The sequence below is a fragment of the Adiantum capillus-veneris genome, chromosome 18 (assembly GCF_014529385.1).
Source record: "Adiantum capillus-veneris isolate H3 chromosome 18, ASM1452938v2, whole genome shotgun sequence".
Taxonomy (NCBI): Eukaryota; Viridiplantae; Streptophyta; class Polypodiopsida; order Polypodiales; family Pteridaceae; genus Adiantum; species Adiantum capillus-veneris.
In genome coordinates this window covers 104,152,274-104,224,362 of record NC_140948.1, presented here as the reverse complement: position 1 = coordinate 104,224,362, position 72,089 = coordinate 104,152,274, and the positions used below count along the sequence as shown (strand labels likewise).

The 72,089-nt window shown below is 42.1% G+C and overlaps 1 protein-coding gene across 6 annotated transcripts; it reads left to right on the top strand.

Moving 5' to 3' along the window:
- Positions 1-28,321: 28,321 nt before the first annotated feature.
- LOC147436125 (uncharacterized) lies at positions 28,322-60,060 on the top strand. Of its 6 annotated transcripts, none has more exons than XM_086489021.1 (48): positions 28,322-29,852; positions 29,973-30,078; positions 30,212-30,313; positions 30,389-30,484; positions 30,614-30,699; positions 30,857-30,980; positions 47,383-47,493; positions 47,722-47,784; positions 47,879-48,031; positions 48,149-48,363; positions 48,441-48,939; positions 49,080-49,166; positions 49,241-49,321; positions 49,550-49,627; positions 49,709-49,756; positions 49,837-49,914; positions 50,006-50,059; positions 50,129-50,188; positions 50,300-50,386; positions 51,687-51,778; positions 51,926-52,028; positions 52,126-52,190; positions 52,277-52,382; positions 52,665-52,811; positions 52,892-52,972; positions 53,806-53,880; positions 53,962-54,029; positions 54,129-54,231; positions 54,303-54,434; positions 54,532-54,636; positions 54,738-55,424; positions 55,648-56,219; positions 56,297-56,417; positions 56,491-56,547; positions 56,719-56,767; positions 56,837-56,900; positions 57,002-57,058; positions 57,137-57,226; positions 57,331-57,544; positions 57,633-57,758; positions 57,839-58,009; positions 58,115-58,210; positions 58,293-58,401; positions 58,482-58,651; positions 58,733-58,810; positions 58,912-59,022; positions 59,108-59,179; positions 59,258-60,060. In XM_086489021.1, exons 1-48 carry the CDS (start codon positions 28,603-28,605, stop codon positions 59,528-59,530), a joined length of 7,572 nt encoding a protein of 2,523 aa, XP_086345147.1. In that variant the 5' UTR covers positions 28,322-28,602; the 3' UTR covers positions 59,531-60,060. The 6 variants fall into 6 exon arrangements, with proteins under 6 accessions (XP_086345147.1, XP_086345146.1, XP_086345145.1 ...); XM_086489020.1 differs by having other exon boundaries at positions 51,926-52,043; positions 58,124-58,210; XM_086489019.1 differs by having other exon boundaries at positions 51,926-52,043.
- The last annotated feature ends 12,029 nt before the right edge of the window (positions 60,061-72,089 follow it).

The window sequence follows — 72,089 nt, the reverse complement described above, 5'->3', positions numbered from 1 at the left end:
AGGCAATCTGCTGATGATAAAGGAGTGGAGTGACTCCCCTCTTGTGCAATCCCTCTGCACCAGATTCAACCTTGTTGATATCGGGGAGAGTAGACGATTCTAAACCGAATGTTTCAAGGTAAAGTTCCAAAATCTGAGGAGTATCTGCTAAGTCCCTCTTCCATCCACTTCACATCTAATGCCATATAGTTCTTGAATTTAACCAAGAACCGTCGGATCACTAATCTTTATTTTTCTTTCCATGTGTACCAAAATCTGTTTAGGATCGCCATAAGGCTCGACTTGTTGCAAAGGGTTATGCACAGCAAAAAGACATAGATTATGAAGAGAGTTTTGCTCCCACTTGTCATATGACTACTATGCATTTTCTATGTGCTTTGGCAGCTCATTTTGGTTGGGATAAACATCAATCAGATATTGTTACTGCTTTCTTAAATGGTGACATATTTGAGGAAGTTTATGTAACGCAGCCTCGCGGTTTTGTCAAGAAAGGACAAGAGGACAAAGTGTGCAAATGTAATAAGGCTTTGTATGGGTTGAAGCAATCTCCTCGTGCTTGGTATGAGAAATTTTACACTCATTTGGTCAAACAAGGCTTTCCTAACAGCCTAACAGAAAGCACATTGTATGTAAAGCGTGAGGGTGATGTACTTCTCATTGTGGTTCTTTATGTAGATGATTTGTTGATCACTGGACCAAAAAATGAGAGACATATTGTTGAATTTAAGGCTGATTTGAATGCTACATTCAAGATGAAAGATTTGGGGTTGTTGCATCATTATCTGGGCATACAGTTTAAGCAGTGTGATGGTGGTATTGCCTTGTGTCAGAAAAGTCACATAGAGACATTGCTATGTAAGTTTGGACTTGAGGATTGCAAACCTATTGCCACTCCCATGCAAACAGGTTTGAAGTTGAGTCTACATGATGCCGACGAGCCTACTGATGTCACTCTTTACCAAACTGCTATTGGCTGCCTCATTTATGTATGCAACACGAGGCCAGATATTTAGTTTGCAGTCTCACAGGTCGGCAGATTTATGCATAGCCCAGGGTCTAAGCATTGGCAGGCTGTCAAGAGGGATTTTCGCTACCTTAGTGGCACTTTACATCTTGGCTTGTTTTATCCCAAAGGGGAGATCATTGCCACCAGACTTACATGCTTTTTTGGACTCATATTGGGCTGGTTGTTTTGACACGCGAATGTCCACAAGTGGTTTTTGTTTCATGCTTGGCAGTTCATGTATATCATGGTTGAGCAAGAAGCAACCTACTGTGGCCACTTCGAGCTGTGAGACTGAGTACAGGGCAGTCAGCTACGGTTGAGTGTGTATGGCTCAAATGCTCTATCTTTCCATTGCACACCAAGTAACACACTCTCTATTTTGTGCCTTGAGCTTCCTTCGTCCTCTCCAAGTTGTGTGTGTTTCTGTGCAATCCTAATTCCAACAATACCACTATGTCACAGAGAGACTCTCAGCAGGAGAGATCAGCTTGGCTTATGTGCCAACACAGGACAACCTTGGAGATCTTTTCACAAAGGCATTGTCTCATGAGAAGCTTGAAGCTTTCCGCAAAGCTTTGGGCTTACTCCCCTTTGTGGATTGATCATGTCCTCAGGGCATGGTATTTCCCTTTACTCATGTGCCAGCTCTCGTTCACCGCATCACTCCAGGAGGTATTTGTTACCATATACATGTGGTAGTGATGTGTGTGAACACATTAGGACCGCCGGGGCATTTTTTCCCTCTTTAGGAGGTTTTTTCCCCCGTGCATTGTATATACGCCCATCACTCTAGGGCTATCTATCTTTCCATTGCACAACAAGTAACACACTCTCTATTGTGTGCCTTGAGCTTCCTTCGTCCTCTCCAAGCTGTGTGTGTTGCTCTGCAACCCTAATTCCAACACCGTCTTTCCTTAGTAGTCGTAAAACCGGAGAACGGTAGTGTGAAGTACTTGGCTGGATGACACCCTTTTCAAGAAGGTCTTTCACTTGGTTCATAACTTCTTCATTCTCGGCTCAACTAACACAATAAGGTGGTCGTTCGGTGGTGTACTACCAGGAATCAATCATGTGATCTTAAGGATGTAAAGGAGGCAACTCGTTTGGTACACCTTCCGAGAAACAGTCCTCTATTGCAAAAAATATTGTCATTCCTTTTCGGGGTCAAACATATTCGACCTTCAATCATCATGCAATTCTTTCAAGAAAATCGTGTAAAGAAAATTGGATTTCATTAAATACAATCTCTTTGCCCTTCATTTGTCAAAGCCGAGGTTGTTCTTGTGGTACCAAGGGATTCCTCGGAGGACATCACACCCTTCCAAAGACATGATATAAATTTCCACGTGCTCTAAACACCCATGACATTACAAACAAAGTTTGCCAATGATCAATGTAAGGAAACATCCCGTTTGGGTGCCGCTAGAACTGCTTTTGCCTCTAGCCTCAGCCTGTTGGTCGTAATTCCAAGTGAGCTGCCAATTCAAGTGAAAAAAAGTTGGCATGAGGGCTTCCTAATCTTTCATTTTGCCCCATTGCAGCAAAATTTTGTACTTTCGTTCGTCTAATTCGGGTCTATCCCCATGCAATGTGGTACCAGTTATGCTTTCGTCTTTCCTTTTCTTTCGCACTCGGCTGCTGCTCTATAACTCTCAAGTTTATCTTCTAGTGGTTCCTTGGTTCATCTTCTTTTCAAGAGTTCTTGTCCATCTCTTTCTGCGAGTATAGGTTTCGCTTTTCTACACTCGTTTGTCCTTTCGGCTTTCCTCTTGACCTGAGAGGTAAAGCAATGGCAACACGCCATCTTGAGTAAATCTTATCAATCAGGTAATTCTTCAGGTGTTTTGCCAATCTTGAGTCCCTAGAGTACTTAATCAATCTGTTCGCACATACACCTATCTGCAGTTGACGTTTGTACTCTGTTCTTGCAAACTTTTTCGTCGAAAGAAAATTGCCCAAATCTTCATTCTTTTCTTCAGTTCCCGTGCTGGATTTCCAACCTTTTTCTGCCTTCCCACTGAGAGGTGTTACCTCTGTCAGATTCTCCAGGAGAACCCATGCGTAATTTGGGATTCTTTATGGCTTTATGCCCTATAAGACAGATTGATGAAGATGAGAGCATCCCCGATGCGTGATGTACGAAAGGTGGGAGTGGCTAATAAGTCTGGGGGTCGGGCACAAAGATTCTTTCACAAAGAAAGCTTGCGTGTGCTGCAAAAAGAATCAGATCCTCCATGGAAGAAGTATATTTCTGAGCTCTGATACCACTATAAGTGGCTTGGACACTCCAAGCAAGAAATCAATAACAACACACGAACAAAAACTTCATAATTATTGAACTTTAATGGAGAGAGAGAGAGAGAGAGTCGACATTGCCCGACGGAGTTCCATGCCCAGAGGTATTGGCCCCAAAGTCTGGTGCCCCTTTCAGTATTTCTTTTTTATTAATAATTACAAAGTACAACTCCTGAAGGACCTCTGCTCTCAGACTCTGCGTCCAGATGCTCTCCAGAGTGAGGCCCCAAGGGATCCTTATAAGCATACAAGGGATACCAAAAGCAAAGCCCCAAAAGCTTCATACTCAAAAGCAATAATCCTCAAAAGCAATTGGCTCAAAATCTGCCATTAAAATCAGCGAGAGCAAAAAGAGAAATTTCGTACAAGTTGTCACGTCAGCACTGTCAACGCAAAACTCAGCAGTCCATACAATTTCTGCCACATCAGTTGTCCGTATGTGTGTGTCTGGGTGTCACTGCCCTGTCATCAATTTGTGACACTTACTTGATTAACTGCTCCAATGCATTGGATTTTTCTCTTTTGCTTTGTAGAGTGACATTGATATTCCAAAATAATAGATCTATGTCAATGCTAACTTACGGTTTCTTGAAGTACACAAATGGACGGACTCTACAAAAGTTATTGATGACCACATGCATTTCTATTTGGAAGGGACAAGGCAAATTGTAATAGACTTGGACACTCCGCAACACATGTGAGAAAATTGTAAATATTAACTGAAATAAACTTGAATAGAGAGAGAGAGAGAGAGAGAGAGAGAGAGAGAGATAGAAGACAAGAGTCGACATGAAGTGGCAAAGTTTTGCTTCTAGATGCACTCGCCCCAAAAGACTGGCACCCCTTCCAATATTTCTTATTATTGCTTCACAAAGGTACAATGTCTAAGGGTCCTCCCTCTATGGCATTTCTAAGCTAATTTGCCAAGAGGGGCCATGGAACTTATCTAAAGGTCCTCCAAAGGCTCTTGGTCCCAAAAGCTTCCACCCTAGGGTCTATCCCATAATTCGTAGAAATCAGTACGATAGCCACATCATCCATTCCATTTTTTGCATTGGGCTCCAAACTAATGCTAGTTGCTTTATTTTAGGATTTTATGCCCCTCGGCCACCTTCTAATAAGTTGGGAGGGTTAGGGCTAAAAATCCAAACCCATTATTGGCCTCTTGGTCAATATGTGCAAGTTAGGGTCATGCACATATTAGCCTCTCAGTCAATATGTGCAAAGTTAGGGCCATACCATGTCATAAGTTGTGGCATATCCCCCTCTTGAAAGAATTGCAATTACCCTTGATTATGCCAACAATATAGAGAAAGGACAAAAAATAGCTCAATAGACATTGACTCTAAGTATTGACATACCAAACTACACACATCTAGCACTTGCACAAAGACGACAGTCACTGAACATTCACATTAATATTATCCCCAAAGAGATCTTAGACGAGAATCATGATCACTGTAACTTATTTGGCAATCACATCCAGACCCTATTAATCTTTTCACAGATGTCTTGATCTTGTCAGGTGACTACACAAAATGCTACAGTCATTTCATCTTTTTGACACGTAAAACAATACACACATGAGAGAGCACATATAACAAATTCATTTTAGGAATTCTTATTTCAAATGTACTTCTTTTTATAAATTCATTCAACAAAACAGTGTCATCCTAATAGTATCTCTAAAACATCAAAGAGAAATCACAAAATCTCTAAAATGTAGATCTTTTCATATAGTCGTTCAGCAGAACAATGTCATCCTAACAGTATCTCTAAAATCTCAAAGAGAAATCAATGACTTTGTTATCATCAAGATAACATGTGGCAAAAGAGTGGAGTGGCTCCCCTCTCGTGCAATCTGCACCACACCATATATCAACCTGTTGATTCATCGTTAACTTTTGGAATAGCCAAAACTAAGCCAAAAGCCTCAAGGTAAAGCTCTATTATTTGAGGAGAAGTAGGTAGGTCCTCCTCCTCTTGTTACCATATACATGTGGTAGTGATGTGTGTGAACACACTAGGACCGTCGGAGCATTTTTTCCCTCTTTAGGAGGTTTTTTCCCTGTGCAACATATATACACCCATCACTCTAGGGATATCTATATTTCCATTGCACACTAAGTAATACACTCTCTGTTGTGTGCCTTGAGCTTCCTTCGTCTTCTCCAAGCTATGTGCACTCTTTACAACCCTAATTCCAACAATTGATATCAGAGGAGGTTGCATCCTCCCGGGCTTAGTCGCCAGCAGCTCCAGCACATGCCTACTCACTTTCTTCGATTTATGTGAGCTTTAGCGAGCGTTCGCAGGTCAACAAAAATTTCGAGCAAGCTCGTAGAGCCAGTTTGCTCATATTTTTTATTTGGGCTCATTTCGGCGTCCGTTGCCACTACAAGCAGTACTGCACAGGCTATTTCGTCATTTTGTGTAGAATTTTTATCAGTGAAATTTTTTGCATAACAGGTCCCTTATAGTCTTCTATGGTTTGTGCTATATAGCACGTGAAGCATTTACCATGGCTGACAACAACAAGATGTGTTCATGATGTTTGTTGTTGAGGACAGATTGGATGGGGACAATTACCCTATGTAGGCTTACATGATGCAACATGTTCTTGTGTCAAAAGGTGTCTAGAATATTGTGGAAGTCATTGATGTATGTCCTCGTTCTAAGGATGTAGCCGATGTTAAGGATGTTGCAAGTCTTTCTGCAAGGATTGCTGTTGTTAGAGTTGTTTTGCCTACGGTAGAACAAGCTCATTGGGATGTAAAGGATGCGCAAGCTCATGCATTGATTGCGTTGTCTGTGAAGCACACCATTACTCCTCACATTCGTTCAACGAAATCTGCAAAATAGGCCTGGGATATTCTGGCAAGTCTTTATGCAAGCCGCAACGAGGCTAAAATTGCATTGTTATACGTAAAGAGCTGGAATCGAAGATTATGCATGAGAAAGATGAAATGGACGCTTTCCTTTCTGGTGTCAAGGATGTTAATGAGCAACTAATATCTGCAGGAGAAGTCATTTCTGACAGTTCACTTGTGCAGACTGTTCTTGATGCTTTGTCAGATTCTTACCAGACTTTTGCTAGTACTTGGAGACTTATGACCCAAGGAAATATTGAAGTTGTCAAGTTTGATGCATTATGCACATTGTTGTTGCAAGAGTATCTTGAAGTTGTCAAGTTTGATGCATTATGCACATTGTTGTTGCAAGCTCCTTCAAACTTATTGATGCACTTCATGTACCTGGGATCAAGGAAGAATCTTTTGTTTGTATGTGCACTTGCTAGACTTGGACTTGTAGTCAAATTTGTGGATGACAGATGTACAGTTCATGACCTCTGTTTTGGTGATGAAATTATTGCACCTGGCCTTTTGTGCCATGGGCTGTATAAGCTCACTTTATATGACAAGTGTGGACAAAATTTTGCAAATGCAGTTGCAGATTCAAGGGTTGTTTTAGATGCAAACCTTTGGCATGCACGTTTTGGGCATCTGAATTTTGCTAGTTTGCTGCGTTTGTAGAAATCTAATATGGTTGCTTCTTTGCCGCCTCTTGAAGCACCTGTCAAACAGGTTTGTGAAGGCTGCATTTTGGGTAAAATGCAGCGTGCTAAGTTTCCAAAGGATGGGTCAGTTCGTGCTACATGCAGATGGCAACTTGTGCATACTAATGTTTGTGGGCCTATGCAAAGTCTGTCCTTGGGAAATTACTTGTACTTCGTGACTTTCATTGATGACTACTCCAGTCATGCATGGGTAAGTCCAAAGTGTTTGTATGCTTCAAGCAATTTCTTGCTATGGCTGAAAGTGTCTCGAAATGTACTATGGGCACCCTCCATTCCGATCGAGGGGGGAGTATACGTCTCATGAATTTAATGCATTTCTGGCTAGTCATGGGATAAAACACCAATGTACAGTGTCGTATACGCCTCATCAAATTGGTGTTGCTGAGAGAAAAAACAGGTCTCTTATGGAAATGGCAAGATGTATGGTCAAGAGTCAAGCTTTACCACATTCATTTTGGCTCGAGGTTGTCATGTGTGCCACTTATGTACTCAACAGGTGTCCAACAAAAGCGTTGCAGTCTATGACTCTATATGAAGCATGGCATGATAGAAAGCCATCTATTGAGCACATGCGTGTTTTTGGTTGTTTGGCTTATGGTTTAGTGCCGCAAGTGCAACGCAAAAGATTCGACGATAAGGCTGTCAAATGTATTTTTGTTGGTTATAGTGCTGAAGGCAAAGGTTACATGTTGTACCATCCACAAACAAAGCGTATTTTGGTCTCACGTGATGTTGTGTTTGTGGAAGATTCTATTCAGCCTTTGTTGTCATGTACTAGAGACAATAATGTAAGCTCACAAGACATTTATGACACTTTGTTGCCTCTTTTCAGTGGTGGAAGTACGAATGTAAATTCCAATGAGGCAAATATACAACCTATGGGGTTTTTTGAAAATGTTTGAGATCAGCCTATTACTGATGCAGATGTACATGATGTACTTGATGAGGAAAGGGTTGAAAATGAGCAGGCTAGAGGTATGCCAAAATGGATGGTGCACACTTTGCATGACAATAAATTGGATGCACCTTTGTCTAGTCATACTCGTTCAGGTTCTCGCCATGCCTCTCAGATTGTTAAGCTTTGGCTGTGTCTAGCTTACATGATGTTGAGGAACCTCTGTCTTTTGATGAAGCACAGAATTCAGAAATATGGATCGTTGCCATGCAATCAGAATATGATGCACTTAAAGAAAATGATACATGGACTTTATGTGATTTGCCTCCTGGAAAAAAGGCCATTGGTACAAAGTGGGTTTACAAGTTGAAACGCAAGCCAGATGGTGAGGTTGATCGCCATAAGGCTCAACTTGTTGCAAAAGGCTATGCGCAGCAAAAAGGCATAGATTATAAAGAAACTTTTGCTCCCACTTGTCGTATGACTACTGTTCGTTTTCTATGTGCATTGCCAGCTCATTTTGGTTGGAATGTACATCAGTCACAAATTGTTACTGCTTTCTTGGATGGTGACATATTTGAGGAAGTTTATGTAACGGAGCCTCGCGGTTTTGTCAAGAAAGGACAAGAGGACAAAGTGTGTAAATGTAAGAAGGCTTTGTATGGGTTGAAGCAATCTCCTCATGCTTGGTATGAGAAAGCTGACACTCATTTGGTCAAACAAAGCTTTCGTAACATTTCCGGCAGAAAGCATGTCAAGTATTAAGGCGATGTACTTCCCATTGTTGTTCTTTATGTGGATAATTTGTTGATCACTGGTCCCAATGAGGCACATATTGCTGAATTTAAGGCTGATTTGAATGCTACTTTCAAGATGAAAGATTTGGGGCTGCTGCATCATTACTTGGGCATTCAGTTTAAGCAGTATAATGGTGGTATTGCCTTGTGTCAAAAAAGTTACATAAAGACATTGCTATGTAAGTTTGGACTTGAGGATTGCAAACCTATTGCCACTCCCATGGAAATAGGTTTGAAGTTTAGTCTACATGATGTTGGTGATCATGCTGATGTCACTCTTTACCAAACTGTTGTTGGCTGCCTCATTTATGTATGCAACACGAGACCGAATATTCAGTTTGCAATCTCACAAGTCAGCAAATTTATGCATTGGCAAGCTGTCAAGAGGATTTTCCGCTACCTTAGTGGCACTTTACATCTTGGCTTGTTTTATCCCAAGGGGGGAGCATTGTCGCCAGATTTACATGCTTTTTCGGACTCAGATTGGGCTGGTTGTTTTGACACACGAGTGTCCACAAGTGGTTTTTGTTTCATGCTTGGCAGTTCATGTATATCATGGTTGAGCAAGAAGCAACCTAATGTGCCCACTTCAAGTTGTGAGATTGAGTACAGGGCAGTCTTCACTGCTACGGTTGAGTGTGTATGGCTCAAACGCCTTATGGCTGATTTGGATGTTGGACAAGACACTGCCAACACTAACTACACTGATAGTTAGAGCACATTGGTAGTTGCGAGGAACCCAATTTTGCATGATCGCACAAAGCATAGTGAGGTGCATTACCACTATGTCAGGGAGAGGCTCTCAGCAGGAGAGATCAGCTTGGCTTATGTGCCAACACAGGACAACCTTGCAGATCTAAAGCCAACGAAACATGCACTATGTGTGCCAACCTATCCTTGTCAGCAAACTCAATGCCATATGCATCCACATCAAGAACCACCTGCCTATGCATCACCATGTCAAATATCGTCTTGCAAAGGCATATCTGCTGAGAATGATTGCAAAATCAAAAAATCAACACCACTGCATTCACACACAACTGTCTGAAGGACATTGTTGCCCTCAAACGTATGAGATGCATCATAGAACAATGCATCGGTCTCTGGCTCAACTGATGTCGCCTCAACCGATGATTGACAAAGATGTGCATCCCCAGAGATACCATTGTCTGCGTGAATGTCACCACAAGACAAATGCACAACCTGCTCTCCATGCAGCACATCCGCAAAAGAGACATGCCTCGTCTCTCGCTCCAAACATGGCTGCAAATACATAGAGACTACATCGCCTCATGTGTCAAAAATATGCCAAGGGTATACCAGCACCTCTGGTTATCACCAGTGATCCCTTATGCATCTAAAATGACCGCTCTCCAAGCAGTACACAATTTCCACTACTCTGCCAACTGACACACTGAAATGAGACTCTGGCTGAGTCTTGGTACATAACGTACATCTTGTAGCGTAAGCAATGCACCACTAGGTAAAGACATGCATACATCTCTAGCACCCTCTATGTCATATGTTGAACCATCAGCAAACTGCACACAACCAAGTCTCCCACTAGAGAAAGAGAAAAAATAATCACGCCGTGGCATCACGTGAAAAACTACATGCTCGTCTAGTAGAAAACACGTAGACAATGTGCTATCCCAAGACAAAAAGTAGTCTGAAGGCAAGCTAGACTCAAAAGTGACATGACCGTCACATGCATACTCTCTAGCATCCGTCCTTATAGTAGCACCATGCATCTGCCTCTTCCGCTGCCTCATACGCCTGAAGCAACGGTGCCTAATATGCCCATCGTGGCTGCAATGTCAACATGTCAGTCGCGATTGTGAACGAGAACCGCCTTTAACCTGAAGCATCTCCATAACCATGCCAAAACTATGGCAAACAATGCTCGAGATCACAAGCCTCTCCCACTTGAGAGCAAACCACTGTCTCAAGCAGAGAAGGTGAGCGAACGGTCAAGCTCACTAGCCTCTGCAATAGGTATACATATCTGGCAAAATTTTGGCAGAGTCTCCTCTGTAACTGGAGCAAAAACTCAACAGTAAATCGCAATGGAGACAATAACAAATGCCCAAAGGGCCAATCCAAGAATGTACTCGTCCGAAATCACCTCACAAAGTCATACATGGAGCCAAATCGCTCTAGTCAGAGTATCACTCAACGGCGCTACAAATAACATACATATGTGAGTGAAAAACTGCTACCAAAATGTGTCAATGAATAAACAATGTGCCAGAAAACCGTAGCATACACAACTCCTCACTCCTGCGAGAGTGGGTACAAGAACACCAAACTATGTTCAAAGTGACAAAACCTGTCAATTTGAGAGCTAAGCTTGATCACAACTATGGCAAGTAAACTCCAGCCACTATCCCACAAAAGCATACACAAAGCAAAAGCTTAAGACACCTGTTGTGTCGAAACCGGTATGCAAGCCAAAACACCGCAGAAGATGTCCTCAACTACAAATGGCAACATCCGTGGGAGTACTATACTCAAGCTGAGCTGGGAGTCAAAACTGGAAGCTCCAAATGGCCGAGCACTCACAGCTCAAGACAAAAAATGATGAGCGACTTACGCTCGCGATGCACCACCCAAAAGGGAAAACACTGCACGCAAATCCTGAGTGCTAGCAACAAGCAATCGCAATCTCAATCGCACCAACGATGCGCATAAAACTGATGGGAAATTTTTGCCAGAGTTTCGTCAGCAAAACGGCTACAAAACTAGTGACCAAAGTGACTGCACGCTCAAAACGATGAGCAACCAAAGCGCATCAATCCGCACTCCAAATGCATGCACCAATCTCCACACTTTGCATACATCATTGCAAACACCTGCAAATCTAGTACATAATTATCTGCTCTACCTGTGACTGCCAAAAAACATTATCAAGGCATACATTACCGAGCTCAAACTGCAATCACATGAGTCTCCATGAGCATCAAACCACATTAGGCATACATCGTATCCTCAACTGTCCGAACACCCTGCAGAGCCGATCAACCCATATCTCCCAAACTGTTCAGAATTTGCAAAAACTTCCTTTTGCAAAGTTGTACACCACACAAAAATGGTTGGAACCAAGGAAATGGACCTGAAATGTGTTATTTTTACAGGTCAAAACAGATCTGTAAAACTCCGCAGCTGTGTATCCTAGACGTGCAGGTAGTCTGAGTGACGTACCTCAAAATCGGTAAAGATTTTGAGAAAACTTTCTTCTGCAAAGTTGAAGAGAACAAAACAGCGGTCAAGAGTGGAGGGAATTGGCTTGAATGAAGACGTTTTGATGGGTCAAAACAGATCTGCAAAAACGTGTTGCAGTTTTTGTTGCTTCTCCGCCTGCTTCCCGTTGAGCTCCAATGGTGCTCCCAATCCCTGAGCTATGATACCAATTGTGAGTGCGCGAATGCGGTGCGTGTGCGGAGAGAGAGAGAGAGAGAGAGAGAGAGAGAGAGAGAGAGAGAGAGAGAGAGAGAGAGAGAGAGAGAGAGAGAGAGAGAGAGAGAGAGAGAGAGAGAGAGAGAGAGAGAGAGAGAGAGAGAGAGAGAGAGAGAGAGAGAGAGAGAGAGAGAGAGAGAGAACAGGATGTGGGGGAGCTCCCAAATCTCACTGTATGAGCACAATGTGAGAATGAGTGAGAGCTCCTTATTCTTTGTATGTATAAAGAATAAGGAGACAAATGTGGGCGATCGAACACTGGCCTGCGGACATGGGCAAGGCATGGTGAGGCACACCGCCTTTACCTAACAAAGAGAGGATGTCATTGCACGTTGGGAATGGGTATGAATGTGACATTGAGGGAGTTGGTGACATATGGTTTGCATTTGCAAATGGATCTTGTTTTGTGCTTCATCATGTCCCAAAGTTGACTTAGTGATTCAGCCTGATGATGGTGGCTACCAAACTACATTTTGTAACTAGTGCTAGAAGATATAGGTGGCTCACTTGTCTTAGCTAGAGGAGTCAAATCGAGCACTTTGTATTGTGTCCATGTTTCTAGTGTTATACATCATGTTATTGCTCTAACCTAGTAAAGGAAACTTTTGTGGCATGGCCGGTTGGGACACACGAGTAAGAATGTAATGGAAATCTTGTCTCATTTGGGTTGTGTAATGTTGCCCTAACCTAGTAAAGGAAACTTTTTTGGCATGGCCGATTAGGCCACACACGTGAGAATGTAATGGAAATCTTGTCTCATATGGGTTATGTATTGTTGTTTAGTTTTGCCAAATTTGAGTTGTGCATGGTGAGCATTGTGTTTATGGAAAGCATGCCAACATGCCTCAACAAAGAAACAAAGAAAAGAGAGAGTGTTTGCAGCTAGAGTCGATGCATTTGGACATATGTGGACCTATGCTTACTAGGTCATTAGGTGAAGCTTCATACTTCAACGTGTTCATAGATGGTGCATCTAGTAAGGTGTGGCCATATCCTATGGAATCCCCAAAGATATTTGGAGTGGGAGAGAGCCACTCTCTGGCAGTGGCAAAGTAGAGTCAAAGCTATCACTAAGTGCAAATTCCCAAATGTTATTAGATCAAACCCCATTGATATTACACCTCTAAATGGAAAATACTTCTTTGCCAAGAGATCTAAAGTAAATGCACGCTAAGAGAGAGCTTCCAACTGCAAACTATTAACAATAAAGGTAAGAAATATTTAATAAACTCAAAAAGTTATAAACAACAATAGCTTTTGTCAAGCCTTCAACTCATGTGCCAACATTCACATCTTAACCAAGAAGAAATTCAAAAAATAGCTTCATCAATAGAGACACCGTAGAGACAAATGGCCCCAATGAGGCCCAGATCAGCCATAGTGCCATCTAGAAGGGTTGCGATCATGCTCAAACTTGAAAATGGATCTAGTGAACAATGCATAGCCCTCCTTGATCGAAAATTGAATTGGAATATGGTATCACATGAAGGTGCCGTAGGATAACGTTGTTGTGCACTCCACCCAAAGCATCTCTCTCTCTCTCTCTCTCTCTCTCTCTCTCTCTCTCTCTCTCTCTCTCTCTCTCTCTCTGCTCTTGCACACGCTTAACTTCCACTTGAAGTCCAACACAGCCCAAGTGACTTGGTATGTACAACCATGAAGCAATCTAGTGGCTTCAACCTATACCCATCGACTCATTGCAATGTGTAAACCGCTCCAAAGCTAAGCCTTTATCAAACCATCTGTTGGGTTGTCGTCAGTGTGTACCTTGACCAAATCAATGAGCTTTTTGGCCAAGAAATCTCTCACGAGATGATACCTGACTTTAATGTGTTTCAATTTGGAGTGAAACACAGGATTCCTTGCCAATGCAAGAGCACTCTAACTATCACAATATATCACTGGAGTCTCATCAATGCCAAGATTTCTAACCAAGCAAGATAACCATACAGCCTCTTTACTTGCATCCGACAATGCAATGTACTCTGCTTCCGTAGTGGAAGACGCCATACAATCTTGAATACATGACCTCCAAGATACTACTGCTCCATCAGATATGAAGACATAGCTAGATGTCGATCTCCTATTGTCGACACAACCCGCATAGTCTGCATCCGCATAACCCACGATGGATGCATCACTGTTCTCGAAGCGTAAACACCTGCCGACCGTACTTTTGAGGTACCTAAGAATGTGCTTCACTACTTCCCAATGCTTGTTGCCATGATTTGCCATATATCGGCTCACTACTCCCACTGCAAAAGCAATGTCTAGTCTTGTGGCCACCATAGCATACATGAGACTGCCCACTGCCGAAGAATATGGTACCTTAGCGATTTCAGCTCGCTCAACATGAGATTTGGGTGCATATTCCTTGCTGAGTTTCAAGAATGCCTGCATTGGGGTACTCAATGCTTTCCCCCCCTGCATATTGAAACGCTGCAAAACTTTCTCAATGTATGTTTCCTAAGATAACTCAAGAATACGACGTTTGCGATCTCTTCTGATTCGCATGCCAAGAAACTGTGTAGCATCCCCCAAATCTTTCATTGCAAAATTATTGCTAAGTGTTTTCTTCAAGTTGGCAATTTCCGCAATGGATTTCCCAGCTATAAGCATGTCATCAACATACAAAACTAGAATGATCATCGAGACATCATCTAGCTTTCTCGTGTACAAGCAGTGATCCTCTTCGCTCCTTTTATATCCTTGAGACCTCATACATGCATCAAATTTATGATACCACTGCCTTTGAACCCTGCTTGAAGCCATAAAGTGCCTTTTTGAGCTTACATACTAGCTCCTCACGAGATGCGTTCTCCTGAACAAACCCTTCAGGCTGTTGCATGTAAACATCCTCATCGAGATCCCCATGAAGAAATGTTGTCTTCACATCCATTTGGACAAGTTCCATGTCCTCAATCGCTACAAGACCAAGTACGGTTCTAAGCGTTGTCATCTTGACCACAAGTGAGAAGATTTCATCAAAGTCAACTCGCTTTTGCTGTTTGAACCCTTTGGCTACAAGTCTAGCCTTGTACTTTGGATTTGGATCCCGTGCGGTAAATTTCTTCTTGTAAATCCATTTGCAAGGTAAAGCTTTCGCATCATTTGGCAGTTCTACCAAGTCCCAAGGGTCATTAGCTAGAATCACTTCACCACATCATCCACCATCATGGCTTCTTGGTAGCAGCTTGGCTCACCGCAATCAGTCAACATGATGTAATCAAGACCTGGCTCAAAACGCGCAAGTGGACGAGAAACTCTAGTAGACCGTCCCACTCCTTGACCATTGCTATCCGCTCCCTCTGGAGCATTGTTAGTGGAAGGTACATCACTAGCCGCTGAGTTGATTTCACTGTCTCTGAGGAAACATCCTTAAAAGTGACTCTCCGAATCTCTATTTCCTTGATAGGTTGTTTATGCATCTTCTACTCATTGAAGTTCACATCTGAACTACGGATGACTCGACGAGATTCCGGGTGCCAGAGACGATATCCTATCTCTCCATCTGCACCATATCCAATGAAAATGCATTTGTGTGACTTTGGCTCTAACTTCTGTCGAAGTTGTTTAGGCACATGAGCATAAGCTTCACAACCAAAAGCACACAGATGGTCATAGTGGGGCTTACGTTTAGACCATAACTCTTCTGGAATCTCATAAATCAATGGAGTACCAAGCGAACGATTTATAATGTGCACTGCAGTCAAGACAGCTTCTGCCCAAAAGCCTTGTGTGAGATTTGCTCTAGAAAGCATGGTTGTGACTCTTTCTTGAATCGTACGATTCATGCGCTCAGCAAGTCCATTCCGAGCCAGTGTGTATGGTGCAGTAAACTGCCTTTTAATCCCCCTTTTAGCACAAAAATTGTCAAACTCCTTGGAGGCATACTCTCCACCGTTGTCAGTCCTCAACCTCTTGAGTTTCTTGCCATATTGATTCTCAACGAGTGCTAAAAATTTCTGGAACATAGGAAGAACTTGATCCTTATGTTTCAAAGGATATGCCCACACCTTTCGAGTAGAGTCATCTATGAATGTCACAAAGTAGCTGGCCCCCCCTAGAGATTTGGTTGACATAGCACCACAAACATCACTATGCACTAAATCTAGAGGTTCAGCTCGCTTTTGACCCAATGGTAAGTGCACGGACCTAGTCTGTTTGCCATAGATACAATGCTCACAAACAGGAAAGTCAACATAAGACAAGACAGGTAAGTAGCCAAAACGAGTCAGAGTTCTCATTCCTTTTGGCTAATATGACCTAGCCGGCAATGCCACAACTCAGTAGATGGCAGCTCGGCTATAGAAATGTAATCATGACCAACACCTGACACATGCATGGAATACAAGGTACCATGCTTCTGACCTCTGAGTACAACAAGATTACATTTGCGTACTATCCACAAACCATTACCAAATGTGGTATTGTACCCAAATCATCAAGCTGACCAACAGAAATCAAGCTTTTAGTCAACTTGGGCACATGTCTGACATTACATAAAGTAAAGTGCGTGCCATTCCTTAGATGCAATTTGACGCTTTCGGCACCCTCAATGTCTAGTTCATAAGCATCACCAAGTCTCACTTTGCCACAAGAGTGAGAATAAGTAGAGAACCACTCTCTATGTGGTGTCACATGGAAACTCGCACCAGAATCTACTATCCAATTTTGTGCATACTGCATCTTTTGTAACAAGAGCCTCGGACAGGTAGATCTGCTGTGAAGACCAATACGTCATAGGTAAGTCGCATAACAACCGCTAGAAGAGTCTTTACAATAGGAGCATTTGAAGACTCTAGCACATTGATCTCCTCTAGCTTTGCTTTGCCCTTGTTTGAATCATCAGACTTAGAAGTTTCACCGGATTGTTTATCCTTCTTGCTTTGCTGCCATTTCCTGCAATCCTTCTTCACATGCCCTTTTTTATGGCATTGATAGCACTCGACATTACGCATAGAACCACGAGACTTGCTGCGTGAGCCCCCACGTTCCTTGCTTTTGGCACGACTTTGAGTGCGACCCCTCTGCCTATCACTAGCAACATACGCATCACCATCCTTCTTGCCTTCGAGAGATTTCCCGTGAATCTCCTCGGTAAACAGACTCCCAAGGACGTCATTGTACACTAGATTGGTACCAGGTGCCGAGTTGCTAATCGCAGTACAGAATATATCCCAAGAAGAGGGTAAATTGCATAGCAAGAAGATACATTTGATTTCCTCATCGAAGACCAAACCCTGAGTGGTCAACTGAGTGAAAATGATATTGAACTCATTAATGTGAGTAGAAATAGTGCCCTCTTCCTTCATACGAAGATCAAACAGCTTCTTCATTAAGAAAACCTTATTAGTGCCACTTTTGTTCTCATAACTGGAACACAAATTATCCCATACATCTCTAGTAGTCCTTTCTCGAACTATAGTAAAGTACACAGATTCGGCCAAATGCAAACGGAGGGTAGATTTGTCCTTAGCATCAAGTTTCTCCCACTTAACATCTATATACTCGCCCTCTGGGCGCTCCATGATAGGATCCAACTGGCCTTTTTGTATAAGCACATCTTGAATCTGCTCTTTCCTATAGCAAAATCTGTCCCATCAAATTTTCGGATATTGTAAATTTCCTTTTCACCACTAGATGACATGGCTGCAAGCTAAAGATAATATGGTGATAAACACTGGTAATTCTGGGAAAAATTCGACAGAGTTTCCCCATAAAAACTGACAGAATCTCAATCCAAAACTGTCACAAGAGATCGGTAACGCATAAAAAGTAATGCTCTCAGAGCATAAGACAGGCGCATCAACCACTAACTGTGCATAAAAAGTCAAAAACTGACCCGAGACTACCAACACGGCATCAAATGCACCTAGCCCTCTCTATACATGTCCTATGGCGAGGCCACAAAAAAGGGGTACTCCAACAACCTGTATCACCCAAAGGATCTCAACATTCGAGAATCCCCCAGCTTAAGAAAACCTCACGCTATCGACCCTCGCAAAAGGTTATGCAGACAAGAAACCAGCACAGTCTCAGAAAGGGCCTCTGAACCGAGTCTCATAAATGGTCCGGACTGCCAGAAACAAGCCAAATCGGCTCCACAAAAGGTACATATGGCAGTTTTCGCAACTCAACGTACATCCACTATCAATAATACTGCAAGGTGCAGTATACACGGTCAACTAGGCGCCAAACAAAATGTGCAAGCAGTAAACAAATACTTGCGGGGAGTAACCGCTCTCAAAAGAGCTCAAGCACTATCAAAAGTGCCAAAACAATGCATATCCGCATCAAATACTCCCACTGAAATCTGTGTTGATGCTAAACACTGCAACCTGTAAGAAACCTGGATGTCCTGTATGTATGCAAGAACCTGTGAGGAGATGGATGCCTGAAAAACCCGAGACAATGTCGATGCCAAAAAGTGCTCCTAATCAGCCCATAAACACCATCTCAATAGCACATAATAGCCATAAAGCGGCTATATACCATCCCAAAATAGTCTCTAAACAACCTGCACCTGTGTCCTGTACCTGTAGCAAAAGTGGAGTTGAAAAAATACAACTCGTGAAGCATAGCTCTAATGAAGCTTTCGACTGCACGAACAGCTTTGAAAGGGGGGTAAAACCCTAGGACACCCACTGGAAACGCTCTCGGAACACTGAATTTGCCGATGTCAAAATCGAAAACCTGTTTGCACTTTTAAAAGTGGCGCGCGACCGCGAAAACTACAAGCACAAAACCTGCCTCTGATACCAGTTGAAGGTGCCGAGGGAAGCGTGTGCGAGTGCAAGTGCGAGAGCAGAGAGAGAGAGAGAGAGAGAGAGAGAGAGAGAGAGAGAGAGAGAGAGAGAGAGAGAGAGAGAGAGAGAGAGAGAGAGAGAGAGAGAGAGAGAGAGAGAGAGAGAGAGAGAGAGAGAGAGAGAGAGAGAGAGAGAGAGAGAGAGAGAGAGACCTGCTTTGGGTGGAGCGCACAACAACATTATCCTGTTGCAGCTCCTTATTCTATTGTATTAAAGAATAAGTGTATTTATGGTTAAGTTAGTGGATTGGTTAGTAGTAAGTGGGATGTCCAGCCAGTTGGCCTGAATCCCGACATCACACCAAATTGGGATCATACTAATTGTAAAACCTTTGCTTCAAAAGGAGACTAACAATATGGCAACGACTACACGACTAGGGAAAGTGAATTTATAGGTCATGGCTCAAGAATAGATGATATACAAAGATGTGGAGCATTTCATGAGTTGAAGTCAAGGAGATTAGTAGGCTTCAAAGTTGTCCCAACCCCGTATAGCTTTTTAGCATATCAAATATGTGTACTTGACGTAAGTTGTGGTTATTGAGGAGGCAATTTAGGAGCCACTATTATAGTGATGGCACTTGTGTTTTAGTTGTAGCAATTGTTTTGATGGTGGCTTGTTGAGTGGTCTCTTGCTATTGCTTCTTGAGGGTACATGCACCAACTTTTTGCCTTCACTTTCTTTTAGAGCTTCAACTTGTGTGTTTAGAAAGGCATTCTCGTCCTCTAGCTCCTTTTTGTCGACTAAAGGTGTTGCCTAAGCTGCTTTCTATAGCCTCATAGAGTCCTTTATACCATGCAATTTTGAGCATAAACGTCTTTTGTTATGGTGCTTTAGATGGCATGCTTACGCTCATGTGCAACGTGTGTGTATAAGAAAAACAACTATTACTTGCAACCATCAACCACAAATAATTTTGGTGCGTCTATTGATTTACATAGGTTGGAAAGGTGTCAATGCCCTCCCACACTTGTTATCAACGTCACTGACAAGGTATGACAGATAACTAGAGCAACTTTGAATAAAATCAAAAAATCATGGTGGCCATATAGTTAAAGCAAGACAACATCAATGTAACAAAACAGAAATATCCACAAAATCTTACTACAAGCAATCTCACAAATTTTCCCATGATTGAGACTTGCAAGAAAGCAATCATGTGGGCGTCACTCTACTATGAATGATTTTGTACAACGATTGGCAATACGCTAACTAGAAACGGGGTTTCCCATCATATGTCTGATTGCAAATGAATCAATGGAGTGGTCACTATTCAAAATGCGTACCATATCATTTGGGTTAACCGTAGAAAATTATATGCCAAAAAATATATATGTTTTGTACAATTAAGTCCCCGCGACTTTTAAAAAAGAAAAGCATCACGAGTTAAGAGGATGGTGAGGAGAACAAGGACAAAACCATGACAATGTCTGTATTTCTCTCCTTTCCCTTGACTTCTGTATCGTTTTTTACTCTCTATATGTTCCCGTCTCTCAACTCTCTGCATCTTCTAAAACCATTAAGATTTCAAAGGATGGTGAGTAGAATGTGGAAGAAACCATGACAATGTCTCTATCTCTCTCCTCTCCCTCGACGCCCTCTACTTCTTGTATTGTCTTTCTATCACTCTCCTCACAATAGATGCATGCATGATTTTGATGAGGCAACCTAGGCACTCACTGTCCTACTTCGTCTTGATGCACGACAAAGACTATCATGATGAGCTATCTCTGAAGCTGAAGCTTCTGAAACTTCACCTCATTTGTGTTCGTATTTATAATTTGATATTTTAATAAAAAGGATTCCTTTGTAAAATGGAGTGAATTGATATGTTTGAAGTCATTAGGGAGAATAGAGGGGGGTGAAGGCTTTCAAAAGGCAACCATAGTGTAAATATGGCATAGAAGTATGGTAATACCTAAACACACTTAATATGGGAAACTTTGATGAGTGATTGCCCTAGAGAGGAATCAATACAATGTACATACTAAAATTACTGACATTATTTGTCCCCTTCCTTGTATTATTATACTATATGTGCCATAAGCAAACCTATGTACCTTGAATCTAGGTTAAGGATGCAACCGCCTATAGATAAGCCATCAAAATCTAGCCACCTACAAAATGTTTTGGTAAAAAGCAAGGTCAAAGCATGTATGCACTTTGATAAGATAAAGGACCAATTAGCTCCATTGGAGCTTATTCACGAGGATTGTTAAATGGAACCAATATGCTTCTACAAGCAAGATTAAAGGTTCCAATCGAATAGAATATAGGTTGAGTCCAAGGATGTTATAGGAAGAAGTTCTGAGTATTGAAGTGCTTTTTTCCCTAAGTAGCATGAGCTATGAAGATAGAAATCAGCTTGAGATAGAATCTAAGCAATCAAAGAGTAGCCATTCAATACAGAGTGAACTTTTAAGACATGTCCAATATTATCCTTAGCCAAAACCTTCGAGTTGTTGTAACCTTGAAATGAAAGGGTTCAACAATAACGAAAATAAGAAGCCACAAGAAGTAACAATAAAGGAGTAGTATAACAATTAGTAAACTCAAGGGAGACTCTATCCATATCCCCTTCTATTTATAAGAAGCAATGTCTTTTGAGACATTGTTTCTTAGGGGAGACTCTATCCGCACCCCATTCTAATTCTAAGAAACAATGTATTTTCAGATGGGGGTGGACCACTCATCCATGTTGCAAAGAGAATGCAAAACTATGAAGGTGGTGAGATCACCATTCTAGGTTGAACAATAATCATAACCCCCAACCAAAAGGACCTCCATAGAGTACTTCAAAAAGTTTCTCTAAGGACTAGATTTATCACCAACAAAAAATAGTGGATTTTAGATTATCAAAATAGCCAACATAGGTGGACATATTGCAAACATATGGAAGCTCCTACTCCTTCCACTCCAAAGAAATGTGGGAGATTTTTTGGTCTAGTTTATTTTCATAGCAGATATTTCCACTTCTTCCCTCATTTGGCAAGTCCATAGAATATTGCAGCTAGTAGTATTTCAAAATCATAGCATATATGTCGATAGAGCATTAACTATCAAAAGCGACATATAGAAAATTGAAGATACTTTTATCTTAAACATTGAGTATATCCTATTATCTTTGTCGATGCTTTAGATGTGTTATTGTTGTGGTCTTGATGCTACATATGGATCTGGTGTGGTTTTGACTCGTATATTATGCAACTAGATGACTTTATTTTCAATTGGCCAAGAGGGTGTGCATGGAAATGAGTTAAGATGTAAAGAAATTTAAACATCAATTATTGGGGCATTCTTTGAATCTCGATGTGGATTATTGTGTTCTCGTTGATTTGGTTTGAAAACAATACCCCTTTGGACATCTTGTTTCTTGCAAAATTTTGTACCTGTTGTTGCTCCGTGTCACTGTGAACAACATGCTATTGTTGATTATTTGTCCCATATCGAAAAGGATTCTTTGTTTCATCATGCAATTTTATAAGATATGCATACCCATCGACAATGCCATGAATGCTTGGACGATGTTGGAATTAGGGTTGCAAAGAAATGCAGACAGCTTGGAGAAGACGAAGGAAGCTCAAGGCACACAATTGAGAGTGTGTTACTTAGTGTGCAATGGAAAGATAGAAAGCCCTAGAGTAATGGGCGTATATACAATGCACGGGGAGAAAAACCTCCTAAAGAGGGGAAAAATGCCCCGGTGGTCCTAGTGTGTTCACACACATCACTACCACATGTATATGGTAACAAATCCCCCCTGGAGTGATGCGGTGAACGAAAGCTAGCACATGAGTAAAGGGAAGTGCCATGCCCTGAGGACATGATCAGTCCACCAAGGCGAGTAAGCCCAAAGCTTTGCGGTAAGCTTCGAGCTTCTCACGAGACAATGCCTTTGTGAAAAGATATGCAAGGTTATCCTGTGTTGGCACATAAGCCAAGCTGATCTCTCCTGTTGAGAGCCTCTCCCTGACATAGTGGTAATGCACCTCGATGTGATTTGCGCGAGCATGAAAAACTGGGTTCCTTGCAAATGCCAATGCGCTTTGACTGTCAGTGTAGATAGTGTTCGTAGTGTCATGTCCAACACCCAAATCATCCATAAGGCGTCTGAGCCATACACACTCAATCGTAGCTGTGAAGACTGCCCCGTACTCAACCTCGCAACTCGAAGTGGCCACAACAGTTTGCTTCTTGCTCAACCATGATATACATGAACTGCCAAGCATGAAACAAAAACCACTTGTGGACACTCACGTGTCAAAATAACTAGTCCAATATGAGTACAAAAAAGCATGTAAGTCTGGTGGCAATGATCCCCCCTTGGGATAAAACAAGCCAAGATGTAAAGTGCCAGTAAGGTAGCGAAAAATCCTCTTGACAACCTGCCAATGTTTAGACTCTGGGCTATGCATAAATTTGTTGACCTGTGAGACTACAAATTGAATATTTGGCCTTGTGTTGCATACATAAATGAGGCATCCAACAACAGTCTGGTAAAGAGTGACATCAGCAGGATTGTCAGCATCGTGTAGACTCAACTTCAAACCTGTTTCCATGGGAGTGGCAATAGGTTTGCAATCCTCAAGTCCAAACTTACATAGCAATGTCTCTATGTAACTTTTTTGACACAAGGCAACACCACCATCACATTGCTTAAATTGTATGCCCAAATAATGATGCAACAACCCCAAATCTTTCATCTTGAAAGTAGCATTCAAATCAGCCTTAAATTCAGCAATATGTGCCTCATTGGGACCAATGATCAACAAATCATCCACATAAATGAGAAGTACATCGCCCTCACGCTTGACATACAATGTGCTTTTTGTTGGACCGTTACGAAAGCCTCATTAGACCAAATGAGTGTCAGCTTTCTCATACCAAGCACGAGGAGATTGCTTCAATCCATACAAAGGCTTCTTACATCTGCACACTCTGTCCTCTTGTCCTTTCTTGACAAAACCACGAGGTTGTGTTACATAAACTTCCTTAGATATGTCACCATTCAAGAAAGTAGTAACAATGTCTGATTGATGTACATGCCAACCAAAATGAGCTACCAATGCACATAGAAAATGAACAATAGTCATACGACAAGTGGGAGCAAAAGTCTCTTCATAATCTATGCCTTTTTGCTGTGCGTAACTGTTTGCAACAAGTCGAGCCTTATGGTGATTGATCTCACCATCTGGCTTGCCTTTCAACTTGTAAACCCACTTCGTACCAATGGCCTTTTTGCCAGGAGGCAAATCACATAAAGTCCATGTGTCATTTTTTATAAGTGTATCATATTCTAATTGCATGGCAGCTATCCAATTTTTTGAATTGTTGTGCTTCATCAAAAGAGAGAGGTTCCTCAACACCATGTAAGCTAGACACAGCCAAAGCATCACAATCTGATGCATGGCGAGAGCTTCAAGTAAGACTAGACAAAGATGCATCCAATTTACTGTCACGCAAAGTATGCACCAACCATTTTGGCATACCTCTAGCCTGCTCATTTTCAGCCCTTTCGTCATCAAGTACATCATGTACATCTGCATCAGTATCTGTAACATTTTCGGAAACCCCCATAGGTTGTACATTTGCCTCATTGGAATTTACATTCAAACTTCCACCACTGAAACGAGGCAACAAAGTGTCATAAATGTCCTGTGAGCTTACATTACTATCTCTAGTACATGACAACAAGGGCTAAATAGAATCTTCCACAAACACTACATCCCGCGAAACGAGAATACGCTTTGTTTGCGGATGATACAACCTGTAACCTTTGCTTTCAGCACTATAACCAACAAAAATACATTTGACAGCCTTATCATCCAATTTTCAGCGTTGTGTTTGTGGCACCAAAGCATATGCCAAACAACCAAAAACTCGCATGTGCTCAATAGAAGGCTTTCTATCATGCCATGCTTCATATGGAGTAATAAACTGCAAAGCTTTGGTAGGACACCTGTTAAGTACATAAGTGGCAAACATGATGGCCTCAAGCCAAAAAGAATGCAGCAAAGCTTGACTTTTGACCATACATCATGCCATTTTCGTAAGTGACCTGTTTTTCCTCTCAGCTACACCATTTTTCTGAGGCATATAAGACATTGTACATTGGTGTTTTATCCCACGACTAGCCAGAAATGCATTAAATTCATGAGACATATACTCCCCCCCACGATCGGGACAGAGGGTGCCCATAGTACATTTCGAAACATTTTCAGCCATAGCCAGAAATTGTTGAAGCACATAAAAACTTTGGACTTCGCTTTAAGCGGAAATACCAATGCATGCTTGGAGTAATCATCAACGAAACTCACGAAGTACAGGTAATTGCCCAAGGACTGATTTTGCATGGGCCCACAAACATCACTATGCACAACCTGCAACCTGCATGAGGCCCTAGCTGAACCATCCTTTAGAAACGTAGAACGCTGCATTTTACCCAAAATACAGCCTTCACAAACATGTTTGACAGGTGCTTCAAGAGGCGGCAATGGTGCAACCATATCAGATTTCTGTAGACGCAGCAAACTGGCAAAATTCAGATGCCCAAAACGTGCATGCCACAATTTTTCATCTGAAACAACCCTTGAATTTGCAACTGCATTTGCAAAATTTTGTCCACACTTGTCATACAAAGTGAGCTTATACAGCCCACGACACAAAAGGCAAGATGCAACAATTTCATCACCAAAACTGAGATCATGAACTGTACATCTGTCATCCACAAATTTGACTACAAGTGCAAATACAAACAAAAGATTCTTCTTTATCCTAGGTACATAAAGTGCATCAACAAGTGTGAAAGAACTGCCATTTGCAGCAGTAAGCACAATCTTTCCAACTCCCTGAACCGGATAAGAGGCATCGTTGGCACAATAATTGAAGTCCCATGAGGGATAGCCTCGAGAGAGGTGAACAATTCACGATGAGGTAACGTGCTTTGTAGCACCACTGTTGAAATACCACACATGTGAATCTGCAGCAACTGACATGCATCTATCATGGACAACAGGATTGTAAGTGCACTCTACACTAAAAGCCATTCTGCATCAACATTAGCATCACAGTCTCCTTTCACAGAAGACTCAATAATGGCTACATTTGTAGTGGAACCAGCATTTGCAGTGGAACCATCCTCTTTCTTCTTAGCCTCTTTGGCCTTCAACTTAGGACACTGCTTGATCAAGTGATCATTAGCTTTACAATAATGGCAATGCATTTTCTTTTTGTCCTTATCACCAGAATTTCCAAACGAATTGCTGCCAGCAAAAGCATTAGGAACATAAGTTTTGCCACTCGTAGCAGAACCATAAGAAGTGGTTGCATTGATGTTACCACCCTTTCTTTGAGAAGCAATAAAGCCTGTTCAACTGCACGCTGCCTAGTCCTGTTTTTTCTGGAAAGTGACTCTTGCAACAACAATGTGCATAATGCATCAAACTTGACAACTTTAGGATTTGCGTGGGTCATAAGTCTCCAAGTACTAGCAAAAGTCTGGTAAGGAATCAAGAACAGTCTGCAAAAGGGAACTGTCTGAAATGACTTCACCCACAGAAATAAGTTGCTCATTGATATCCTCGTCACCACCAAGGAAAGTGTCCATATCATCTTTCTCATGCATAATCTTTGATTCCATCTCTTTACGCAACAAAGCAATTTTAGCCTCATTGCGGCTTGCATAAAGACCTACTAGAATATCCCAAGCCTGTTTTGTAGATTTTGTTGAACAAAGATGAGGAGTAATGGTGCACTTCACAAACAACGCAATCAATGCATGAGCTTGCGCATCCTTTATATCCCAACGAGCTTGTTCTGTCGTAGGCAAAAGAACTCTAATAGCAGCAATCCTTGCAGCAAGACTTGCAACATCCTCAACATCACCTACATCCTCAGAACCAGGACGTACATCAATGCCATGCACAATATTCCACACACCCTTTGACACAAGAACATGTTGCATCATGTAAGCCCACATAGGGTAATTGTCCCCATCCAACGTGTCCTCAACAACAAACATTTTGAACACATCTTATTGTTGTCAGCCATGGAAAATGCCTACACCTGATGTGAAACTGAGTGAGACCAACACGTGCTATATAGCACAACCCGCGGTAGACTGTATGGGACCTGTTATGCAAAAAACGGCACTGACAAAAATTCTGCACAGAATGAAGAAATTGCATGTGCAGACGTGCCTGTAGTGGAAATGGAGGTCGAAATGAGCCCGAATTAGAAATCTGAGCAGACTGAGCTCTATGAGAACACCCAATAGTTTTGTCAACTTACGAACGCTTGCCAAAGCTCACTGAAATCGGAGAAATTGAGCAGGCGTGTGCTGGAGCTGCTGGCAACTAAGCCCAGGAGGACACAACCTGCTCTGATACCAATTGCTGGAATTAGGGTTGCAGAGAAACTCACACAACTTGGAGAAGACGAAGGAAGCTCAAGGCACACAACTGAGAGTGTGTTACTTAGTGTGCAATGGAAAGATAGATAGCCCTAGAGTGATGGGAGTATATACAATGCACGGGGAAAAAAAAACCTCCTAAAGAGGGAAAAAATGCCCCGACGGTCCTAGCGTGTTCACACACATCACTACCACACGTATATGGTAACATATGTTCTGAGGTAGGGGTTATTGCTAAGCAGTGTGCTAATTGGTGCATTGTGGACATTCATACTAATTGTAAATTGGAGTTATCACTAAGCATTGTGCTAATTGGTGCATTGTGGACATTCATACTAATTGTAAATTGGGGAACTCCGTCATGAGAATATGGACTACTCTTATTGCAATATATGAGGTAGGCAACGCCAAGCGAGGTGGGCATCGTTTGGTAGTGGCACTCATGTTTGCATCTTGAAAGCTTCAAAGCTATCCATAATAAGTAAAAAGATCCACAAGGAGATCAAGGGTGTACAATACGATTTTGATAGTAAATGCTCTATTGACATATATGGCAAGATTGTTCATACTCCCCATGCAACAAGATATTGAGAGGTGGATTTGTACATATGTATGCCAATTGCGAAGTTCCTCTAGAAACAATTCCTAGTTGAACATAAATGCCAAAATTGTCCTTATTTTAGATGCATGACAATTGTCTTGCGCATTTTTCAACATAGTGTTGAGACTCGAGAGGTGCGTTTGTGCCTCAAAATGTGGAATACTCGTGGAATGCTATGTGCCTTTCTCTTTTCCTTGCTTCTACAAAGTTTTTGTGTCTTTATTACTCGCCCTCTTCGCTCGACGCACAAACCATGCGTTTGGGTGCACAAAGGAGGAGAGTTCAATTACCGTTGGCATCTTTGAGAAAAAGGGCAGTAGTATATGTAAAGAGACTTTAAAATAGTGCGCGACCTACGTTGCCGGTAGCACCGATATTTTTTCAAAGGGTAACCGAGCGGGCTGGTAACTGGTCGGACCGGTGGTCATGTTAAGGGGCGAATTAAGGGCGGGTTAAAGGCAAGGAAATGTTTATATGGTTTTCGCGTTTTACAGACCTCGGCTTCTTCCGGTTCAGCTCCTGCATTTTGCAACGCATTCTGAGTTCTTCGCCTGCAGAAGAAGGGTTTGCTACTTTTGTATCTCGTAGCAGTTTCGCCTGCTTATCTTCATTACACAGCTAAAGGTTCTGCCCGCCCGACCACACACTCCCGCTGTCTGCGTTAACCGTGTAGGTTTGGCTTGAGATCTGCATTTTCGCTTCATGGTTTCCAGCAACGCTCTGCCTGCATGAGGAGATTGGGCTTTTGGCTCGTCCATGGATCTGCGCTGGGAAAGGCGTGAAGCTATCAGAACACAGCAGCAGCAACCACAACAGCCACAGCAACATCAGCAGGAAGAGGACGCTTGGGAAAGCAACTCCAGTGACGAGTCCTCTGTTGGAGATTATGAGGGTGCCGATATGATCATGATGCCTCAGCCAGAAATAGATATAGATGATGACCTTTCTGCTTATGAGTTTCCCCGCGATGACCTTGCCGTGCTTCTTGATGGTCTCAATAAGTGGCCTTGGACTGTCTATCCCATCCATCTCACAAACTGCCTTGTTTCTGCCAGCAAAATTGCAAATTTAGGCATGGAAGAGACTTGCTCAGAGCATAGACGTCTGCAAACGTTGTATAGGGATGCTGTACCTAGTGCTTTCGACAAGTGCCTCGACGATAAAGCAATATGGAAATGGAATGATGAGATACATAATAACATATTCGATGCTATTTGTCGCCTTATGGATTTGGTGGTGGCAAAATTGCCACAAGCTCAGCTGGAGGGAGCATCAGGTATGGAGGATTTGCTACCTCTCTTGAGGTCTCTCTCCATAGGCTTTGATAAACAGAGCCAATACCACATTAAACACAAGGAGCACAGTAGAGTATCAGCCCCAGCCCCTAATTCTGGCCAAAGTGCAAAATTTGCAAAACCACTTCCTGGCTCTTCAACCCCAAAAAAGAGTGGAGACTACTTTTGCCCTAATAGAAAGGTTATGTTGAAGGAGGCAGAAGTTTGTGATTGCAGTCGATGCAGGCCTCCAGATGTTTATTGCTGGCTTTCTTACCTTTTAAACTATTTTGGTCAGACGGCTTATGGCAATGGGTATCATCAATTGCTGAGAGTCCTCTCACTACCTCACAAGCTTCTTCCAGCTCTGTTAGAGGTTGTGCTGCTTATTGTTTCAAAATCTGTAGAGTTCCTTACAGATGATGTCGCAGAATCATTTGCTGAGCCATGTAACAAGGTTCTTAAGTATGTAGCTGAAAAAGTAGAGTCAGATGTGGACTCTCTTAGTGACAAGACTAAGGACGGTTCCTTTTCTGCCCTTTCTTCAATTCTCAAACACCTGCAGATTATTATTGCGCGCAATACCTCACTAGAGCAGGCAGAAAATGTTGTAAGCATAGTGCAGAGAAGACTAGTAGAAAGGATGCTAAGTTTTCACTCTTTCAACAAGCAACTGAGTGCAGTCAGAGAAATCAACAAGATGCTGGAGAATGCTCGAGCTATTGCATCAAAGTAAGTAGTGGGACAGGTTACATGTTTTTTGCAAATGTATGTTAATGCGTGTGTGGCATGGCGTTTATCGTTTGGTAGGGCCTTGAACTTACCATTGTAACTTTATCTCTTGCTCATTAGGGATAACTCTCTGGCTATTTCTACAACTATTAGCTGGATGGAGAAAATGGATATTATAAGACAGGTCCTTCGCTCTCATCTGCATCATAAACAGTATGTTGATCAGGCAATCATTTCTCCCTTATCTTTTTATCCTGCACCATTTGTGGCATTTTATCGATTCTCTTACTGTGCCACTTGATCTTTAGATTTAGCAACAACTATCTGTGAGTAATAGCTCTATGTAAATGCTACAACAGGTCCAGAAAATAATGCGGTTTCTTCTTCAAGAGAAAAGGCTTTCTGATGCACATTTAGATGCTGTTTGGATGGCTACAGAGAAACCTGATCAATTTGAGGCGGTAATTATTGAGCTTATAGGTACCTGTACCGTACTTGTAAAGTGTTTACTGACTATGTTGTCCTTTTGATTCCAGGTGAAGACTAACATATTTGACCTTATAGCAGACCTGGCATGCTCATTTTCTCCTGAGCAGTTGGATAGCTTGTTTGGACGATTCGAAGGATGTCAGGTCTTTTCTTGGGTCTTGTATTGCAAGTGCTGGAAACCATGTAGCTGTGTTTGTCCAGTTTTTTTGGGTTCTGTGGCACTGTATCCAAATACGTAAGCTCTCTGTTTAATTTCATTTTTCTGGTAATAGGGCCAGTCAGCATTTGATATTGGAAAGCTTTTAACATTATTGAAGAAGCTTGCACGAAGTGATAACAAGGGGATAATGGCATCAAGGTATGCCGATAGCCTTCCACACCTTTGTCTAACTAGAGCTTCAATAATGGATATTTCACCTGGTGATGAATGTACCTTTTTTCTATTTTAATTTGGATGTTTATCTGTCTTCGTTTTTTTATTTTAATTTTGTCAATTGGGGTAATTTGTCTTTCAGGTTGTTGGAGCTTTTGTGGAAGCTGATGCTGCTGGATGAGGCTGCACCAGGAGAGATTCTGGAGTCTGGAGCTTTTACAGAGATCTTGGGTCATTATGATTCAATAAATTGTGCAAGCAAAGATGTGGGTCAGAGAAGCTCTTGCAATAGCTGTAAGATGTTTTGTGCAGTGTTTGCTTGTTACAGATACCATGTAGTCAACGTACTCGCAACAGTGGTGCTCAGTGAAGCCACTTTCTACCTTGGTACTGCATCATATATTGATGCCAAAGTTATGCCCTGCTTGGTCTCATTGGGTGGGTTTCCTATGTGGGTACTGCAGTTACTGTAGCATACCTCAACTTGCTGGCAGAGCCTTGTGACTCACATTGCTTTCAATACTTGGTTTTTGTCTGTAGATCCAACGTCTATGTGTAGCAGTTTCTGCCACGGCAGAAGGGGTGACCACAGTGCACCACAATATCCGTAAATATTCACTTGATAACAAGTGGAAGCACAACTGGAACAACTCGAATAACTGGGCGGTAAGATTAAGAGAAAAGGGAGTCAGAGCTCCATTACATAGAGAGATATTGGTGGCCACAACTACTATTTTCAACAACCTTGTAGGTATTTCTGAAATACTGCAGAGCAGCTTGATATGTGTTGGGGGAGTTACGACGAAGAGGCTATGTCCCTGCATTGTGCATGCCTTTCTTATAGTAGGACCAAAAGCCATAGTTACCTGGAACGGGAAATCGGAACGGGAACGGGAAACGGCAACATGCATGAAATGCCATTCCCTGTTTCAAATACTCACGTCTGAAACACGGAACGGGAATCCAGAATGGGAAGTTGGGATGGGAACGGGGAACGAAGACCTAAGAATGGCCATTCCATGTTACTATGCCAAAAGCACTTCTCATGAAAATAATCCGATAGGAATAGACAGTTTTGAATATTTTCTCTGATGTATTTTGTACTTTTATCTCAGGGTATGTGCCCTCAAGATATTTATAAATAGTCAAGAGAGAAATGAAATGAAATGTTATATTAACGTCTTCAAAAGGCCAAAATGACCTAAGAGACCAGAACGTTGCAATGTGGTGGATCTGATACAAAGAGTAACAAAATGACAAAATAAAAATACTATGGAATCCTAAACTGGTAGGTGTGAACTAAGCAGCTAGCTGGGATGGCTAAATCACAAGAGATGCAGCATCGGTTGTTGGCGGATCTCATCAATCTCCTCCATGGTCAGCAGTCTGACCGGGCGTCGTGCATGTCGGGCCAAAGTGATCCGAGTCCTCCGATGTAGCGTCCGTCAACGACTACTCTGACTCTCCCCTGGTTGGTGTAAAGAAGTCTGTGATTCGTCTCCGAGACTCTCCTCCCTGATGTCCTCAGCAAGCTCTCCCTAAGTCTGTGTAGCTCTAGTAGGAACAATCCGAGACATCTCTGATCCTCGTATCTCATGACTCTAGAAAATGGTTTGAAACCCTCCTTGAACAGAAAGTGGAAGCGGCCGTGTATCTCATAGTACGCCGGGCAATGACGTGTAGTGCAGCTCTGTCTTTGGCTCTAAGTGACATAGGTGACATATCCTGGCCCCTGCTGGTATCCCTCGAAATCGGCCAGTCTCGATCTGGAGTTGATGTGAAGATGTGCGTCTCTGCCCAGTAGTGCATTGGATCCCATGAGATAAGTGCGTATCCATGTATGCAGGCCTTGTCACAAAACCGTCCTCCGTGAGTTGGAGAAGATGCTCTTTGCAGAAGACCATCTTCGTGCCCAACTCGTGTGTGGGCACTGAGACCTTAGCCCGAATCATCCGAGCAATCATAGAGACCAAAGGCCTCTCCATATATCTCCATCCATATGTGTTAGCAGATCTCCCATGATGGTCTACTGAGGGTCCCCATACATGAACTCCGTAGAGCATAACTGAAGTCACTAGAGTGTCAAAAAGCCAGAGCTTTGTTCGCGGTTCTTGAAACTGAACCCGCGAACACATCCTCTCCAGTCCTCCCAGGGTTGCATATGCTCTCGTTAGTCTAGTCTCTGATGCTCAGTGAAAACACCGGTCCACCGAAAACTACCCCAAGATAGGTATATGCATCTGTGTACTACACAGTCTCCTGGCCATACGAAAATGTGGGTGCTGACCTCCTGACCCATTGTGGAGTGGTGTTGAATACCATAATCTTGGTTTTCCCAAGGTTGACAGACAATCCGCTGTCATGAGCAAATGTATGCAAAGCATCTAAATGACGCTGCATCCCCTCTAGAGAGTCAGAAATCAACACAATATCATCAGCATATAGTAACAACGGAGTCCATGTCCCTGCTAGCTGAGCCCCCCTCCCGTCTCCCTGACGCTCTACATAGTCTGAAAACTCATCCACATACATCCCAAATAGTCGGAGATAGGGGGCATCCTTGCTTCACTCCAAGAGTGGAGTGTACCATGTCGGACATTCCCTCAGTAGTGCGTACCCGCCCCATCACTGTCCTATATAAAGCCAGAATACCCCATATGGTGTCTGCCTTCCTCAATAATAGCTTTGAGTGTCAGAATTTGGTCAAGAGTGGAGAAACCTCTCATGAATCCTGCTTGCCCTGGTGCTCGTATGCCCTCTCGCTCTGCCCATCTACTCAGCTCCTGCTCAAGAATGGATGCATACAGCCTAGCCAATGCGTGACCAACCATGATGGTGTGATATTCCTGGGAATCATGGGATCTCGACTCGAAAATAGGCACAATCGTAGACATACTCCAAGTCTTAGGAAAGCCTTCATACATGGCCCGATTAAACATCATAGCAAGAAGCTCTGCAAGCATATCTCTGGCATGGATGAAGTGCTCTGCTACCAGACCCTTATGATCATGTGCTCTCCTTGTCTTCATCCTATCAATGGCTTCCTTACCCTCTCGGCAGTAAAGAAAGTACATGTCACGGGCATGTCTCTAGTGAGTCCGGCAAAGGTGGTTGCCACATTGTGGTGTAGAGAGATGTTGCATATTGCCCCCATGTCTTTGTGGAGGTGACTGTTGGTGGTGGTGAATGCTCGTGGAATAGCCTCCATGCTTCGCCCGAGTCTTGACTCATAAATAGCTGATACAGATCTCGCTCTAATTGAGATAGATAAGCCCTTTTCTTTCGTCGCACTAGGCGGCGAAAGATAATCCGTGACCGTCTATGTGTGGTAATACCCATGAGCACTTCCGTCTGCAATTTGATCCTCGTCTCTTTACACTCCTCATCATACCAACCGTTCTGTGGCATGCTCCCAGATCGTCTCCGTGTAGGCTGGCTGTGGGGCCCGAGGGTATGCCATTGATGCTGCATCATGGAGCGTCTGTCAATATCCGAGTGAGTTCATCTAGTGGCCGTCCCGGCTTCTGAGTGCATAGCTGCCTGTATATCTCATCCATATACATTAGAGTCCGTCCCTCATTAACGTATATCGAGTGTGCGTGGGGACCTCTCCTAATGGAGCTATGCTGAACTGAAACGTAAGAGTGAAGGACAAGATAGCATGATCAACTGCTACTCCAATTGGCCTAGTGCCCACCATGAAATCCTGAAAGAATGGAATGAGACCTGATTGGGCCATAGCATTAATCCACTGTACTAGCACCATGTCGATGTGGAAAGCATGTAAAACCTCCAGCTGTCGAAAATCTTTGTAGGCTATTCAAAATGGCCAATCTAATAATATGTGTGCAGTTTCCATATCTATCAAGTATCTGCCATACTCAATGTACTCCTCATCTTGCGATAGTCTAGATAGGCCCATCTCTGTAACGTCCAGCTTCGTAAGCATCTCCTCGGAAGTATCATAAAATATTGTCTGGTGATGGGTAGTCCTAGCATTGAAGTCCCCTAGTATAATAATGTCACCATCCTTGGAAAACTCCCATATGTCAATTCTCCAAAATAGCAAAGGGGGACTGTCCTCTAGGTGATGCATATACTAACTATTAGGAGGAAAGTAACAAATAGCAATGTAGGGGTATCTGTGTGTCTCTGCCCTTAGCCTCACCCACATGTATCTCGCCTGTTCATCCTTGCGCGCTATATATATCAATGGCTGCAACTCCTCCCTGAATAAAACTGCCACTCCCCCTGAGGCCCGTCCTCGATGCTGTAATAGACTTGGACACTCCAAGTTGAGAATCTACCACGACACCACAAATAATCACTTCAAACAGTTCACAGTTCACAATTTATTCAACACTGGCCCGATGGAGTTCTGTGCCTAGAGATATTGGCCCCAAAGACTGGCGTCCCTTTCGGTATTTCTTTTTGTATTAACGTGTGTTCGAAGTACAAGAGTGAGGGCAAGCGCTCACACTCAGACTCTTGCGTCCAGATGCTTTGAGTCATGAGAGGCCTGCTCACATATTTAAAGATTACAAGGGATGCCAAAAGCAGAGCCCAAAAGCTATAAATCAAAAGCCCTTAAAAAATTAAGCAAGAGCTTTCCTTTTCTCTCTCAAGCCATACTTGGCACAAAACAAGACTTGTTAAATAAAAGCTCTCTCTCTCTCTCTCTCTCTCTCTCTAATTGCGTAGCCAAAAAGCAATGCCCAAAAGCTGCAACAATCTGCCCCTTAATTCGCGGGCGTCCGTACTGCTGCCACGTGGCAATGCCTTCGCAAATCGCGGGCGTCCATACTACAGTCCCGTACAGTCAGCCACGTCAACATTTCTTCTTTCCCTGTAAGAGTGTGTGTGTGTGTGTGTGTTAGAGTTATTCCACGTCACCATTTTGTGACATACCCCCCTCTTGAAAGCATTGTAATCGCCCTCGATTACGCCTGCAAAACAGATAGAGACCATAAACTGCCTTAGCAGACACTGACTGTTAGTACTGACGCACTAGGAACACACATCTAGCACATGTACCAATCAACAGTCACATCACACGACATCACATGACGTCACATGACATCACATGACATGTCACGTGACACATCCAACCCTATGTGTCCGTGGACAAGCTACAACACGACACGGGTTTGGTCAATCCAATTAGTCTAGATTTAGAAGTGATCTGGCACTTTTTGTGAGTCTATTCGTAGACCGTGAATGACCTGTCACTTAGTGTAGATGCATATCCTTTGGTTGCACACAGCATGATCATAAGCATTCCCATCAGAATCCATCAGAATCCTTCAGGGAAATTTTCCAGTGCATTTAGCCTATTTTACCTATTTTTGACATTTTTTCACTTATTATTTTTAAGTGACTTTTGTTGGAAAGTAGGTAGGGCAAATTGAGTAAGTTTGTATATAAGCAAACCTAAACTAGCACTGAATGGCAGAAGAGGCAATAGGAGCCAAGCTCAGCAGGCAACTTCTCAAGCAAGAACTTGGTGGTCTTCCCTCCAAGCAAGAAGGACTCATCCTTAGCGTTTTCCATTTGCATCATCACCAAGCAAGTCCAAGCCCTTGCGTTTTTGCAACAGGTAGGCACCGCAAGCAGATCTTCACCGCAACAGCCCCATGCCTAGCGTTTTGATCCCAGCATACCTAGCGTTTTTGGAAATCCCTGACCTAGCGTTTTCAGAAGTAGAAACCTCAGCATGCAGCGTTTTTCAGCCATGAAGTACCTGTAGTTTCAGCCCTAAAAGAGTAGCAAAATCAGCCCCAAAGAACATCAGTTTTGCCTTCAATAAAGACTAGCAAAAGCAGCGTTTTCCTTATCGTTTTCGGCAACAGCAGATTTCAGCCCATAGCGTTTTTGGACAGCAGATACTCACTTGCAGATTTCAGCCCTTAGGGTCGTATTTCTCTTCTCTCTCTATCTCTCAGTCTCATACACTTGCATACACAGTGTCCATTCACTTTGTTTGTGATCATAGCATTCTCTCATTAAGAACGGAAGGCTCGACCTTCCATAAGAACAAAAGGAACCTTGAGCACAATTTCGAGCACTCATCTTGAGCAAAGCGCAAACATTCATTCCATTGCACCTTACATTGGTATCAAAGCTTTGGCAGTGTTCTGTATCACTCAAGAAAAGAACCACAAGAATCACAAGAATTTTTTTTGCTTGTTGCGGTCGCACGAACCCAAGTTCGCTTGGGCGTGTCGATTCCTAATCGTGTTTTTGAAGAGTGACATGAATCCCAAGAAAGAAGGGCTTGTCCAGCCTCCCCTTGTGTTCTTTTCTCTCATTGAGAGCGGACCGTGCACTTAGCGGCCGGCCAATCGATGTGAGGTGGGAAAAAGAAACCTTGGTGTGAGCGCAAGGCCGCTAAGGGGTGTGCCCACGGAAAGGAGTAGAACTTGGGTGAAGAGAAGATCCTTCTCAAATACAGATTGCAAGCGAAAGAAAACCTCAAGAACCTCAAGACCCTCAAGAACCCAAGAACCCAAGACCCTAGTGTATGGTCATCACCCGAAGCGAAATGGATACTTCGCATACAGGTGGTGAGCATGAGAGAGGCGACGAAGAGTTCTCCCCACCAAGAGATTTTTCCGACTCTCCCCCTTCGCCATCTACGCCACGAGTTGTACCAACTCCTATGGAGGTGATGGTCAAGTCGATGTTGGAGATGATGATACAACAACAAGAAACGAATCGAGTTGCGTTGGCACAACTAGCAAGAAAAGGAAGCCAAGGACTGCGATCGCGAAGAAAGAAATGAAAGAATTGCCGCACAACAAGAAGCAAATCGCATTGCGTTAGAACGCGAGCGCGATGAATGAAACGAAAGAAAAGCACAAAGAAAGGCCGAGCGTGAAGCTCAAAGAGTGGCCTTGGAGGTCGAGCGTGAGGCTCAAAGAGAACTACGCACTCAAGAATTGGTTCGACAAGTACTTGCCTCGAAGTCCGAACTAGCCAAAGATCGTGGGAGTTCCTCAAGTGGCGCAAGCCACGAGGCGGATTTTAACAATCCAGTCACAGAGAAGTTGACTATCAGTAAGTATGATGGTAAGATGGATGCTACGGTTATTCATTCTTGGTTGCATCAATTTAATGCTTATTTTGCGACAACTAAGAAGACAGGAAATAGCAAAGTTTTGACGGCAGCCATGTACCTTGTCGGTGATGCGATCAATTGGTACCACGCATGGCAAGAGGCACAGTTAGCCGTGCACCTAGAGGAAGCCGACGAATTCACGCCCCTTTCCTTCAATTGGGTTGATTTCCAAGACAAGCTCAAGGCGCGGTTTATGCCACCTTAGTACCTCGCACGATTGAAGGACGATTGGCACGCTCTCAAGCAAAATGGTATGATGGTTATGTCTTTTTCTAATCGTGTCTTGCTGCTAGGTACCCAATTACGCAAGTCGGATGATGAACGCAAAGAAGCATTCCTTTTTGGGTTAGACGACTATATCAAGTTTGATGTAGAAGTCTTCGACCCAATCGATCTCAATAAGGCGGTAGCGATTGCTCTCGCATAGGAGATGAAGCACAACAAGGGAAAGCTTAAGGAGAACAAGACTTCCACAAGTACCTCGCAGACTTCTCAGAACCCTGAGAACGGTAAGAATGGTAACTCTTCTAACCAATCTTCCAACAGTCTCTCAGAAAAGAATTCTTCCAATGAACCTAAGGGTAAGGCTAACACAATTGCTAAACCTAAGCTTACTCCAGATGAAAAGGTAGCACAAGGAATTGTAGGAGGATACATCAGGTCAGAAGAGCAAAGCACTTATTCTAAGGAAGGTCGTTTTCATTGTCACATTAAGGGCCACATAAAAAGAACATGTCCTAAGCTTGAATTGAATGAATCTAAAGAATCCACAGATTCCACTTCCTCTGTCAATGCAATTAATGATAACAGAAGTGTGCCCCAAGTTTCTCTTGACCCTCCCATTGATGATTCTCTCATTAAATGTTATGGTGTAGGTGTCGGGGTAGCGTTTTGTCATATTGTTTGACCCAGGTAGTATGCATGAGGTAGTATGCATGAGGTGATCAGTCCCTCTCTTGTTGAGAGAGCCCGTCTAGAAGTTAGTGAGAAATCTCCTCTCGAGGTCTCTGGCTTTGTTCCCGGTATGGACCCTCTCATCACGCAGGAGTGTCTTGATGTGTTGTTTACAATTCAACAAGCTGCCTTCACTAGAAGATTTTTTGTCTCTTCTCTCTCAGGATGTGATATGATTTTGGACATTCAATGGTTTCGTGATCTTAACCCTCTCATTGATTGGGAGACTAACACTTTCACTCTCTATGCCAAAAGTGATTCTCCCATTGTCATTTGTGGAGAGAACATTGTTCATTCTCCCTCTCTCATTGCTAATATGCAGGACAAGATTGAAAGGATTCAGGAGAAGGAGACTCTCTCAGTCTCTTCTTCTCCAAAGCATGACTCACATGATTTGCATGATGATGATTTGAATGATAATAATGAGCATGATGATTTGGATGCTAATGGTAAGCATGATGGTTTGCATGATCAAGATGTGATTTCTCACAAGCATGATGAGTTGCATGAAGATGACGTGATTGTTCACAAGGATGATGTGTTAGTGGATGCTTTTTCTAGCGAAGCTAACCTCGTTGCAAATTTGATCAATCACGAAGGATCGATCTCGGCTCTCGAGCCTAGGTCCAAAGAACCCTCACGAGAAGTATTATGTGTTCGCATGATTGATACGCACGCATTGTTCGAGTGTTTCATTCATGATTGTTTCATGTATTTTAGTCGGCGTCTTTATGTGATCCCTTTTATTAGGCATGACATATTGTACGTTGAGCACGTTTCACTCATGGATGAGCACGAATGTATGCGGATTTTTCATGAAAAGCTGAAAAGTATGTATGTACGGAAGTCACATTCCATGTCTCTTCCTTGGCATGACATAATACCCGAAAGAGCACATGAAAGTATGAGCACCAAGCATGGGCATTTCCGTTGTGAATTGCCACTGTTGATTGCTCTAGATCCAAAGAGAGATTCGATCTCATTATTTGCGTGTGTGTGGTGAACGATTTGGCACTTCGTCTCTTTGTTCATCTACATTGCATGCACAATCTTTGAGGAAGACAAGATTTTTTCCACTCACTTTACATGAAATGGGTATGTTCATGGTGTTGTGTTGGAAATGGGTTTAGGAATTTTCAGCCATGGAGATTCTTGAAGAAGAAAGAAGCATGACACTCGACAAAGTTGAAGCATCGAAGGAGCTTTAGAAGACTTTGTGTCACTTTCGGCGCGGCCCAAAGAAGCAAGCGTTGTAGACCTTTATGAAGTTCAAGTACCGCACGACCCACACATCAGAGTGGGCCGACGAAGAGTCCCTTCCAAGATTTCGGATGCTATTGGCGGTCTCCCTCGACGCCATATAGTTTGGTACCAGTACCTCACTTTGAAAAGGAGGGGATGTCACGTGACACATCCAACCCTATGTGTCCGTGGACAAGCTACAACACGACAAGGGTTCAATCAGTCCAGTCAGTCTAGATTTAGAAGTGATCTGGCATTTTTTGTGAGTCTATTCGTAGACCGTGCATGACCAGTCACTTAGTGTAGATGCATATCCTCTGGTTGCACACAGCATGATCATAAGCATTCCCATCAAAATCCATCAGGATCCTTCAGGGGAATTTTCCAGTGTATTTAGCCTATTTTACTTATTTTTGACATTTTTCACTTATTATTTTTAAGTGACTTTTGTTGGAAAGTAAGTAGGGCAAATTGAGTAAGTTTGTATTTAAGCAAACCTAGACTAGCACTTAATGGCAGAAGAGGCAACAGGAGCCAAGCTCAGCAGGCAACTTCTCAAGCAAGAACTTGGTGGTCTTCCCTCCAAGCAAGAAGGACTCATCCCTAGCGTTTTCCATTTGCATCACCGCCAAGCAAGTCCCAGCCCTGGCGGTTTTGCAACAGGTAGGCACTGCAAGTAGATCTTCACCGCAACAGCCCCATGCCTAGCGTTTTGATCCCAGCATACCTAGCGTTTTTGGAAATCCTTGACCTAGCGTTTTCAGAAGTAGAAACCTCAACATGCAGCGTTTTTCAGCCATAAAGTACCTGCAGTTTCAGCCCTAAAAGAGTAGCAGAATCAGCCCCAAAGAACATCAGTTCTCAGCCTTCAGTAGATGCAGATTTTCAGCCCTAAAGACCAGCAAAAACAGCGTTTTCCTTAGCGTTTTCAGCAACAGCAGATTTCAGTCCATAGCGTTTTTGGACAGCAGATACTCACTTGCAGATTTCAGCCCTTAGACCGGTGTCGTCGTCCCCTTCTTCGTCGTCGACATAGCCTAGACTTGCATCAGTTACATGCATTCCCATTGTACCAGTTTGTGCAATCATAAGTAGACCACTCTCGCCGACGAGAGTGGGGCCTTCGGAGGAGGGTTTTACATCGTCTCTGGTGTCGTATTTCTCTTCTCTCTCTATCTCTCAGTCTCACACACTTGCACACACAGTGTCCATTCTCTATGTTTGTGATCATAGCATTCTCTCATTAAGAACGGAAGGTTCGACCTTCCATAAGAACAAAAGGAACCTTGAGTACAGTTCGGAGCACTCATCTTGAGCAAAGCGCAAACATTCATTCTGCTGCACCTTACATGACATCACATGACATTCAACATCCAACATTCATTCGGATCTTAGAGCATGATTTATCGGCAATGTAGTTAGCAATCGCATAGATCCACTCAGGACCTCATAGATGTCCGATTGACTAACCCCTATTGCAACCATGTCTATTCGAGATCATTTAGACCAAAATGCTGCAGTCATTTCGTCTATCAGTTCCTGCACTTAAAAACAAGTCAAGAACAAATCAGTTTTTGAATTACATTTCATAAAGTCATACAACAGAATACTGTCAGCTCTCTGTATCAAAGAGACATCAGTGACTCTAGTATTCAAAAATTTGAGGCATTTGTTGACAAAGGAGCGGAGTAACTCCCCTCTTGTGCAACCCACTGCATCAGATCTCGGGTAAAGCTGAATTCTGGGTTCCATTTGGAGTAGTCTATGCTAAACCAAAAGCTTTAAGGTAAAGTTTCACAATCTGAGGAGTATTTGCTAGGTCCTCCTCCTCCATCCACTTCACATCCAATGCAAGTTCTTCTTGAATTTAACCAAGAACCGCCTTCGTACTTTACCCTTACTCTTTCTGTCCTTATGTGCCAAAATCTATTCGGGAACAAGGATCTCCTCGTTTTCCTCCACTTCGGGTTGCTCATTGCGCTCCCCATCTTTGGGCACATCACCTTTAAAAGGTTTCAAGAGACTCACATGAAATGCATTGTGAATCCTCCAAGTGTTAGGTAGTTTCAGTCGGAAGGAGACATCATCGATCTTTTCGGAGATCTGGAAAGGTTCGTAGTATCGCATACTAAGCTTCGGAAAAAGCCTCTCCTTTCCCTTCTTCTTTCTCAGGCGTGCCTTCTCAAAACGTAAGAGCACCCAATCATCTTCCTTCAATTTCAAATGGTGACGACAGAGATCTGTTGCCTTTTTCTGTCTGTCCTGAGATTTCTGCAAAGCCTCGCGGACCTTGGCAAAAGCCATGTCTAAGTCGCGTGTATACTCATCAACTTCAAAAATCTTATCTTTCGTACTTAGGAAGGGTGGAACCTTCGCAGCACCTTCAACAATCTCAAATGGCGCCTTCCCTGTCGAAGAGTGTATCGTGTTGTTTTAGGCAAACTCAACCAAAGGTAGATACTTTTCCCATTGAGTCTTCTGATCCGAGATGTAAGACTTCAATAAATCTAAAACCACTGAAATTGGCAATCTCAGATTGCTCGTCAGTCTGTGGGTGGAAAGATGACGAGAACTGCAACCACGTGCCAATGTTCTCCCAAATTACCTTCCGAAACAAACTCGTGAATCTGGGGTCCCTGCCAGAGACAATCCTCTCGGGCATGCCATGTAATCTGAAAATCTGGGCCACAAACAGTCTCGCTAAGTGATCCGGCTTGACTATTTTCTTCACTGGAATGAAATGAGTCTGCTTGCTAAATCTGTCAATAACAGTCCAGATACCATCGTCACCACTCTGTGTTCTCGGGAGATAAAAAATGAGATCCATTGCAATATTTTCACATGGGCGGGTGGGTATGGGCAAAGGCTGTAACAATCCTTGTGCTTTACGCCTATCAAACTTGACCTGGCATACCAAGCATCTGTGCACAAACTCGTCCACATCCTTCTTGAGTCTCGGCCAAAAGAAGTATCTCTCTACCCCTTTCATGGTGGTAGCAATGCCGCGGTGACCCGTAAAAGGCGGATAGTGGCATTCAGTCATAACTTTTTCCCTCAACGGCTGTGTAACGCACAACATGGTTTTCCTCATCAAGTAGCCATCCTGAATGGAATACCCCACTACTGTCTCCCATCCCGTATCTGTGTGAAAACATCTGCAAAATCCGTATCCGTGGCTTACTGATTGACCATATCCTTGAAGCTCTTATGATGAATCGCGGAAATAGCCAGAACCAACGGCTTCCGAGACAAAGCATCTGCCACCAAATTCTTCTTTCCCTGCACATGGACAATCTGGAAGTGAAACTAAGACAAGATGTTCGCCCACCGCATCTGCTTTTCCTATAGCTGCTTCTGTGACAAGAAGTAGCGTAAACTTTGATGGTCTGTAAAGACAGTAAAATCCGCTCCGAGTAGGTAGTGCCGCCATTGAGTAAGAGCATGGATAACCGCCAAAAGCTCTTTCTCATAAATCTGTGCTGTCAATTCTGGCCTTGAGAACAATCGGCTCTCGTAGGCAATGACATGGCCTTCTTGCATTAAGACCGCACCCAGACTACGACCACAAGCATCACAATATACTTCAAATGACTTCTGCAAGTCCGACAAAGTCGAAACTGGTCCCGTAGTCAATTTCTCTTTCAATGTCTGAAAGGCAGTCACCTCTGTGGGTCCCAATGAGGAAGGGACTCCTTTCTGTGTTAAGATATGCAAAGGGGAAGCAACCTCTGCAAACTTTCTAATGAACCGCATGTAGTACGAACACAATCCCAAGAAGCTTCTAACTTCATGGACATTCTTCAAATCAGGCCAATCACGGATAGTCTCTATCGTGGCCGGATCCATCTGCACTTCTGCTGCTGACACAATGTGTCCCAAAAAGTCTATCTCCGGTAGGAAAAATTCACTTTTTTTCGCATTAATCACTAACTTGTGATCTCGTAATGCCTGAAAGACTTGAAGCAGATGTTTTATATGTTCTGTCTCATCCTTGGAGAAAACAATGATATCGTCAAAGAAAGTGCCAACAAATAGCCTGTACTCTCTAAAAATCCTGTCCATCCGGTTAAATGTCGCAGGAGCATTGGTTAAGCCAAAAGGCATCACCAAAAACTCAAATAACCCAAAAGTCGTTCGAAAGGCTGTCTTGTAGACATCTCGCGGCGCAATTCGGATATGATGATATCCACTCTTCAAATCAATCCTGCTAAAACATGAGGATCCCTGTAATCTGTCGAGTATATCACAAGGTGGTACCAAACGTACTATATGTGGCGTATATGTGCGTACAGTATGTTGTTTCGTACAAGAAAATTTTTTATGTACGTAAAAATACGTACTCTTGTAAAAAAACTCAATTACCAAACTTTCTAGGATATTTCTGATAAAAAACAAGAGAGGGCAACAACTTTTAGAGACACTAGTACGGTCGGCCGCCTTTGGCGGCCTCTCTCTCTTCCCTTCTCTCCCTCTTTATCGCGTGCAACTGAGCTTTTTTTCGTTTTGGACTTTAGCCTTTAGGTCGCAGATTGCGACACGTGTAAAGGGAAGCCCTTCCGCCATATTATGTCAGTAGATTTAAAGACATGTTTTACAAGACAACCACATACTGTGTAACTACTGCAAGAGATTTCAAAGTTTACACGACATTGATGATTGAACAGGCATATTAAAGCTCAAATGAGAACTGGTTTGGTCGCTCATAAGTGAGCAAAAATGCATCAAAAACCCTCAGCCACGCTTATCTTCCAAAAAGAAAAGTGCCTTGTACAGATCGTATAGTACGTCCGTACGGTACGGAACGGATCCGTACGTACTTTTTGATCCTACCTTGGTATATCATTGATCCTAGGAATTGGAAATTTGTTCTTGATGGTGATTTTGTTGAGAGCTCTATAATCGATGCACATTCTCCAAGATCTGTCTTTCTTCAAAACCAACAACACAAGAGAGCAGTATGGTGAAGTACGGCTAGACAAGACCCTTTTCCAAGAGGTCTTTCACTTGGTTCATAATCTCTTCGTTTTGGGCTCGGCTCACACGGTAAGGTGGCCTGTTCGGTGGTGTGCTTCCAAGTATCAGATCAATGGTATGATCTTCAGGACGAGTAGGTGGTAACTCGCTTGGCAGGCCCTCTGAGAAGCAACCGGCATGAGAGTGAAGAAAATCTTGGTGTACTTTATCAAGTTCAGATATATTTGTCCTATCCTCATCACTCAACTCTTTCAAAAAGATCGAGTAAACAAATAGACTGGATTTCATGAATTTAGAAATGGCCGAAGCTGATACAATAGGGACAGGCTCGCCCTTAAGTTTTATATTGAGTACAATGGTTCTACCCTTCTTTGTGCTCAATGTCGCTTTCCTTGCCCGATAGTCGACCACGGCGTTGTTCTTATGGTACCAAGGAATTCCCAAGAGGACATCACAACCTTCCAAAGGCATTATGTAAAAGTCCTCATGCCCCAATACCCTTGACAATGCAACTGAAGTTTGCCAATGACAGGTGTAACGGCTATGTCCCTGCCAGGTGCCACTAGAACTGCCTTTGCAAGTGGTCCCATTCGATCGGGAGTGATCTCGAGCCGCACCGCCAATTCTGGTGAAATGAAGTTGGCCTTGGCTCCTCCATCAAAGAAGATCAGGTCTTCTTGGTCTTTCACTTTGCCCCAAGCTCGACAAAGTTCTGTACTCTCGTCCATTGTGCTGGGATTGGTATCCACGCAATCTGGAACCAGTCCTGTTTTTGTCTTGCCTTTTCTTCCACGGTCCTTAGCTGCTCTCGAACTCTCAGGCCTTTCGTCGTCCTTGTCGTTTTGTTCTTTCTGTGCCTTTTTAGGGCACTTCGCGGAGATATGCCCAGTTTCCCCGCATCCAAAGCACTTCCCCTCCTTTATGTAGCGAGCCCGCTCTTGAGGAGTAAGCTTGGGTCGTGCATCTTTGTCTTTCTGTTCTTGGTTGCTCTTTCTCTATCTGCTTTCATTTTTCGAAGTCTGTTCGGCTGACTGGCCCCAAAGACTGGCGCCCCTGTCGGTATTTCTTTTATATTAATGCTTGAGCAAAGTACAACTTTCGAAGGGGTCCTCTACTCTCTGACACTGGAATCTACGTCTGGATGCTTTGAAGAGTGAGGCCTCTTGGGTCTATTTATTGATACAAGGGATGCCCAAAAAGCAGAGCCCTAAAAGCTTCTGATCCCAAAAACTGCCCAAAAAGCAGTCAACGCAAATTATGGAAATCCGTACAATCTGCCACGTCAGCAGCGTGTTTTACGGAGGTCGGTATTGGCATGTCAGCAGCCCGTCAGCGCGATGTGCGGGCAGCTTGTACTGTCAGTCTGTCCGTACAGTCTCTGCCACGTCATCTGCTGTACTGTCCGGGCAGTACTGCCAGGTCATCAGGTTGACATTTATTTGTCTTGACACCTGAGCAGTTTGTGACATACTCCAAAAGCTCTTGCTTTCAAAAGCTTACGCAAAACCAGCATATGTATAGCCATGCCAAAACGCAAGCGCCACGCATCAGCGCAATTTTAGGAAACTTCTGGCAGCCCTTACACTTTGTCTTTTGAGGGTTTTAGGCCCGTCGGCCGGTGCTCCATAAGTTAGTCGAAGGTTAGGTTTTCCTTAACCCCTTCAGTTAGGCCCTTCGGCCATGCTTTACAAGTTTGTCAGAGTTAGGCCATTGGAGCCCTAACCCTCTGTTCTCTGGGCTCTGTTTTTCTTGTCCTCTTCGCGAGTTTGTTCGAGTTGGGTATGCCACGTCTCCAACTTGAGACACTTTGTCTTGAATGCTTGTGTTTCTCGTTGAGACATGGCGATTCACATGAGACTACAAGAGTATACGTCATGTTTTCTTTGTAGGTGAATCTTGGCTGTTTTTGGATTCATATGGGTAAACGTCAATCATCGTCCATTGCTCTAATTTGAGAGTGTGTGTAAATAGCATTAGTTATTTGACATTTGTTGAGTGAAGAGTTTTAAGTTGTGAAACACTTCTTTTCTTGCTGATTTTCAAGGGAGATTTTCACCTCGTGAAGGGTGAGCATATTTAATGAAACCTTTGTAGTACGTTTTCTAATGTTGATCGAGAAATTGTCTGCCATGTGTTGTTGTGTATGTGGGCTGCCATTGCATAAGAGCTGCATTATAGGATTCGTTCGGCCCCGTGTGTCTTGTTTCCAGAGTATGCCTTTCATAATGTGGCAATTTTCAAGTGGAAATATTTGTTCATCTGCAGTGAAGATGGCACCTTCTTTTTAAAAAAAAGATGCATTTTCTGGTAATGATGAATTGAGGATTTCAGGGTTCTTTTGGTGAGGCGTTTTTTCCCAACACGTCCTTTTATTGTTGCAGGTGTATGTGGCTCGGTGTTTAGCAAACATCAAAGAGGGAAGCCTTGTAATCCCGTCATTGAGGTTGTTGCGGGACTTCATCTGGCTGGATCATGAGAAGCCTTTCTACCAGGCAAGTGAGCTAACCTTTCAACCCTTTGACTTCTTTGTCTTCTGCAAGAATTAAAATTTGCTGGACAAGCCATTGGTTCACGGGTACAAAGCTAAAATGCTTGTGTGTGCTTGTAAACCTTCTAACACGAGCTTTCTAGGTTTGGTATTCTGTTATCTTCTGAATAGGCATTGGGAGGTATTTTTGAGGGGCGAGGATTTCTCTATGATGACTTTGATGACTTTGTAGGATGATATTTCTTGGCAGATGCGCCTGCAACAGCTAATTAAGGATCATGATTTATTCAATATGGTGAGTTTTATCAGCTTATCGGTCTTATTTTTTCAGTGTTGAACCCCACACTCTTCTTAGGGTTGGGTTGCTAATAAGGCAACTTGGACTCCAGGTTGTTAGCAGCCTTGAAAAGTACATGGCAGAAGTTCGACTTCTTTTGTCTGCAAATGGTTCCGATTCTATCTCCATTGAAGTATTGGGTCCTTTCTACCCACATGATGAGCAGTTGAAGGAGAGGCTCGACTTTCTTCTCTTTATTTTACAAGTATGTTCTTGTTTAAAGGCTTTGTTTTGTTGTAAGGAACATGTGCTATTTGCTGCTATTTTTTTGGGGATGTTCCTTAAGTATCTAACAAGGGATCAATTTGTGAGACTTTATCAGTCCAGTGGTCTTATCCTGTCTTGGAGCTCAACGGAGAGGCTGTGGAACTGCATGATCGAGACCCCTGCATGTGAAGGAGATAAAGAGAGCGGCTTTTGCTGGTTTTGCGAAGCGCTTGATAAATGGAGTCTTCTCCACTTGGATGCACAAGCCAATCTTCTTACAAAGAAGTTACCAATGATCGATCCCTCTTCTTTGTCTCAAGCAGCGTGGAGGTAAGCTATGGAGGTTTCTGTATGCTTACATATTTGACATTTGGTTTACATATCTAAGGAAAGCCATTGGAATACAGGTGTTTTCTGAAGTTGTTCTTGTCGGTGAATCAGAGCAAGGACAAGCTCAAGCTTACACCGTTGGAAGAACCTGTTACACACGATCTGGATCTAGTGGGCCTGCCATATCTGTGGTGGATAGCTTTATGCTCCTCACAGGAACCTATTGTTGAGCAAAGTATTAGCTTACTGAGAGAAATTCATACCTCTCTTTGCGACACACTGCAAGAAAATCTTCTTGAAATACGTCAAGGATTTATTGACAAGTGCTTGGAGTTTCTCGAAAAAGCCTTAGAAATTGGGGGTGTGAAATGGAGCGAAGGTTCAGATTGCAGTAGCACAGCCAGCTGCAGCATGGGTGAAGGGACTACTGAAGGCACAGAGAAGCTGGATGACAGGGACTCTGTTGTGTCAAAAATGGTAGAAGGAGATATGGTGCCTGAGAGAAGGGGTCTGGATATTGATGCTAGATTTTGCTCAGAGGCTCATCAAGTTGAGCATTGCCTGAGGATATTAAAGGTTAGGCTTTAAGTCTTCATGATGGTTTATGGTGGTTTATGAGGGAAATCATATTTGTTGGCGTACTGACAGTGAAGTTATTGAATTGTGTAAGGTTTCGCCTTAGAAGTTGATGTCTCACAATTCCTCTTTATCTGCAGATTTTTGTCACAAGATGTGAAGGAAGATGTCCGCGGTCGATTCCTCCTCACACTGCTTCTTTTCAAGGGAGGCCTTTTATGTTAGGGGTGAGTGGTTGTGAATTGGAACATATGTGAGAAGGGTCTTGTGGCTCCATTGCTAACCCCATCATTCATTGCAGGTCAGCACAGTCAATAAGCAGTCTACTCGATTTGACGTGACGGTTCATACAAACGAATATTTGTCTTCACTTCGTGCAAAGGTGCAGTTCTTTTCTCAGTAATGACTAATTTTCATTTCCCTCTAGGTAGAACTATCTTAATTACTTGCTGTAAGATCACCCCTTTTCCCTCAGACCAAGGATTGTGTCATTCCGTTTTATTTTATAACCATCTGATGTACGTAGTGATATGTTGACATTGTGTACTTTCTTTTTTTGCCTTAATACAATGTTTCTGTTTTTCCTTGTATGCCTCCAATTTCTGAGCAGGTGGCGAAGGTGCTTGATCAACCATGTCCACGAGTCAGGTTAACTTACCAAAATCGAGACCTTCTACTTGATTCACAGGTATTTAATGGGTTTAATCTATTTGAAAATCTTTCATTGAAATATCAGGATCTTGTACGTCATGTCTCCCTTATTGGACAGGTTCTATGGCAGTGCGGCTTGATTGATGGCCAAACCATCACCGCATCTGTAAGTCTCTAAGCAGCGGAGACTAGAGAAACGTTTTTCAATGTATTCTGCTATCAATCACTATTTGGCTGTGTTTCTAGGTGAATATAATAGAGCGAGTAACTAAATTTCTCGATGAGCAACAGTTGCCTGGGGTACTCATATCCAAAAACCTTAAGGTTTGGTGCAGTTTTTGATAATCTGGAAGCGTGCTTTAGCGTCATGAAGTTTCCATCAATATTGTTTATTTATTTTTTCATGTGTGTGCAGTTTTATGATACCCTATTCAGACTTGCCACTGCCAGCGATACAAGTGTGCGAGAGGTATACTCAGTTCTAGATCGAGCAGTCATGGTATTTAGAAGAAATTAATTTATGTTTTCATCGTGACAGGGTGCAAACAGCTTACTTGCATTGCTCCCAACTCATCCAGCCATTTTGGCTGGTTTTCAGGTGGGCCCTTTTATAGTGTCACAGATGATTCTGCTACTAGTTTTCTGTGCTGTCAATGTTATGGCTTTTGATATCAAAGGTCTAACTAAAGTCAGATCATGTGTCTTTCAGGACCTCTGTACAAAAAGTGCTGAAGAGGGAAGGTCTCTTCTTACTGCACATTTTGGAGCGCGGGATCGGCTTTTGTATACTTTGCAGGTTAGTTAGTCTTTTAATTCAATTTTTTGTAAGAAATGAGAATGGAAACCTGGAAATAAATTTCTACAGGCAGGCTCTGCAGGTCTACAGCCATGTCATTCTACCACTTTGGTGGTTGAACTACTTAAATTAGTCCTCTGTACACAATTGCCTAGATTTTTGCAATCCGTTAGGGGCTTTCCGAAATTCATGGCTTTTGATGTGATTTGCTCATGGTTTCAAGCATAGGTATTCTCAAGTAAAGGTTGAGCTTCCTGCTATGTAGACTAGGATTATGGAAAAATAGATACTGGTTTGTCCTCCATTCCATTGATGTGTGTCAGCAGGATGGTGACCAGAACCAGATTTGGAGCCTCTTTACTGTTGAGTAGGAAAGATGCTGTCTTGCTCCTTGCTTTTTTTTAACTTTGACAGTATGCGGATGAGGCTTGCTGTCAGGTGTAGGTTGTGTAGGCTATCTTTGAGACAATCCCACCTTCAAGTTTTTACAGAGCTGCAGGATCCAAGATCAAATTTGGAATAATTGGTAGGTTTCCTTGCAGATCGTGACTTAGTATGCGTTTTGAAGCCAAAAATAGTCCTAAGTGGGCTGGAGAAGGTGATACACTAAATAATATCTGTGGATGTCAGATTTGTTGGGTTTGAATGTTGGTGGAAGTTAGCATTTAGAAGGGTGACTACATGGTTTGGTGCATGTTACTTGCGCTTTTCAATAACATGCATATGGAATGGTCAGTAACATAGTTTTGAGAGAGAGCGTTTTTGGACTGCGATGGCTAGTCCCTTTTCCTTGTTACTTCTAGTTTTTGGTTTTTAGTGGTCTCTTTTTCCCCCCCCCAAATATATCAGAAATTTATTTACTTTGAGATTGAGTGTCATCTGTGAGTCCAGTAATGTTATCATCCTGGCTCGTCCTTTGTGTGTATGAGGAGGTCATTGTTCTATTTACCATGTTGTGTTCAGAAAAAAATTGTTGTTGAGCGCTTCTTGTAGTGCTGACTAGATGGAGTGCTTTGTGAGTTCTTGACGCTTATTAATTTGAATATTTGTTATGTAAGCCTTCATTTTCTAGTTAATATCCCTAGGTCTTGACTCTTAATTTTTGAAAATTAATCAAAACAATGTGGCACTTGGCCTGTTGCTAACAAATTGCAAATTTCACTCCTCTTTAGTGTCTGAAATGTTGAGTTATCTTCAGGTTCCTCTCTATTTACTGCATTTCGCTATCACAGATACCATGATGTTACAAATTTTCAATGTAGGGGAAAGGTGCTAAGCTTGAATGTGTCATCTGCTGCAGATTTTAGATGGGTTGATTATGCCTGTGAATCGACCTGTTGACATGCAAACACACAAGTTTCGAACTTCGTTTATCCATGCTGGAGGTGTTCAGTAAGCATTCTACATTTTTTTAGCCATCTTTCCAGATCCTGATAGCCATTTTTCATGGTGGATTTTGAGTAAAGGAAATTTATCTCATATTGTAGGAGGAGTTTGCTGATACTTGTTTCTTCTCTAATTCTTGGTCCTTCATTGCAGGCACTTACTTTCAATTTTGGAGCCAGAAGCTTTACCTGACGGCGTTGATAATCAAACACGGCGTGGCTGCTATGCGAGCAGCCTACGGCTTCTGAAATTTCTGGCAAGTCCTCTTTTAGTAAGTAGAACTGTCGTTTTTGGAGTTACAGAGTTCTTTCAAAGTGTTGTGTTTGTAACTCAATCTGTCTAATGCTTTGCAGCTTTCTGAGAAGTTTGATTGCGATGATTCAAGTGTACCTGTGAGTGAAGTGACCGATGCTGTGAGGTATGTGCAAATTGTGGTTCAATGGAAGGCTTTTTTCTAAAGGTGGAGGATTCCTTGAATCTGGAAACTGCTTTCTACCCTTGTAGGGACAATGGCATCACTGAAAATCAAGAGACCATGGATAAGCTCTCTGGAGAAACTGGAGTCTCCTCCAAACCTTTGAAGGGATCGTTAGAACAACAAGCAGTGAAGGTATGTGATCCTTTTTAGTGAATATTTGCAGAGGCTCACATATTGCACAGTGGCTTCTTCTTTGTGACTGCAACAATGTCAACTCTAATCGTGTCATACTCAATATGTCATTTTTAGCAGTTTGTGAAAGTTTTTGCTTTCAAAACGTGTGTATCTATGATCACACAATCCTTTCTCATCTGCTGTTTAATTTTTTAATCTCCATTGAACAGCTTTCGTACAGTCATCACAATTTAGGTTAAGAAGATATCCTGCAGTTGAGATATTCCTTCATAATTGCAGGAGTTGTCAGGCGTCGTTGACATGGCATCTGTTGTTGCTGCCTTGCGGAGGATTACATGGGCTGCTGCAGCAGGACAATTATCAATAATGGGGAGTTGTTCACCAGTGGCCTCTGTGCCAAAAGTGACGACTGGAAAATCTGCAAAGGTATGTTTGTGGAGCTTATATATCAGGTCTTTTCAAATGGAAATTGTGCTAGTTTGCTAAAAAACTTGGTATGCACGCAGAAACGAGCGTTTCCGGATGATGATGAGGGGGGATTGGATCCAGAAGATCAGTATTTATGTTTTGAAGCAATGGATTTCTTGGTGCGTTGAATTTTCTGCTACCTTGTATACCTGGCAGCCTGTAATGCTTTAAATTTGAATGTGATCATCACACTAATACTCTGATATAAAATGCTGCTATGCTGTGTGGTTGTATGATTTAAAGAAAAGTTTGTGTGTCTGAATTTTTCATTATTTTTGACCTCAAGATCTTATATTGACGTTGCTGCCAAATTTGTTGTTTCAAATAGCAGTTTCCCTCTCTGGTGCTCGTAAATTATTTTTTAGCACGATTACAGCCTATGCCTGTGCTACATAGTGAAGTGAGCCGATGTCTGTGCCATATAAAGAAGTGTTTGGCGAGACTCCCTGCCGTGTTACTTTGAGCTGTCTGGTTAAAGTTTCACTCTTTTGAATGATCATTTCAAGCTAAGAAAAGAGTTTAGATCTGAAAGGTTCCTGTGTGCACAAACTGATTCAGGAATCAGGATAGAGACCGTGGTTCATTTTTTTCAATTAATTTGGTTGTTATGCCCGCCTATGCAAATTTGCTACACGTGTAGAAGAAGGTTGTGGAATGATACAGATTGTTCCATGTCTTGTTTTTTTGTAATCAAAATCTTTGAGAGGGAATTCTTTTCGGAGGCCGCGCTGTTCGTTTTGGTGTCGGAACTGGTTTAGGAGGTATTCTTATCAGAGGGCAGCATTGCTTGTTCAGCCAGATTTCTATGGATATGGATGAGGGAAGCTAGTGCAATAGTGCTACTAGTCTTATTTGGTCTTTTTTGTATATTTAACACCACCACTGTCTGGCCTTTCAGACACGATAATAAGAATTGACTCATGCTTTAAATCTTTCTTGTTACTCTCTGCAGATGCTATGTTTATTGAAGCACAAATACTTGTGGAGATTGTTCTTCACATCTTGCGATACAGAACATTTTATTGTGGTAATGTTCTTACCTTCCTTATGCTTGAAATGCAATACCTCATCAATTTTTTTGAGAGGAAGTTCTGATGCTTACAAACAGGCCATGCTTTTGCATTCACCTGATAAAAGTGTCAGATATCGAGCTGCTGTCAATCTTATGAAACTGTGGTATGCACTCTACTGCTCATACTCCTGCTTTTGACAAAAGTTTCAGAGCATCGACTGTTTTACTGCGCTAGCACTGCTCATTGGTGCTGTTTTTGTCAGTGCAACGAAACATGGCAGCGACCGCGTGGCTCACAAGCACGTGTTAGCTGCTTTACTGGGAGCCAAAGCTGAGGCTACACAACATCCTAAGCGTTGCTCTCATGTATGATCATTGGTTTGTGGCTTTGGTTCACCAGACAGTTTACAAGAATAATTGCATGTTCTTTGTGACAGTTTTGGGAGCTTGTTGCTCATTTATTCTTCACCATAGAAGATTCCGATGAACGTGAATTGGCCCGGCAGCAGCTTGAGGATGAGTTACAATGGCTGCAATCAGCTCCGAGTTCAGTAGATGATGATGATAGGGTACTGTTAACGAGAATCTGATTATACCTTTTAACGTGGTACTATTGCCTTTTTTCTGTACAAAAGGTGGTATTTAACTTATGTGGATTTTGTGTAGCTCCTTGAAGGTCATTTGCAATTAATACGGGTGCTAGTTGATGTGTTGGACTGTCGCATCATTGGTGCTAGCAAATGTCAACAAGGAAGAGGTCTAATCAAGCTGGTGGGTCTTCATCGTGTACTCTTGAGTCTTGCATAATTATGGAGTTGGGGCCATCTTCTTTGATTGGTGGTCTGACCGGGGTACCCTGTCTAATGTCACAGCTAATACGGGATTTCCTTTTTCCGGACTGTGCTATTTTGCTGCATGAGGAAGATGGTTCAAGTCCTGGAAAAGTTCCTGTGGCAGAAGCTCAATTTTGCATGTTTGGAGCTATGTCCGGAGAGAGCAGCTTGTTACAGGCCAAATGCAGCACCCGAGGAAGCCGAGAAAGAGCATTTCAACTCTTAATTTGTCTTGCGACACATTGCAGGGAGAGTTTTAAAGAAGAGGTAGACCTGATCAAGAGAATTCATCTTGCAGAGCAGGTCACAGATTGGGAACATCTGCCTTCATATGGTCGGAAGGCTTTGGGTGGTTATGTTGGTTTGAAAAATGCTGGAGCCACATGCTATATGAATTCAGTTTTTCAGCAGCTATTCATGCAACCAGAAGTACGTAGAAGTGTTTTGGCTTGTACTGAATGTGACGATGTTGAAAAATCAGGCTCCGTCTTTTTCCAACTTCAAGCAATGTTTGGAGCTCTACTTGGGAGCAGCCTCGATCATTACACACCGCAAGGGTTCTGGTGTGCATATAGAGATTATGATGGAATGCCTATTAATCTTCGAGAACATCAGGATGCATTTGAATTTTTCAACAGATTATATGATGCCATTGATGAGACACTCAAGGCCACACATCAAGAGACTACATTAACTAGGATATTTGGAGGGGTTTTTGCACAGCAGGTAAACTTGTGTTATTCTCTTCCCTTGGTAAATGCTTGGTGAATGTGAGCTAACGTTGGAAAGTACTAGTTAGTCATCTTGTAGTTGGTTACCTCTCAGATTGTTTGGCCTTTTGTTAATCTCTGACACTTTTCTCTTAGGTTTCTAAGAAACTGCATTGTCCTTGCTGTGTATTAGCGTCTGTTGCCTTCTAATGACAAAAGGTTCATGTGAGTGGATGCAGATTATTTGCCGTGGCTGTCCTCACAGAAGTGAGCGAGAAGAGCCATTCGCTGCCATAAGTGTAGACGTAAAAAACAAAAAGGACTTGACAGAATCTCTAGACGCATTTGTGCGTGGTGATCTTTTGGAGGGAGACAATGCTTACCATTGTGCAGAATGTGGGGTGAAAGTAGATGCTTTGAAAAGGGTGTGTGTGAAATCATTGCCCCACACGCTCGTCATTCATTTGAAAAGATTTGATTTTGATTATGAAACTATGCAAAGATTAAAGCTTAAGGATAGATTCGAGTTCCCAACTCACATAGACATGAAGCCTTATACAGTGGAAGGTTTGGCTCTGCGAGAGGCGCAAGCTCATTCTGTTCTTAGCCCTAAAGGAGTCATCGAAACTTCAGACATGGGTAATAAGATGGATGATGCTACAAACCTTTTGAAACCAGATTCTTATTATCATTATGATCTTGTGGGTGTGGTTGTACATTCTGGAACTGCCTTTGCGGGACATTACTACTCATATATAAAGCAGCGCTCTGGAGATCATCCTTTGAATTGCGGGCATGGGCAAAGTAGCGGGTCTGTGCTAACTGAAGTACTTTTTTCTCACGTGGTTGCAAGATTTTTGACTGAGAAAATTCTTTGTATTGTGGCAGATGGATTGCATTTGATGATAAGAATGTAGAACCTTATGATGCAAAAGATTTGGAGAAGGATTGTTTCGGTGGAAAATATACTGTTGACGTGTATGACAACTTCTCAAAGACTAGCACTCAGGTGGGTGGGTGCTTCATTGTCTTTGCTAACGAAAAGAAAATGGCTTTAGCCAGATTTTTTTTCCTGGATGCAGGAATTTGACAGGCCAAACAGTGCTTACATGTTGTTATATGAGAGATCGTCTGTGGAGGTATCGTTCACTTATTGTAGTTCTGTGCGTGTATAAGCAAGAATGGTAGAGAGCAGTCTGTTATTTTGCAATGAGGCATTGAGGCATGAGATTATTGTCTATATTCATGTTAATGGGTAGTGTTCTGCTGTTGGCTTTCAATCTTACCAGACTGCTTTTTTTGCTCTTCAGCCTGTTTCAGCATGTTCTCCTGCTCAAACAGCAATGTCTCTTTCCAGAGGTAGAGGCTCTCACCAGGTGTGGTCTCATCATAAATGCATATGGCTAAAGGGTATTAAAATTTTGACAGCCGAAGATGAGGATGGTGACGAGCCCATGAAGGAGATATCTTTGTGTGACCGCTTGCCAAGCCTGTAAGCTATGAAAGTGCCTTTACCCTTTCTTGGCTGTAGAGTCTAGACTCTCTTTTTTTATCAGGATGTCATTATGAAGACCTTGTGTGCCAAATGTGCAGAAGAAACATTCAGATGCCTGCCTCAGTACATCGTAGTGTGTGGCAAGAAAACTTGAGGTGTGATACTGGATTCCTCTCTCTCTTGATTGTGCAGTTTGTCCGTTTATGTATAAAGTCACGTTTCTTTTGTGGCAGATTTATACACGAGAATCATCTGATGGATAAAGACTATTTTAGATTCATTCTTCGCCTGGTTGAAGTTAATTGTGACTTACTAGATAGCATGTAAGATGGTTTTGTTTTGCAACAAGAGGAGGCATTAAGTTTAGAGTTCAGAAGGTTCTATAACTTGTTTTTGGTATCCTGATGGCTGGTTGTTTTGCTGTCAGCTCCATTTCTCAGCAGAGAGGTGTGTCACCTGCAAATGAGCATCTGGAGGGTGTTCAGAGTGCTTGTGATCCTGGTAATGGCGAAGTAGGAGCTTTGGATGCAACGAAAGCAAGTGATTTTGCAAAAGTCATGACAACTCTTGCTACAGAGTTTTTACTCAAAATTTATCTGCGAACTCACTCGAGTCTCCGTGAAGATCTTGTGCTTTGGAAGGTACTAGCACTTTTCAGATTTGGCTTACTTTGTGATAGCTTTGTTGTGTTTGTGCTGAAGATACTAATTCAAGCTTTGCCACTCACAGTCCCTGCTGGACAAACTGTTTGAAAGAAGTAGGACTGCGTGCCGAACCTTCATTGAGGCTCTCGTTGAACATCCTCATTGGGTGCAGGACTACCTTGTCAAATGTCCTGTTGAGGAAATTCAGCAGGTGGGGTTTTAAGAAATGTTGGAAGCCTTCGATATGAAGTTGGTTTTATGTCTCTGAACTAGTTGTTTTTGTGATTGTAGTTTTTCGCTTCTTTGTTGCTGAAAGCCCTTTGCTGTGCGGTAAAATTTTTGCATGGGACCTCTATCTATGTTGGTGCACAAGGACGAACAACAGACCATGTTAATGCTTTGATTGACATTTTGCTATCTTTTTTAAGAGATCCAACTTTACCGAAATACTCGTGCCATCAGGTTAGCTGCTTCTGACAATTCGCTTGGGATCTGGATTTGGATTGGTAAAGATTATTGACAGGAGAAAGTTTTGTTCTTCTTATATAATGTTCTCTGTTGAGACAGTATTTTCAGGTGATACTTCAGTATGCAAACCTAGGAGCTGCTCAACGTCTTCACTTGTTAAATAAATCTGCACTTAGTCTTTTGGTGAACACCACTGTAAGGACTTCACACTCCACGTTACTTCTTATGGTGGCTATGCATACTTGTCTTCTTACTTATGTTTCATGACACATTGCAGGTAATCTTTACGTCCAAAATAAATTTTCAAGTTGCCAAATTAGATTTTGGATGTTTGCACTCATTGGTCTCCTTGCTACTGCGGAGCTGTGACATTTCTCAGTTGCAGAGTATGTATAATTGTGAATATTCAGTTGCAGTTTGCAAATGTCTTTGTGCTTTGCTAAATCTACTCTCTCCTTGTTTGCAGATATCTCTGGATCTGACTCGGAGCAGATGTCTTCGGAGAGCGAACAAAATGTAGATAGTGTGAAACCATCCCCACCTCCAAATCCTTTCCAGCTTCCTCCCCCCAACTTCTTACTCCCAAAAGAAGCCATAGAAGCAGTTTTTAAGCAGCGTGTATACATAGCTGTGCTGGTATATCTGCTCAACGGCAGTTTATTTATTTGATGGCGTCATATCTGATCCAATTAACTTAAATAAGTTCCTGGTTTTCAGATAGAAACTTGCTCAGAGTATGAGGAGGCTGTCAAGTTATTGGGGTTCTTGTGCTGGAACAACGAGTCATTTACAATGGTAACAGACAGATTTGTTTTCACGTTGCATGCAAACATGTATCGACACTCAACAGGATCTGATGATAAAATACTTATTGTTTCCTTCCAAATGTTTCACAGTGGGTACTTCAGGATCTCTTGGAATCCCTCCATAGAATTGCAAATAATGATGTGAAACCCCTCCTAGCACTTATTTTTAGGATACTTGTGCTCGAAGACAGCTTACAAAAGGTTGGTTTTTTTTCTCCTTGTTCAAAGGGCACTCACCACTTTGCTGCTTGTGAGCACGAGCTTACAGGTCTCATGTATCTTGCAGCTGAGGCAAAAAATTATTCTTGTCGGACATGAAAGTACTAGACCGGGTATAATGTCGCTCATTGTAACCAGGGTAAGAAGGTTTACTACTTTCTGAGATATAGTTTGAGTTTCTATTGAATTTTATCTTCACATCGCACCCATTTTTCAGGTCATGGGTATACAAAAGCGATACATGCTACTCAAGCTTCTTGTGAAGTTGCTAAGTAAATTCCCAGAAACCAAGTCGCATGTACAGGAAAGAGCCAGTGATTGGAAACGTGTGGTAGATTGGCTACAAGAGGAGATCCAGTCTCATGGATTAGGCTCCAACGCCATGATAACTTTATCTGTGTCTAATGAAGACATGTCCAATGGCCATCTTCAAAGAACCAGCTCTGCAGAGTGGACTCTTGTCAATGCACGGAGTGTTTGGGAATCCTGATTAATTTGTATATTTTAGCTATGCAAACAGAATGCAGTTGAGCTGCCACAATCAGTCATGGTCCTGTTTTTTCTCTCACCATGACACAGGTAGCAGCGATGTGTTCTGTTTCAGTTTTTGTAGAGGTGGGTGTCCGACCTCTGATTGAGCAGAGGTAGGCTCCCTTCTAGTTTGTATCATATGTACAGGGTTATCAATTCTCATGCTGTACAGAGGCACTCTTGTACAAAGGGCTAAGAGCTGCCGCACAGGTTTTGCTATCACCCTCTATATTGGAGTAAAGGCTCCTGAGATGTAACCCCTGTGTATTGAGGGGCTCACGTAGTATCGACAAAAGCTGAGGTATAGGAAATAAATTTTGTATCCTTGAAGATGGTGCCGCTGAATGTGAGATGGGCTTATCTTCATCATAAGGTTCCCTCATTTTCCCAACCATAACCATTATGTTTCTCAATCATTTTTTGCTACAAAACTTGCTGTTTGCTGTTTAAGTTGATGATCAGTAAAGGCATTCATGCTATTTTAAGAGAGTTCATTCATTATGAAGTTTTGGACAGTTCTAATATATTTTTCTTCTGTACAAAGGGCTGTTTTCTAGGGTGCTTTAACAATGCTTTTGGAGACGCATCACATTCTTCTGCATCCAGTTTGTTGTGTGTTTCTACAAAAGCGTTCTTGTAGCTGCTATGCTTCAAAAAACTCAGGCATTTTTGCAATGTTTTGTATTGTGCTCTTTCTTTGAAGACTTGTCTGGGCAAGAATAGATTTGGGTGGGCCAGTTGCTTGAACAATATATGAACTACGATGTGGAAGAATCCCCACCTTAATCAATGTTTTGTATTGTGCTCTTTCTTTGAAGACTTGTCTGGGCAAGTGCTTGAACAATAAATGAACTACGATGTGGACGAATCCCTACCTTAATCAATGTTTTGTATTGTGCTCTTTCTTTGAAGACTTGTCTCGGCAAGAATAGATTTGGGTGGGCCAGTTGCTTGAACAATTTATGAACTACGATGTGGAAGAATCCCCACCTTAATGTGGACTGCGCCTGAAATCACAGCTCAAGGGCTGATATAAAACACTTGAACAGTGTTATAAACTTTTCCCTCTGACGACATTGAAGAGTTGCCCAATTTAGAATAGTGATTGTATGGACTGTATTACAGTAATGGGAAATGATCTTCCGCCCAAATATCATTTAGCAACAATTTTGGTTGATCATAGTATCTGAAAATGTTTTGCTGATGGGATGTCTTTCAAAACCTGTTGGGTTGTGCCTTGGCAGTCTCTTGGTGGAGCGATGTAGATCAGACTAATGAGAAGTACCAATGTCTGTAGTGCAATTTGTGGAAGCCCTCTTGGAGCTTGTAATAGCTTAAGTGTGTTAAAAGTGCAAGTTTTTCAGAGTCGGTACCCCTTGTTTCCTAACAGTTGACTTGTCATGTTAAAAGTGACTGCAAGTTGCTGGGTTGTCCTCTCAGCAAGCGATAAATTTTTTGGTAGTTTTTGTCAGTGGGTCTTATGTGCATATTTGATTTGGTCCTATGTGCATGCTTATTTCATGTTGGAAGCTTGGTCCGATTGGCATAGGAAGTTCGATTGTAGCCTCAAATTGTAGAGAATAACTACCAAAGTTTACCTATTTTCATTTTGGGATGGATTTGCCCTAATTTTTGTGGAAATGCCCAAAATACCTCTCAAATTTCTAACATTTGCCCCATTTGCGCAGTCTGCTCTTTATGGCAATGAAGATCTGTTTTCAAGTGCCTTGGACCAAACTATACACCAACGAGCTCACAAACAGAGGCACGTGTCTCAAAATAATGAACAATTTCATCTTAAAAGCCCATGATATCATGTAATATCCAGCTCCATCTCCTATTGAGAACTGGCTTTTCTAGAAAAAGTTGCAACAAAATGGGTATGGTTGCTAGGTTAATGGTGTTTGCTTTTGGATTGAGTTAATTGATAGTCATTTCTTCCTTGCCAAGAATGAGGGGGGCATAAGGAATTTTTGATATTTGAGAGGTATTTTGAGAATTCACAGAGCATAGCGTTAGTTTGGCTGATTTTCCTCCTTTGTATGATTGGATGTATAACATGCAACGTATAGCCCTCTTTGATGTCTTATGTTATATTGTCTTTCCCTTGAAAGAACAATGTGAATTGTTTGCTGAAACTCGAGCCGTGAACTTTTAATCCACCCATGTGTCAGTTATACTTGTGCACATGCATAGGCAACAATCATGCATGTGATGTAAACTCGAGTACTTGATTTTGCAGTGAGTGTAGGGTAAGGGCATGCGTAGCACATGCTATAATCCAAGCAAGGTCACTTGTTTGTAGGATACGTACTGTAAGGTGTAAAATTGGGCTTTGTGTTCTCTTATGTTTTTCAGCTTGCGGTTTAAGATCGTTTGTTATGTTTGAGTGTATCTCGAGGTGGCAATGAATATAGTATTCTTTAGTTCTAGTGCTTGGGAGGATAAAAGGTTTTAAGAGTTCTACAAGTCATGTCGGAGGAGGTGCAAGACTCAAAAATGAGGAACTGAAGTAGTAAAAAGAGTTCGCTATGATGGCACCTTTAGTAATTTTTATAATACCATAATTAGTGGAGTAAAAGTGGTCTCTTTTGTAGGTTCGGTCGATAAAGCTAGATAGATTTATGTTTTCCACAAATGAAGGTTGACATCAGGTTGGAGGAGATTCAAGTGACACCTTTTGGTTTTTAAGACTTACTGTGAATGCCATTGCCATCCAAAGCAAGAGGGAGGTCTAGTATCATTTGAGCGCAAGTTGTCTAGCAACTTGGTGACGCCGGGCAAGCCACATCTCACACACCTCCACACTAAGTGGGGTATGGTGGCGGAGGAACACAAAGACTAGTTAAAGATTAAAGCCAATGAATTTTCTTGTCAAAGGAATTGCCAATACTCTCAAGTCATGAGCCATCCATTTTGTAAGGCATGGAATTCTTTGAGACAAGCAGATCTTCTAGATCTATCATTAGGAGATACCACTAAAGGTAGCCATGCAACCAGATCATTCATGATAGTTGAAGATTTACAAAGAAAAACTTACATGATACAAGCTCAAGAGAACCTTAACAACACAATACGGTAGGAAGAGGATGAGGTCCGGAGGCAAAATATGGAGGGGAAGAAGAGAGTTCTAGACAGTGGTAAATATCTAGTAAGTGTACTACACGTGTACTAGTTCAATTTGCTCAATAAAACCATTGTATTTGAGGTATTAGAGCCAAACATGCAACATTCACACACCCCCACACTAAGTGGGCTATGGTGGAGGAGGAACCCAAAGACTACTTAAAGATTAAAGCCAGCGAGACCATTCCCTTATCCCTTAAGTAAAACCACAAGTTTTTTGGAGTGGCTGGCTACGACCTACTCTCCAACCTTAAAACTAGTGTGTCATGATTACAACACGAATTTCTTTTGATGACAATGGGTGATGTGTTTTAGTTTCCTTCTTTACCCTTTACTTATGGTTCTTGTGGTGCCGTAATCGTTTAAGGGCTTGGTCACACAAGGTATATTTATCACTATGCTGAACTATGCGTTTGCAAAGGCAACTAGTTTGGCTTCATGATCACGCATTTTGCAGTTAAAATTGCTTTGCAATTCATGGGTATTCGGATTGCTGATGGGTTCACAACCAAAGTGGAGACACATCTTTATGTGTGAGAGACGCATTGCATCCACGTCATTGTTGTAGTGGGATGTCGAATAAATTCAGTACACACTTTTTGTTTGATGTTCAATCAACAAAGGCTTTTGAACCAACTCCTTGTGCAGGTATGCCAAAATTTCCATAGTAGCAAAGCATCGTGCATAGTTCTAACTTGTTTCCTTGCATTACTTTAAATGAGGCATATTTGTAAGGTAGAGTGATTGATAACTATGCCTTGTGTGAGCACTACCGAATTGATTGTAGCTGAGTACTTAGGATGCACATGTTCCTTCTATTCACACCAAATCACTCATACTCATAGGCGATATTTTAATTTTATGATTGTATTCAAATTTTTCTCCACAAGGACCCACATTGAGGATTCGTATCAACCAAAGCATTGCCCACATCTGTCAAATTTCCTGGAATAATGCATTTGAATTTCACTCATTTTCTATTTAGTTACTTTGGAATGATATCAATCATTGGGGAATACTTAGCCGGTCCACCTAGCTTAATATTATGTTCAAATGTGATATTGGCTTTTTGTGATAACAACCAAACTGGGAAAGACCTTCTGGGTATTGCCTTCTTCTGTCAAATCTACCAATGCTTTTAGAACACCTTGAGAAAGACTTATAAATGTAAATGTGTTGCATAGTCGATGAAAATTGTTTGCACACCCATCTCACAAAATCTTTGTAAGGGCATACTTGTCAACTGTGGTTAAAAATGCTACACTCTAGTGGAAGGCTAGCACCATACCTAATTATTCTATGGTCGATTGATCCCAAGAAATTGTTTAGAGTTTATACATTGTTTGACCTTTGGAAGGTTGAAGAGCACTTGTATAACATTTACTCACCGTTCAAACCTTGCAAGATTGAAGAACATAAAAGGTAGAAAATGTCAATAGACAACGTGCCCTTCCCTTGCTTACTTGGTTTTTCCTTTAGTGTTGGAAGGTAGTGATATGCTATGTCTCTAGTGTTCGGATTGCAGTTTAGGGTATGTCCAGCTTTCTTCTTCCCGCAGAGGACCATTTGTTTTTTTAACTCTACGGTGCATGTAAAGGAATTCATTATCTTCAACTTTACATTGACTTGTCAACCACTTCCTCCTCTACTTTAGGTAGTGGTCCAAGAACTAGCTGCCACTCCTGCCTTCAAGTTGCAAACAAAGTTATTTGCATGTGGAAAAAGGATGTCATTTTGCATCCCTTGAAAACATTCAAGGGCTTGATTTGCCCACCCAGGCTTTTTCTATAGCACTTGTTGTGAGGCAAGCATGTGCACTTGGTTTATATCCTAGCTTATGGATTACTAAGAGCTAGCAACCTAGTGTAGATATCATAAACTATTCCCTACATTTCTTTCGAACAAGTTCGGATGGTCGATGGTGAGTGATCTTGACAAAAAAATTAGGAAACCTGGCAAAAGATGCTTGATTGATTTGATATGATTCCATTCTTGGAGCACATTTGCCTCATTGAGAAGGAACTTTGTTTGCCTTGGCAATGCTCCCTCAAGAAGGGCGGCATGTTCTTTCTCAAATTGACTAGAATGCTAATATAATGGTGATTGGATTCACCTTTAACTTGACGTTCGATTTTCCCATACTAGGAAAATCCCACAAGCTAGCCCCAAATTCAACTACAAACTTGTATGCCGTCATGTAGTGCTCGAGAGAAACTTTTCTCCAAAAACTTGGCAAACCTACATATGAGAAATTTTAGAGGTAAATTGTCTAAATTTGGAACTTTGCACATTAAATTTCTCAAAATTTTGTAGGTTTTGTCACCTTCAAATTTGAAGGTGGGATTACACTAAATCTAGGTTTTTTTCAAGCATTGCTACCATGGCAAGTTTCACGTGCACAAGTTTATCAAAGCACCAACATCCTCCTTAACACAGTACAACCAATTCAATACATCCAAGAGGGATAGTGAGCTTCTAGTAAAGGGTTAGTGAGCCTCTAAGTGCAAGGCTAGGTTACCATGTTGGTAGAGAAGCAATTGCTTTGTGTGTCATGAAGTTAACCAAGATCTTTTTGTGGCCTGCGCTAATTGAACATTTCCTACAAGCACTGCATTCAAGGAGACGACATTTGAGATACAATAGAAGAATCTCGTCAAGGTCTTATAACGAACATCAGATTTCCACTTGCATCAATCAAGGAGCAACAAGATATTGTTGGACGCTCTAGCAAAAGGATACTCCCAAGGGTTGCTTCCGTACATAGCCATTGGGAGCAGGCCTATGGCCATAACTGCACCGCCTATTGTTTGCCCTGTAGGACAAGGGAAACCTATTTGCCTATAGGTGACCGGTATGTCTGGGGATACAAGGTAAATTGATTTTTAAAGATATTAATTGATTTTAATCATTCTACTAAGTTATAGATAGGGTTTGTACCCTCTTGCTGATCGTTTCTAAAATTTTGCACTAGTAGAGCATACCTCTTTGGGGTTGAATTGGTGGAAATTTATGTTGGTCAAAAGAGATAGGAGTTTGTGTGTCTTTTCTACTAGATGTTGAGGGACATAGTAATTTTTTACAATCAACAATTTGTTTGGAGGAAAAAGACATCCTAGGAAAAGACTCTTGGAAATACGTTAGCGTATTATGTAGTGATGAGTGTGAACACACTTAGGACTGTCACGACATTTTTTCCATTAGAAGGAGGTTTTTTGCCCCTGATTGATATGTATGCCATCATTCTAGGCAAGTATTATCTTTGTATTTTCATGCAACCATGTTTCCAACAATTTATCACATAACCTCCAACTAGGTAAGAGGAGCTACAAATGAAGACTCTCGCAAGATACAAGGTACATTTCACAAAGAGTAGTTGGTGTCATGGGGACAAAGACCACACAATCAACATACCTCCCCTTGTTGGGGTTTGGAACCAAGGACCAAGTGCACACTGCCACAAACTCTATGACACAAAGGCTAAATAAGCCACACATGGAGCAAATACAATCTCCTAGTGGACTACAATGCCACACAGGTTGGAGATCACTCCCCTCGAATAAAATAACACAAAGGACCAAGCTATCCCACCTATCCAAAATATACACCAATAATGGGATCAAGGGTCATTCCTATTGTCTACAAGTTGTCACTGTCTCCATCAAGTACTATCTTATGTCTTCCTCTTTTTCCTTCTCTCCTACTGTGTTGCTTCCTCAATGTTGTTGTCCCTTTGACATTTGGAAGAGAGATGCCCTTCTCCCAACAATGCATACCATTTTTGAGATTCCAAAGGCCCTTAGCTATATGTCCTAACTTCCTAAATTCATTGCACTTCCTTGTACCTTTATTAGTAGGTGCAAATGCATGGCCATATGAATATTTTTTTTCTCCTCTCCTTGATAGGTGTCCCTCTTCTCTTACATTGTGTGCCTATGAAGTGGTCTTGGCACTTAGAGACTCTCCAAGGCCAGTGTCTAGCTCCTCACAATAGCACTTACCACAGATATGACATATGAAGCCAATGGTAATAATAATGCACGGTTGGATTTATTTTGAAGCAAATGAAAGAGAAAGAGAGAGAGAAAATTGAGCTCAATTGGTTGCAAATTTTTGCTCCTTTTGGTGGGATTGTTCCCTTGGGAAGATGGCACAATTGGTTGTAGTGTGATTCCTCTTTGAGCTGCAACAATAGTGTGAGAATTATCTCTTAAGTGGCAAGGATCTTTGCGTGCTTGCAAAGTTTGTAGAATATTTATTTAAAAACCCTCTTACTTTTATGATATATTGTGAATTCCTAGGACTACTTGGTAGATGGTATGTCAAAATAACATGTCTACGCAAAGTTCAAATCTTACGGACATTGCTAAGCAAAACTGGAAAAGAAAACATTCATAATACCTTAAGTCCATGTGGTTGGCTGCTTGGCCATGTCAAGGTGCATGTGGTTTTCTCCACCAACGAGTAGGTAAAGAAGCTTGTGGTGGTGTGGCGAGGTTCCTATGGTTGCGATATGGGTGGCTGTCGGGGATCATGGTACAATTCCTCAACATATGTGTGCCAAGTATGCATGTAAGAGATGGGTGTCAAGGATTGTGGCTCCCTAAAGCTCTATCATGAGATGAAGCTATCTTTGCTCAAGAAGAAGCGATACATCTCCAACTCCCATGTCTTTTCAAAAGTTTACATTTTATGGTAGATGAGTCTCTAGGTATCTCTCCTAGCCTTTTTCTATATCACAATCCCCAAAGCTCTCTGTGTGCAAAGGTGTGAGTATAGGGTTCTACCTTTAGCATCATACCATCTGTTCTAGGCCATAGTCCTAGATCTTGTAGGCTCCTCAGAAGGGGCTTAATGGTGGAAGCTCTACATCAAGCCTGGTTGTACTAATGAGGCTAGTTGCGTGATGATCGTGTCCATAGGTGCCAATGGTCTCAATCATGGTTGATTCTAGTTTAAGTTTGTGAGCTCCTTAACTGACGTTTTCCCTAATCACCTACCTCCTAAACTGTCAATGCTAATGAATTAAATGAAGCGAGAAGGCATCAAGTGGTTCTAAGCTTGAGTTTCTAAGCCCGTTCTAGAGCATTGGATCCAAAAGAAGGTTGTGTAGCCCATGTAGCATAAAAATCCAAGGGGGAAATCCTCTAAATTGTCAATTTAGGAAGTGTGGTGATATGACCCATATCTACAATGTTGCATGCTAGATTTTGTTTTTGAAGCACTAAAATATTCAATTTCTTTTAGTTAATGTAGTTTTGGTGATCAAAATGTGGTGAAACTTTGTACACATGATGGCAAAAGTATGTAGGACAAGATTGTGGAGGAAAAATGTGCCCTTATGTATAAATGTTAAGAATCATCATTCTAAACAATGTTTACAATTTTTCTTAGGACTTCATCCACACATCCTTGCATGTCCTAGAGCATGCTTATGCAATAAAAATCTAGGTCCAACCTCAAAAATTTCCCTTGCATGTCAATCTTGATTTGAAAGTCCTTGATGCTTTGAATTTTATCCTTGTGAGTCGGCCATATGCCCAAATTGCTCCAAATAGGTGCCAATACTCATAAGTCAACTTGATGAACCTTGTGATGAAACAAAATGAAGGAGGAAGCCACATCTATTGCCCAAAATATTTCATGGTTGGGCACCATAAAAGAGAGCATTAGAGAAAGAACCAAATGTGCTATTTGAAGTAGTAATTGGTTTTGAATGGGTCTTACCATTTGTGATTGTGCTACAAAAAGGAGCAAGTAGTCGATATGTGTTTGACTACAAGTCTCTCAATGCTACTCATAAAAGGTATTTTCTATGATGATTTTAGTGGGTGTTTGAAAATAAAGATTTTCTTGAAAGACAAAAAGAAGATGATGTTCATGACTCCCTAAGGGGAATTTTGCTATAGACACATGCCCTTCATTGTGGTCAATGATTTTGGTAGCTTCATTGTTCACAACTCCTTGAGGGGAATTTTGCTATAGACACATGCCCTTCATTGTGGTCAATGCTTTTTGTAGCTTCCAAACTTGGGTGAACTATGTGTTGAGACCATACATAGGCTCATTTGTGACAGTAGTTAGGGATAAATCAACACTTCAAAGTGCAAGATTGATAGAGCAAAATCTCTCTAGACCTAGCCAAAATGGAGATCTTGCTTCTCATGGAGGTCCATTCTAAGTGTATGTCAAGGTCTCTAGTAGAGTTTGACACAAGCTTCATCAAAGAGTAGTCAATTAGAGCAACCCTTGTAGACATGATCACTAACAAGGAGCCAAAGTTATAAGAAGAGTAAGTCAAGGGGGTTGTGGATGCACATGCTACTTTGATGGTCCAAACAAGAGGAGCCTTAGAAAAGGGGGTGGAAATTGTATTTTTGGGTGTCCAAGGAAGGGACGAATGGAGCAATAGCAAGGAGTACAAAAGGCAATAATGAAGCCAAATATCATAACCTACATAGAACTAGAAGATTAAAAGAGGAGAGGGTGAAGTGTCTTGTTGCTAAAGGAGATGCTTTGTTGGTGGTGCACCAAGTCCAAGACATGTGGAAGTTGAGCAAAGACAACATCAAGGGCTAGTTTTCATAAGGTGAGGAGGCTCTTACAAAGTTCTCATGTATAATTAGTTTGGAATATCCTTGGAGAAAAAAATGATAGATCCTATGACCTTAATGAGTTGGCAGTCTCCAAAGACATTCATGCCTTGAAGATTGGTGATGCACATACATGGGTAGGGACAACTTGCATGAGCATGTGCTTCCTATAGGATTTGCAAGCAGATCTTAACTATCAACAAAGGCAAGCTATTATTTTGCTAAGACAGTTTTGGCTAGTAGGCATGGCCCAAGACCACACGGGGGCCATCCCTAGGCCAAGGGCTATAAAGCTAGGGGGTTGGCTAGGAGGAACACTCTCTCTCTCTCTCTCTCTCTCTCTCTCTCTCTCTCTCTCTCTCTCTCTCTCTCTCTATGGTACTATAGTATACTTGTTGTTTTCAAAACAAAACCCCCCTCTCTTCCTTTCCCCCCCCCCCCCCCCCCCCCCCCCCAACCTTGTTCTAGCCCGAAAACAGCTGGGGTACATTAGGACTACCACTTAAAATACCACTATTTTTTAGCAAGACCTTGGAGCATAGCCCTTGTTATTAAAAACTAAGGATTTTTTAAAAAAAAAATCTCCTTCTCTGGCATGGCCAAGCGTGACTGCATTATAGTTCTTCATTACACCGTGAAGGCGGCCTCTCCATCTTTGCTGTGGATCTCCCCACTCATGGGTATCTGGGCGCCGAATAGAGCTACCACAACTCCAGGAAGGCGCCCGACTCACTTATGGATCCCGCTCAGAGGACTGAGAGTCCCTCCTCCTTCCACTATTTAAACAGGTGAGGGCGCCTCTCTACCCCTCACTTAGCCAGGGTTGTTCTGTTGTATTTTTTTTACTGCTTGCTTCACAAAGGGAGCTATGGAGCTCACCACTCAGGTTTCTCATGTGTTTTTTTTCTACCCTTACTTGCTTCGCTACTAATTGTGTTGAAATTTTTGCTGTAAAATTCTACATTGAGCATTCATTTGTTGGTTGGCACAGTAAGGTAAGTATTAAATGAATGTTGGACACATGGCTTGGTAGCAGTTTTTATACCTTGCCTTAGGCATCTAATGCTTGTGATCATGTGGTGTAAGGACTGGGTTTTGTTACGGCTATCGTTAACTGCTTTACTGTTACGCAGTGCGCAGCAGGAGTCAATACCGCTCCTATGATTAACGTGGCATTGGTATTACCATGGTACTTTGGGTTTTCTTAGCTTCTGCAGGTTGTTTTTTTTCCCCGTTTGCAGACTATGTCGGTTCATACCATCTGACTGGTTTTTGTAAAACTGAAATGGGGTTGATCTTGGCAGTATTAACACCGGAAGCAATGAGGAGTAGTGGATACTGGGTATCTGAGTTGAAACTATGGTTTTTTAAGGGTTGTTGCCGCTTGACTTAGCAAGGCAATACTTTGTCAAGAGTAACCAGACAAACCATTGATGCTCATCAAAATACCTTGAGGCTTGCTTTAATACTGTCGCTTTTTTTCATTGGTTATTGATCACCGTAGCCTGATTAGGCCCTTAGTATTGGTTGGATATGGGAATTAAAAAAAGGGGGTGGGGTTCTCTGACCTTCTGTACACTGATATTGAATGTTTCAAAAAAGGGGGGGGCTCTTAGGGGTGCTAGGCCCGGTTGCACACTACTGATGTACTTGGTCATTACTGTATTGATTAGGATAGGCTTTTATATTACTTTGACTGCATTCTCATTGGCAGATATAGTTCCTTTTGTAGCTTTGGATATTGAATTGGTACTAACACTTAAACATGGTATACTGTATGGTGAAAGCCCATCGCTTGGGGTTGCTATGTGAAATTAATGGCGTTAACCTACTGCGCACGGTTATTGGATATTTTTTGGGGGTTTGCCCCGACTGCTTATCTTGGAGTTAGAATTTTTTGAATGTGGTGCTACAAATCACTAGGTGGATATGGTTTTTTGTTTTTTGGCTTATGGTAAATCAGGGCTTGGCTCGACTGCATACGGTTATTAGATGGTGTTTTTTTGTTTGGACTCAAGGTCTGCTAAGGGCTCATTGCCACTTGATTTACTAAAGAGACATACAAAGTAAGTATTTGGGGGATGATTTGAGGCCATATACCCGAGGCCATATACCATGATGGGCTTGAACTATATTTGACCTAAAACTAGAACGAGCTTGATGCTTTGAAGAACTATAAATGGAATTTTCTAAAAACCTTCTTTAAAAACTCATATGGTGGAGCTTTTATAACTTATAAACTGATAAAAGTATTAACAGATGCTTCAGACACTTGGATTAGAAGGGGTGATGGCCTTCTAATCAAAATGATCTTCTTTTGCTACAGACTTTGGTTTTTTCATTAAAAAAAAAGAGAGGAACATTTCTTACATAAATACTTTGGACTCAGCTTCTAAGTTTAAAAAAAGTTTGTAAGATGGACATGGATAACAATTGATATGGTCCATTGATACCTATAAAACACATCCAAGGCTAACTGAGTAGTTGTCTTGTTTGGATGTATGCAGGTAAGGACTCTATCTTATCTTGGAGGTTTTTTTCTGACTTTGGCAAGTTGTCCTACACTGGATGAAACACCCACTTATGATTTGGGAAGTTCTTTTACTATCTATGTACTGAAAGGGGATCTCTTTCTACAAACATTGTACTTAAATGATTCTAATACTGAATTGTTGTACTATCTGCTCTTTGTTCCATTGCCAGCTGTCCTTTGAATGTAAAAGTTCAATTATGTCTTATTATCTAAGATTAAAATAGCTACACACACACGTGTGCGTTTATGGCATATGTATGTACTAGTGA

Excerpts from the sequence above, each read along its gene's own strand:
- LOC147436125 (XM_086489019.1), top strand. The coding sequence starts at position 28,603 with ATGGATCTGCGCTGGGAAAGGCGTGAAGCTATCAGAACACAGCAGCAG. Across the intron at positions 50,387-51,686 it reads GGCTTTTGTATACTTTGCAG|ATTTTAGATGGGTTGATTAT; the intron begins GTTAGTTAGTCT and ends CATCTGCTGCAG. Across the intron at positions 54,232-54,302 it reads ATCCTAAGCGTTGCTCTCAT|TTTTGGGAGCTTGTTGCTCA; the intron begins GTATGATCATTG and ends TCTTTGTGACAG.